This window comes from Engraulis encrasicolus, chromosome 5 (genome assembly GCF_034702125.1).
Source record: "Engraulis encrasicolus isolate BLACKSEA-1 chromosome 5, IST_EnEncr_1.0, whole genome shotgun sequence".
NCBI classification, from domain to species: Eukaryota; Metazoa; Chordata; class Actinopteri; order Clupeiformes; family Engraulidae; genus Engraulis; species Engraulis encrasicolus.
In genome coordinates this window covers 27631143-27703231 of record NC_085861.1, presented here as the reverse complement: position 1 = coordinate 27703231, position 72089 = coordinate 27631143, and the positions used below count along the sequence as shown (strand labels likewise).

Sequence of the window (72089 nt, the reverse complement as noted above, 5' to 3'; positions counted from 1 at the left end):
CACGCTGGAGCCAAGACAACAACCTGGCCCTGAACTCCAAGAAAACGAAGGAGGTGATCCTGGACTTCAGGCGGTGTGGCCAGGGCAACCACTACCACCAACCCATCAACATCGGAGGGGAGCCAGTGGAGGTTGTACAGAGCTTCAGATTCCTGGGTGTGCACATCAGCGAGGACTTGTCATGGAGTGCCAACACCTCTGCAATGGCTAAAAAGGGATCCCAAAGGCTATATTTCCTTCGCACTCTAAAGAAGGCCCAGCTACCACGAGATCTGCTCACTAACTTCTACAGGTGCACTATTGAATCAGTAATTACATACAGCATTACATCTTGGTACACCAGCTGCACACACGACAACAAGATGTTACAGCGCATCATTAAAACAGCAGAGAGAATCATTGGGTGCCAACTACCCACACTTGAGGAGATCCACCATACACGCTGCACAAACAGAGCATTAAACATCCTTAAAGATCACACACACCCTGGTCACAGGCTCTTCACCATGCTACCATCTGGCAGGCGCTTTAGGACTCTGCGCGCCCGCACTACGAGAATGAAGGACAGCTTTTATCCAACTGCCATTAGACTCTTGAACGCAATACGTCACCTGCCCCCCCTCAATACTTCAGGACTATCGATACTGTGAGATGCACATGGATTTTTATGGATTTTTATTATTTATTTACTGTTAATATATCTTTTATTTTGTGGGCATTTGTGGGTTGCTACTAAACACAATCTCGCTATATTTGTATAGTGACAATAAAAGTCTACTCTACTCTCTACTCTACTCAGTGGCCTAGTATAAAGCCCACATGATTGATCCTGGCCCCTGATCACAGTCAGGAACGGTAATGTGGCCCCCAGAGAAAAAAAGTTTGGGGACCCCTGGGATAGAGCAATGCATATTAATCAATACATTAGCTTGAGAGCTTCAATATCAAAATGCCAGAATTAGCATAGATGCTAAATTTCATCTGTTGTCCTAGGCAGCCTACTCACACTAAAACACATAACAAGAAAACAAACTAGCCTACTGCATGACAGAGGACATTTACACACAACACAATCATTGGGTACATGAAAAATGTAAAAAGTAAAGTGAAAATACAAGTTAAAAATAAATGTGAAAGTAAAACAAATGTTAATTCTAATAATTAATGGGTGCATGTCTGATTAGTTTTCAGCCACTGTTTAAGATTGACTTTGAAGTTGTTCAAGTTGACACACACTGTCTGATGTTAAGTGGCAGAGTATTCCAGGTCTTTGCACCTCTAATGGACAACGCCATTTGACTGGATTGAGTTCTATGCCATTTAACTTCACAGTCCCCCTTTGCCTAGGCTCTTGTGTTCACTTGTGAAGTTTTTTTCTTTATGAGCTCTTGTAATGGTGGAGGAGCAAGCCCACTCAAAACCTTGAAAATGAGACGGACATCTAGAAACAACTCGTAGCTATCAAAGTCCAGTTGTTGATATTTCTTGACAATGTTGCAGTAGTGGTGACATATGGGCTTTTAAATCGCACCCTGTGTGTGACCATGTTGTGTAACAGTAAGAAATATGACTAAATATCATTGCATAATGTGTGATGGTGGTGGTATTTGCTAAAAAGTTACATTTGTGAACGGGTTGCATGAATCCTGGAAAGAAACTGCTTGATGCGGGCAGTTTAAAATAACATTGGATAAAGACACAAAAAAACCAAGATGTTGGATGTTCAATCACCTTCATTTTATTCAGCCACATCAAAGACCATTGGTAACACTTGAGAAGAAAAGCTTTAAATAAACATTTTGGAAATGACAAACTAATTATCAGTGAAACATTTTTAAATGTTTGGAAATGAGCAATACCATGTACAACTGTCCTGGAAGTTTGTGGTTCAAAGAGCAATAGAGATGGAGCCACTAGATATGAAAGTGTCAGGCAGGAAAACACACCTCAAACTGGTCCTGGAGGAGTTGATTCTCACTCCACTGTGCAACCGTAGGTTGGTTCTTTTGTAATTTACAAACATTTGTAAATACTTCATTTATGATTAGGTCATTCATAATTGTTAAATAAATCTTTTTAAGGGACTGTTCTTGTTACCAGACCGTTTACAAACCAGTAGCGTAGCAATGAGGGAGATTTTTAACCTGCTCTTTCCTCAGCAGGGCTCTAACCAGCACAATTTCCCGTCGCAAATTGGTTAATGTAATTGTCAAGATCACGAACTTTAACAATTTTATCATCTCCAGTATTGTAAAAGTTGTTTAGGTGGTCAACTAGACTCTTCAGGTTTGTAATAGTTTCAGATTGTAGTATGCTAAAGTTTCTAAAGAACATGTTTTTCTCCCTCTCAATCATGTCTTTTAGATCTTGTCGTTTTCCCTTATAGTCCTCTCCATCTTCAGGGTCAACGGAGCTGCATCCATGAAATCCTCTCCTTGGCTTAAATAGCCATGTCCCTCCTCGTGCCATTGGATGAGTATTTTCCTCAAAAAAATTAACACAGGAGTCAGGGTTGATATCACAACCTGCAACACTCATGAGGAAAAGTGGGAAATTCCGAAAATTCCGGACAGATTCAGCAAATACGGCTGCCATGAAGTAATGCCCCATATAAACACAATAATCTCCCACACAATTGTGCTCATCAAATGTCATGCGTTAGAACTGCTGAAACAGAGCTGGAGACAGGTTGGACCTTAATTGAGGATATGTCTCTATTCCAGTAGCAATATAATGCCAAAATTTGTCAACAAAATTTTGGTCTTGTTCACATTTTCCCTCCAAATGAACATACACATCATCACTGCTTACTCTGTATAGGTAATTATTTAGAATGTAATAGCTGTCTGGTGGTGTGTTAGATGTTGACGGTGCAGGCCTATTGGATGCTGTAGCTCCAAGTGGTTGAGATTTTCCTTTAGACTTGGCTGCACCAGATGATGCAGCAGCAGAGACTGGAGTTGTGGGGTGTATGCTCTCATGGCATGAGCCCTGATTTCCCGCACTACATCCTGGAGTGTTTCAATGACTATGGCTAGTTTTGTTTCCCTTCTCGGTGTCTGGTTTTTCTCTTTCTTAACGTCATACTCGCATGCCCTTTCACGACGCTCACCTTCCCGTTCTAAAAAAAATATTCCCCATGTAAGAGCTTCTATGCCTTTAACACACTCATTGTCATGGGCTATTTCTTCTTCTTTTGCATTTAATTTGGTTACAAAACGTTTCGGTGTAGTTGGCCAATTAGCAAGGGCGTGGCCTTGATAGTGGGGAATGACCTGCCCACTGTGACTCTCCACCCTGGTCAGCAGGTTCCCTTCTCGGTCCATCCAGGCGACGACCCTATTACTGTCATCCCCTCGCCTCCAGACAGGGAGGCTGGCGTCACCCCCCTCCCTAGTCACTATCTCCCCAGAGCGAGTGATGGAGACGGCAGAGGGACGGAGATGTAAGGTAGCCTCCACACGGAGGTGTCTAAGGCCTTGCAGCAGCTTTGTGACAAACGCCAGTTCCTTTCCTAGCTCGCAACCCACCACACTTACTGTGCGCACACGCTCATCTACAGTCTCCATGGCTCCCACGACCCTAGTAAGCTCCTCTGCCCTGTAGCCCCCTAGCAACGCCTCCCCGTCTGTTGCCCTGCTGCCATGACCCACAAGCAGAACATGGCTGTCTGCGGTCAGCTGCACTCTGGTCCCACGTATGACTTGCAGTGACCCCTTTTGGTACCTAAACAGAGTTGACACAGATGTGTCCTTCTCATAGAGGAAGGAGGCAGACTCCTGCACTACATGATCATCCTCCAGGATCACAATGTTTTGGTGGTCATAAGAGGCTGTGTCACTAGGACTGCTTGCATGTCGGGTACATGCGGGTACAAATCCTGACTGCTCGAACCTGTATAATTTAGCAGCTGTGATTGTTTTTGTCATTTCCGATTGACTCCTCTCTCGTTGACTTAGTGGTGAATGCAGGGGGGTGGACCTCAGTTCTGTAATACCTTTATCTTTTATATCACCTGAGTTCTCTAAAGCCACTGGGCTGCACTTGGCATCACCATTTACCTGCCCAAACCCAATTCCCTTACATTTCAACACAAGTGATGAACTGTGGGTAATGTCCATTACAGGGAGTAACCTAGTAGAAATCACATCGCTAATTGCAGGATTAGCTTGCACAGATGCAGGACGATGTTGTTGCTCAGGCCTGTCTTGTGCTGTGTCGTCTGGCTGCGTGTCTTGGGTGTACTGCATCTGTTGGAAATCAGGAAAGCTGTATGGCCTTCAAACAGAGGCATGGGGAAGATCAGAGTCAGACACATACTTGTATTAAAAACATGATCTTGATATTAAGTTCCCATGAGCAATAAGATATGATTTGTTCAAATGAAACTCTCAGCAAGATGATTAAATTGAAATTCAGAATCAACATTAGCATGAGCCAGCAGAATTTGATAACACATCATTTTCATAAATTTGTCATATCCTGATAAAGTTGTACTGTAACTAGGACAGTCAAAAAGATGAGGCGCACACAAGGCTTGCAGGTTCAAAAAATGTACACTGTGTGCAGAATTATTAGGCAAACATGTTTTTTGACCATATTGTCCATTTTATGCGTATTTTCTGCCACCAACCTTTATGAACATGAAAACCTATTGGATTTAAGCATTCCAGATCATGCATATGTGTATAATAAGATGGGGGCGTGATCAAAGGAGCCCAATATCCGGTGTGCATAATTATTAGGCAACTTTGCTTTCTCCTGGGAAAATGGGCCACAAAATAGATCTAACAAACTCTGAAAAGTCTATAAACAATTTTGAAGTCTTCCAGATGGATGTGGCTCTCTTGAAATTGGCAAGACGTTGGTAACGTTAGCACAGAAGTATCAAATGCACCGTTGCAAAGTCATCAGTCTCACATGAAATGTCACTGCCAAAAATTTGAAGAATTTAAGGTGAAACTACAAGAAAATTATTACCCTGCAGTGCTATCATATTCCAGAATGCAAACTTACATCAGGTGTCCAGAAGAACAGGTTGTTGAGCACTCAGAGACATAGCAAAGGTAAGAAGGGATGACACCAGACAACCATTTAACAAGTTAATTAAGTCAAGACTGGGTCAAGAAATACCCTAGGACAGAGTTTTTAAAGGTATTATGGACTGGTGAAAGCGACTATTGACAGACAGGGTGGATGAGCCCATAGCTGGATCTGTGAGGGAAAAGTTTGCAACTTTCAAGAAGACAATGGTATTTATGCAGTATTCTGCTGGCATTTGAGTAGAACTCAGGAACTCATCTGAGTGTGCACATTACCGATCTAGCCATGGGCTCATCGATCTGGTCCATTAACAGTCACTTTCACAAGTTCATAAAACCATTGACAAAATTGTCTAAAGACCTTTCTTGACCCAGTCTTGACTGCATTTCTTGTTGAGTGGTCTTCAGGTTTCAACCTGTTTTACCTTTGTCATGTCTCTGAGTGCTGAATACAATGTTCTTGTGGACACACGATGTAGGTTTCAGTTCTGGGATATAACAGCACTGCAGGGTAATCATTTTGTGATAGTTTGACCTTCAATTCTTCTCAATCCGGCAGTTACTTTGTGAGCACAATGCATGTGACACTGATGACTTCGTAACGGTGCAGTAGACGGATATGACCAATATCTGGGCAATTTCAAGACAGCCACATCCCTCTGGAAGACTTCAAAATTGTTTATAGACTTTTCAGAGTTTGTTAGATTTCCTTTGTGGCCTATTTTCCCAGAGGAAAACAAAGTTGCCTAATAATTATGCACACTAATTTTGCCCTGATATAGGGTATTGGGCCCCTCCGATCACACTGTCTCTTATTATACCAATATGCATGACCTGGAATGCTTAAATCCAATAGGTGTTCATGTCCATAGAGGTTGGTGGCGGAAAATATGCATATAATGGACAATATGGTCAAAAAACATGTTTGCCTAATAATTCTGCACACAGTGTATGTGGCCGACAAATTGAAAGAAGTCAACGGAAAATATCTGGAGCTACAAACGTTTCGGACCTAGTCCATTATCAATGTCTCCAGTAGGCAAAGTTGTACTGTACACATCTTACAAAAAGTATTTGCTAACCTGCCTTGACTCGCATATGAACTTAACTGCAATCCTATTCCTAACCCATAGGGTTCAATATGACATCGGCCCACCTTTTGCAACTAATACAGCTTCAACTTATCTGCGAAGGCTGTCCGCAAGGCTGAGGAGTCAAGTTCATACATCCATAGTGTCATCCATGCCTTTATGGCTTTAGATTTGTGCACTGGTGCACAGTCATGTTGGAAGAGGAAGGGGCGCGCTCCATGCTGCCAACGGAAACTGTGGAAACAGTAGAGCGTGCTCCTTACTCTTCCAACGTGATCTGTGCGCCAGAAAGGTCCATAAAGACATGGATGACTTGATGAACTTGACTAGCCTACACAGAGCTTATCTGAACCCAATAGAGCACTTTTGGGATGAATTAGAGTGGAGATTGAGACCTCACCAATACACTTTTGGAAAAATGGTCAAAAAGTCCTATAAACACACTCTTCAACCTTGTGGATAGGCTTCACAAATGAGTTGAAGCCGTAATAATTGCAAAAGGTGGACCGATATCATATGGGTTAAGAATGTAATGGCAGTTAAGTTCATATGTGAGTCAAGGCAGATAAGCAAATACTTTTGGTAATATAGTGTATATCATTTGAAATGCAAAAGCAAACACTCACAGATCTATTCTTAGAAACTCATGTAGGCCTTGTGGTAGCATGCCCATCAAACTCACAGTCGTTTCTGTATTCAAAGAGAGAAATGTGAAATATAAATGGGTTAGTTTGAATGTGAATATTTATTACCCTGAATATTTTACACAATGTGGAGGGGAACGGCCCAGGAAAGAGATGATGAGAGGATTCTCTCCAAAAATATTCAATCATAATAATAGATCCAACAGGTGAAGTAAAATGTATTATTTTTGTAAATATAATGTATCAGCTAACACACAAACACCGACCATTTAAAAGGTCAGTGAACATCAATAACCAAATTGGAATTTTAAAATAGCTGTTTGTCAACGTTTTTATCCAAAACTTTTTTATGTGTTCCCTGTTCCGTGTGCACTTTTTCTAGCCCAGAGACGCAACATAATATAGGACTACTGTTACTATTCTGAATAAAGTCAATTCAAGAATGTATCTGAAAAAGGCCAGTTAGGAGTACTTGATATCTGTCTTGATATATGTTTTAACATAAGAGCTACTTAATATATAATAGGCTACATGATGCTGATGGATGTTCAAAGTAATCAGTTCATATTTACTCAGAATATTTTTTTGACTGACTGTAGAGACTACCTAGTAGGAATATGTTTTATGAGAATGTGTTTTGAAAGTAAATTCGAAGAGACATTTCTTCAATGTTGTTAGTGCTGTTAGGTTGAGAAGTCCCCTGAAAAAAAGGTCAGAGTGTAGCCTACATACCTGTGGCAGCAGTGGAGTGCAGAGTGGACAGGAGCAGAATCAGGAGGCCAAGTGCCATCATCTTGCCTAGACGATGAGTGAGTGAGGAGGTAGACTACACTTTGTCATGTCCACAGGTATATATGGTCAATTAGTGTAGCTACTGTATCTTCATACAAGATCAGTGGGCGTGGGCGTAGGCCTACATGCGAGCAAGCGTGCATGCATGCGTGCGTGTGTGCCGTTGTGGTAGTGTTAGCTTAGTTTTATCAGACCTCTGACAGTGACACATCTTCACGGTTCAGTCAGTGAATGGTGAAAGTGGCAGCAAAAAAAGATAATGTGTAATTATGCAAACACGAAGTCCAATTATGCAAAACATTGTTCTTTCTCTTCAGCCCAGTAGTGGTTAGTTAAGTTTAGCAGAAAACTCCTTGTACAGTATGTACATGTTATGTGAAATTAACTGTCATCTGTGAACTTAAACTATCACAGCTTAATGTATTCACAATCCCAAGTTCAGCAGAATATTTACTCATCTACAACACTGACTGTTCAACCCATTTTAGCCCATTAAGGCACCTGCAAAAAAACGCCAGCTGAATGCCTAAGCCCTTTTTGGGAAAAGGTGCACTCAACTTATTGATACCTAAATATCTCAGCCTCTGAAGCATATAAGAACATGAAATGAGTTGCATTTAAAAGCTACAGTAGGACCCTCATTTTGCATTAGGATGTGTTCATTCAGCTCTAACATACCCACATTTTAAATAAAAAATTCAGATCTCAAGTGTCTGAATGCAGCGTATATGTCACTCCAGGCGCCATGGGCCACATATACACATCATCAATGGGTTAATATATAGGACCACCACGTATCATCAAGACTTTTCTTTGTTCTTTTCCGTATAGTTTTTATGATGTATTTTTAATTCATCATGCAGGATGCCCGAAACACTGCGCGCTGTAAGTAGATCATTTTATTGAGTGTGAACACATCATTTTATTTAGGTGTAAGTGTGAACACATCATTTTACATGCCCAGGCATGGCTGATAATGGGAATCACACAGCATTCTCTTGGTGTTTTCGTGCATTCACTTTCAATGGCTGCATTCACTTCCAGTGATTAATGCAAGTCTCATAGAGTAGACTTTTGACAAAAGTGAGAAAAGGCAGAGGTGACACAATAAAATGATTTCTATAAAATTGATTACACTTTGAGGTCAGTTTCAAATACTAGTTTAATGTGGACATCGAGGCTGAGCGAGAGGGACCATCCTGTTCCTGCCCTGCCGCAGTGTGTGACTCTTTTTGGTGGCAGGTTGGCTTTGACAGGCCCGGTAGTGCCCTCGTCATGGCTTGATAGTGAAATGAAGACAAATATCAGGTTGACTTAATCCAGAGTGTTCTATTAACGAATGCAAATGGTTGGTGCACTTGGAGAGGGTTCCACAGTATAGTATGTGAGGTAAAGTAAGCGGTTAGATTTTATTTTATATTGTGAATCTGGTCTAAACCACAAAGTGCAGTGTAAAACTTTTAAACATTATGAACATATAGTAGGCCTATATACATAGTCAACTAGGAGTGCAGATTATGCAGGTGCATTCTTTTGAATTCTATTTTACATTGGCAAGTAGATCAATGTCAAATAGCACCAATACAGTGGTTTAGATATGAAAGACAAAACCTTTAGACAGCAAAAGCACCATGCAATGAAAAAAAACATTAACAGGCTGCACACACAATCTAGAATAAAAATAAAGAAATAGATATTATAGTATTTTATGAAATAACATTCCATACATAGGTAGCAGGATTGTGATCACATAGGCCTATGTAACTGTGCTCTTTCTGTGGTCTTAGCAGTAGTGTATGAGAGCTCAGCCCTCTCCTAGAGTGTGTTATTCAGAGTCCAGGTGCGCTCCCTCCTCCCCAAACTACGTTGCAGCGCAGGTGGGCTGGTGACCACAATGATTAGTCACCTTGCTCTAGTCCAGTGATGAATGGGGATATGCCATCTTGGCACATTTGGGTTGCCTTGTACTGTGAATTATTCTGGCAGTGGAATGTTTTACTGTTCACTGAAAGTATCATACTTCCAATGCCATGACATACTGTAACACAGTGTCTTACAGTTTTTGCCTACTGCTTGCACACAATCTGCAAAATTTCGTTCATAGAGTCAAAACTCCACACACAAGCCAATTACTCTCAACACTTGGAGATAAACCCTTCACATATATGCCAGCATGAAACTCTGCTATCAAAACCTAAACATTGCCATAAAAACTCAACAACCTTTTATCACAACCTCACTTTCATGCCAAAAGACACACATTAGCACCAAATGAGAAAACAAATTAAATCAATGTGAAAACAGTTGTCTACTTTACACAAAATACAGCAGTCTTTCTTTTTGTAACAGTCTTTTTAAACTCACAGACTGTACATCTTCACAAGACCCCAACATTCAATACTGTGATTACATAACTGCACCTTACAGTACAGGACATTAAACTGAAGCAAAAAAGTATGAGGTATTCTTACTGCAACGAAATACAATATATTTCCAGACACAATATGCAGCTGACATCGACATGACGTCATCAAAATTATATCATGTTCAGTCAGTTTGCTCAAGTGCTTTCTTGGTTGTGTTCTGAAAAATACACTATTATGTGTATTTCTACAAACTATCATGTTCTACCTAACATGTGATGATGAAGACTAACGGCTACTCCTGACATCAGGCTAGGTTTTACAGAACGTAAGTCAGTCAATGCCATACTCCATATTCTACTCTTTTAGTACCGTTGTGATATTTGTTGTTTTGTTTGAGTGTAGGAAGGTGTAAATTAAGCAAAGAAGCAATCAAAGTAAAACAAATAAATGCAAAATAAAATAAGTGCAATGTAATATAAAGAAAGCAACTTTGTAACTGGCAGAATAGTGGTTCATTTTGATAGCATGTGTTTTATTGTTGGTGCCTAAATCTTGTCATACATCTAGTGTACTTTGTTTTTTAACAGATGTATTTTCCCAATGATATGATGAGTGTTCATTTTTTAATGGAGTGTCTTATGAAGGAAAAAGTGTGCAGTGACCATGAGTAAGTGTGTAGCATAAAGCAAAGTGTGTGTTGCTGAATTGCTACTACAGTGTTAAGCAGAACTTTTGTTTAAGGTATGGACACACTGTGTTTAAGTTATGTTACCAACAACTTAACAATATGCTATTTTGGTCTAAGCATCAGTCTATAGTGTTCAAGCAGTAGGCAAATACTCTAAGTAATGCATTATGCCTTGTTGTAGCCTTGTAGTTTTGGGTAGGGTGCGCACATCCAAAAACACTTGTTGCAGGTGCCAGACAAAAAAATCAGATAGTTGAAAAAGGTAGGTCTGCACACTGCCGATAAGCTCCAAAAATAAACTTTATTATTTAAAATGCAACGTTTCGATCACACTGGATCTTCGAAACGTTGCATTTTAAATAATAAAGTTTATTTTTGGAGCTTATCGGCAGTGTGCAGACCTACCTTTTTCAACTTGTTGTAGCCTTGTACCATCAAATAAGGGCCAGATCGTAATGCGGTGGATAGAAGCACCAAAAGTGTCTTAAGTAATACATTATACCTTGTAGTAGAGCCTTGTACTGTCAAATAAGGGCCAGATCGTAATGCGGTGAATAGAAGCACCAAAACTGGAATAGGCTGTATTATCCTTAGGGTGTATCTCATCATTTCAGAAGGGGTGCCCCTTGAAGCTAGCTAAGGGGGAAACCCAATATAGCTGCCCAAAACGAGTCAATAGAGGGACAAGGCTGCATTGACTGCTCATTATGTCTTTATTCACCATGTCACTTCTTTGCATGTGATGTACAGCAGGTGGTTCTTAACCTTTTGTTTTCTGAAAGCACCCCCTTACCAATGTCAAAGACAAGCCACGCACCCCCAACCCAAACTTCTACACGTGTATACATAGTAAAAAATAATTTAATTGATTTATTACAATTATTCTTGCTTGAGACATTAATCAATACCTTAATGACTTAAAATGGTGACCAGAACATGTCCTAATTTGATTTTGATTTGGCCTAATTATAATGTTTGCAAGCAGAATTTTGGTCACAGCCTCGACACAAACAAAATTCCGTGCACCCCCTGGAATCTCTGGCTCATCCCCAGGGGGTGCCCGCACCCCAGGTTAAGAACCATTGATGTACAGTATACAAACTGAACATTGATAATATGTGCAATACCATAAAACAATGCTTCATTTGTCTTATTTATAGATTTTTAAAGAAGACAATGTTGAAAACTATTTTAAGAACAAGATGGCTCTACATATTGGTCATTGTAATTGTAACAACTTATAACGGGCTGGTGCCCCCATACACCGTGTTCCACTTTTTTAATAGCCGCTAAGCCTATATAACACAGTCATCACATTTTTCAAGAGTCTTATTATTCGAATGTCACTTGTACCAGAGATGGTTTAATGAAGAGGTCGTAGAACTTTGCTTGTACCTCCCCGTACCAAATTGTACTGCTCAATTGCCACTAGAGAGCACTGTTCTGCCATTCATCAGACGCATCCCCAGAAGTGTTGTATAATCCCTTGAGTATGTTTACCTCTGCCAGAAACTCCAGACCTTATTGTAAATGTGTCTGATCTGTGCAGAGAGAGAGAGAGAGAGAGAGAGAGAGAGAGAGAGAGATGCGAGTGAGACAGTGTATTTTAGGTGCTTCACAAAAGGTGCTGTAGTTGAAGACACTGAAGAGTGCTCAGCAAGCATGTGCACAGTCTAAGGAGCTATGATGATCAAAGACAGCTGCCCATTTAAAACGTGACCTCGCCACCCTGTCTCCTTATTCTCCTGTCTGCACCGTCTCCACTCCAGTGTTTGCAACATGACTCATAGTCATAACTGATGTGGGCAGAGGGAGAGAATGGGCCATGGGTCCTCCTCGGGAGCGGGTGTGTTACCGCCGGGCCCTTTGATGTGCTGCTAATTGATGGGGGTGAGCACGCTAGTCTCATTTTATCAATCTATGTACCGCTGTGTCCTCCCTCGTTTTTTTTTTATTCTTATTGCGTATTGGTTCTGCACAGCCACCTTGTCATACCTGTGTGAGTGTTTTTTGTTTGTTCTGTTTAGTTTTTTTTTAATAAACTCAAAGTCCATGTCCAGGCCTACATCACTAACAGAAATGTTCTCCTCTTTTCTCACTTAAGTGGTCAAGGCAGCCATGAACTGTTGCTATGGGAACCCCAGAAGCATAGATGGAATCTCGAGAGCCAAGTGAATAGATTTTTTTTCTGTAGCTGAAGGGGAATCGGCAGATCTTTATTATATTAAAAGAGCCTAAATAGGCTTTTAATATTTTGCTTTCCGCCGTGGAAGGTTACTGTGCAGATAAAAGCATTGATGTACACGAAGTAGGGTGGGGGGGGGGGGGGGAACAGTTTCCTTTCCTTTAAAAAGTGGTCACCTTAGAGTGCATAGATAGACTGGATAAATGGATGGGCTGTTTGAATCTAGGGTGGCAAACTCTGGTATCTAAAGTGGTAAAGTAGCCCCTGAATGTGGGCTGCTCCACCACTGGAACGCTGTAATGGGCTAGTCACTGAAAAACACATAACCACCATAGTCCTGGTCCTGGACCACTATGACGGTACACAGGGCCTTTAGAAATACATCACGACTTGGTCATTGGCATTCTCTTAACAGAGTATATATAATAGTGTCTTGGTTAGAACACTTGCCAGTGAGTGACACTGTGCTCAGTTGGGGTAGAGGAGGGCAACGCGCTGCACCTCAACTTAGCCATGTGTGCGTCAATCGCACACACACACACACACACACACACACACACACACACACGCACGCACGCACGCACGCAGGGCCGCTGACAGCTTTTGCCAGGCCCAGGACAAAGTCATCTGAAAGGCACCTCCCACGCAATGCAATTTAACAACAACCAGATTTTAGGCTCCCCCTGGGCCCTGGAAAATTGACCCCTTTACCCCTGTTGGCTTCCCTGCACACACACAAACAACACACACACACACACACACACGCGCGCGCACACACACACACACACACACACACGCACGCACACACACACGCGCACACACACGTGCACATGCACACACACATGCACACAAACACTCATGCACGCACACTGTTTGATTACTTTATTTGGGAGGACCAATAATTATTGAAAACAATACAGCACCTCAATCTTATTAAAGTAGCAATAATACATCTTCTAAATGCAAAAGTTATACTGTTCTAAAGCATATTCAGGGGTATAAGTGGCATCTCCTCCAAATATGCAGACTGCCTATAACTGCATATATTGAACGCACGCACGCACACACACAGACACGCACACACTAAATCTGCCAATCTCTCCATAAAGGATTATTTGGATGATTGTGGCTCTTAGCCATCATGGCAGTAACACAGAAAAGGAAGCCAGTTGAGTATTTAAACATTGACTGATGAGGAAAATGCAATGTCAAGTGGGAGCTTTGAAACAAAAACGGATAATCACACAGTGTGTCAGACTGCACACTGTCATCCTGACAATGATTATTGGGTGCTTCATTAAAAGATACCAATCAATAAAAGGGGAAATTGTGTTCTATGTGTGTATCATGTTGACTTTGCAATAGCTTACTATTTGCTATTCAATGCCACCCCAGCTGTGTCTGCATTGTTCATGTAATATGAATGATATTAATAATAATAACTATTAAACATTTACAGATCAAAGACCAGGGAGAAAAAGTGTGTTTCTGCCTGGAAGTAATGTAATGTACCGGCAATTGATTCAATGGCTAGTGGCCTCGATTCACCCTACCACCACCCACTCACTGCTCATGGGAGAGACGCGCTATCTGAGAGAGTGTGGGTAGGCTAACAGGGACAGGGATGGGGACAGAGGTTGCGGTGAGAGTAGGTGCAGGCAGAGCCTGGATGGGTGTTATAAGCGTGGGTGAGGGGAGTAGTCTTTCGCAAAATGGAGACTGAAATCAAACTGCTGATGGCAATCATAATCAGCAGCCTTTGGGAAGAGTTCATTGATCACATGGCACATCCTGTAAGCCGATGTGACTTTTAATTAAAAAAAAAAAAAATAGCCTATGTCATGTCACTGTCACTGTCAGTCGTGTGCCGATGCAGTCGTGTGCCAGTGCTTCGGATATGGCCTTTGGCCAATATGATATGGAGTACATGAGGCCTGTATACTGTATGTGAGAGATCAATACTTCAAATGCTTTCAAAGGGTCAGGACTAATCAATAGACACATTCATGTCGGGAATAATACATGAATGTGAATGATATAGCGTTAGAAAAACATTGTGATCATTTTTAATAGGTTAGTTGTTACAGCTACAGCTGTTGATATCAGGAAGCTCTGCCACAAATAGTCATGCCTTCATTTGCAATATTATTCCCTCTGATATGACCAGGGAAGCTGACACAGGGGCAAACAGGCCAATTGTCCTGGGCCCGGAGAGAGGGAGAGAGAGAGAGAGAGAGAGAGAGAGAGAGAGAGAGAGAGAGAGAGAGAGAGGAGAGAGAGAGAGAGAGAGAGAGAGAGAGAGAGAGAGAGAGAGAGAGAGACAGAGAGAGAGAGAGAGAGAGAGAGAGAGAGAGAGGAGGCCCAGAATTGTGTCCTCATTCCATTATAGTCCTATGTATTGGGTGAGAAGAACAGGATTGAGATGACTTTATCCTTGTCCTGGCCAAGGCTATCAGCGGTGCTGGATGCGACAGAGAATAACTGGTTCTGCTGCTGCCTTACAAGTTAGGAAGTTTCTCAAAGGACATAACATTTAGCAAGGACATAACTTTTTATCCAATGTGACTCAGTCACAATAAAGAGAGCATACAAAGCAAAATGCATAGGGAAAATCAGAAAGCCTTCCCTCTTTCTGTAACACCACGCAATGGTTGAGGAATATACAGTATGCAAGGTTGAACACACACACACACACACACACACACACACACACACACACACACACACACACACACGTACACACACACAGTGCATTTACTTATACTGTACATAGATGTAGGTGGCCCTGCACTCTCACATGGTGTGTGTACAGTACGTGGGTTAAAGGTGTCATGGTGACTTACAGTGCAGATCAGGCAGAAAAACCGACAAGCCCGCGAGCTTGCTGCGATCTGTGGCGCGGGGGGTGACAGATGGCGGGGGTGTCTCACAAGTGAGCAAGCATGCTCTGCTCACACATGCTGAAATGCTCACTGTAGCAAGGCCCCCCAAGCCAGATAGCATCGCTCCCCCGTGCATACTACAAAACACACGACTGGCTGCAAATGAAGTGAGTGAAGTAGAAAATGATGACGAGCAACAGAAAAGACGAGGAACAAATGAGGAACAGAAGATAGATGCAGATTGTGCTCTCTTGTTATCCATCTCTTCATGAAATCTGCTCAAATAGGATCAATTCTGAGTGCCGCGTCAGAAATGAAAGCCCAACTGGGAAACTCCAACTCCCATTGTCATTGTGACACAGCAATCCACAGCACACAACAAAAGTGCATTTATGCCTCACCCGTGCAAGGAGGCAGCCCCCAATGGCGCCCGAAAGGGAGCAGTGCGGTGGGACAGTACCATGCTCAGGGTAGGCTACCTCAGTCATGGAGGAGGATGGGGTAGAGCACTGGTTAATTGCTCCCCCCCACCAACCTGGCGGGTCGGGAGTCGAACCGGCAACCTATGGGCTAAAAGTCTGATGCCCTAACCGCTTACCCATGACAGTCCAACATCCAAAATGTAGACGTGAAGGGGGCTGGGACTGCATGTGAATGAGGTGCTGAGAGGAGGAGCAGTACTGTACTGCTGAGCACCAAATGTCCCAGTTTTTGATCCCTCAACCACACACACTCACACATGCACACTATAGCCCGCAATGTGGTGCCCCACAAAGAAGTAGTGTTTCTTACTGTAACAGTGGCTCTACAGCCCTTCAGCGGGCCTTTGGGGGTCAGTGAGAAGGAGGTAACTGAGAGGGTGGGTACTCAGTTGCAAATGGGAGCATTAGTCGATTTTATTTTTTTAAATACTACGCGAGGCATTGGCAGGCTTATGATGAGTTGAAGGGCGTGTTGGGCAGCTTATGATCAGGTCAAGAGGGCATTTGTTCAAAAAAGGTTGAGATGCACTAGGCTACGTAGAGGATTTTTTCTACCTTGCTCAGGCCATCCAGTCCCCACAATGATAGTTAGCTAAGAACACACACACACACACACACACACACACACACACACACACACACACACACACACACACACACACACACACACACACACACACACACACACACACACACACACACACACACACACACGATGAGATGGCATTACACACTGGCAATTAGGGAGCTAGCGGCGGCTGCAGAGCTGGGATGGCTGCAGCCTGGGTGGCCCAGTAGGAGCACAGCCGAGAGCTGCCGTCACTCCAATGACACCATGGCATTTCAGCCCTCCTAACTGGCCTTGTGACGAGGATGTCGCTGACTGAGCAGCAGCCAGATCAGAGTGCTGAAGTGCCTCCTTTTGTGACTCTCTGTCCTGACTTGAACCCTGAGGCCTCCACTTTGAGCCATCGATACATTCAGCTGGAGAAGATCCCCTGATGTTGTAAAGTGATGAAGTGGGAGGGGTTTTTTTTGCTACTGAGGCAGATGTGTATTATATGTTAACTCAATTTTTATTTTATTTTTTATTTAACCTTCATTTTACATTTCTGCCGTTCGCTCGCGTTCTGAGTTTGCTCTGGATGAGAACTAAATTTGAATCAATTCATTTACAATGTCAATACGCCTATTCTATGTAGAGTCATGTTGTCCACAGATACCGTGAAAAACATTTAGCTCACAAAACGCCTTCTCCCCCAGTGAAAAACACAACTTCCTTAAAATTGTGGGGGTGGTATTTTGATCACGGTGGTTTTCCACTTGTTCACTTCACCATCTTCTACTGTCAAGGAACAACATGATCTCCAAAAATTCTGTGCTCCTGGACACGGATGTTAAGGACACAAAATCTGTGTCCAGGAGCACGGATTTTGCCAAAATTCCGTGCTCCTGGACACATAATTATTTTCCGTGATGGACACACAGAAGTGCTCTTTCTATACTCCCACAGCTCTATGTTTCCACAGTCTTGTGTTTTCTCAGGATTTTTCCAATTTCAAATATTTTTTCTCAATTTTTTTCCCTTACTGACAGGTTAGGGTTAGGGATTGTTTTGGTCTGGGCACAGCTAGTTTTCTTTCATTCATTATGAATTTTAATAGCCTATAGCAACCAACTGGAAAAGGTATTTCTCAAAAATATGTCTTTAATGACAGGTTAAGGTTAGGGAATGTTTTGGTCAGGGCACAACTTAAATTGCTATAGCATTTTTTTGTTTGGGATTAACATTTGGTATGTATTTTCTAAAGATAGAGTTAACACAGTGCTGTGGTAATAGCCTATAGAAAGCACTTCCGTGTGCCCATCACGGAAAACAATTCCGTGTCCAGGAGCACGGAAAACAATTCCGTGTCCAGGAGCACGGAATTTTGGCAAAATCCGTGCTCCTGGACACAGATTTCGTGTCCTTAACATCCGTGTCCAGGAGCACAGACTTTTTGGAGATCAGGCTGCAAGGAATGCCAGATGAATTTCAGGAAATACAGTACTGCTTCTTGGGTTGTTTGGAGTGATTCAAATTGAATCCAATCTGTGTCGTATAGTACACTTCAAGGCATTCTGTGAATGTGGTGCAGATAGATAGACAGTCACAATCAGGCAAGCAAACTAGGCAATCGCTTAGGGTCCCCTGACAACAATGACAACTTTGTGAGTGTGGCAGCAGCATGTCCCTAAATTCAACAACTGAAAAGTGCAATGATACTGCGACCGAAACAGGGCCCCTCCCCAGTACTTTGAAGAAGGGAAAAAGGGAACCCCAAGTCCCTGTGTGCCTAGTGCCCTGTGTGCCTACAGTGATGTAGTCTACGTAGAACGCGGGTATACGGAGTATACCCACTTCAAAATTTCAGGGATTTCAGTATACCCACTTAAAATTGATTGATCCATTATTTAGAATGGCATAAATATTTACAGTATACCCACTTCAAAAAATGCTCAAATATATAGTATACCCACCACATAAAAGTAGACTCTCTAAAAATGTTTTTTTTTCCATTTGTTAAGCACTTTGAGTTACATGCCTTGTATGACACAGTGCTATACAAATACAATTATTATTATTATTACTACACCACTGCCCTGTCTCTAGTCAGGGGGAGTCATGTTCTAGTATTTCACCATGTCGCAACGCATCTCGTCAGCCCTGAAATCATCTGACATGACTGTGCGCCTGTGGGATGTGTGTGGTCGGCAGGATGATATGCAGCTTAAGGGACATTACTGCTAAAACCAAAAGGTCAAGCACTGGCACTATCAGTGGTAGACATTTTCACAGATTTCAAAAGCTGACAACTGATTCAAGATTCAAGATTCAAGATTCAAGATTAGTTAATTACGTCTTATTATAGGTTTGCCTATAAAGAATAAAACATTTTGTGTTTTTTGTGTCCTCAAAAAGAAAAAAGATTAAAAAAATTAAACCCAAAAAAAGAGGGGGGGGGGGTGGAAAAAAGTGCAAAGAAAGTGCCTTGTTGTCTTCAGCATGAATTCAGTAATCTAACTGCTTGGTGGAAGAAACTACTTTGGAGTCTGGTAGTGTGAGATCTCAGGCTTCTGTACCGTTTCCCAGATGGTAATATAGAAAACAGTTCATGGTTGGGGTGACTAGGATCAGCAAAGATTTTTTTTGCCTTCCTGATGCTCCTTCCCTCGAATAGCTCCAGTATGGAGGGTAAGTCACAGCCGCATATGTTCTGAGCTGTACGCACAAAACTCTGAAGAGCTCTCCTGTTGGCTCGGCAACGGTAATGACAAGTAGAGCGTGTTCTGGGTTGGACGGCATCATTACAGGTACACATGACGTCCTAGATGAAAAGCTGTAGGATGTTGGTTTGTGGGTTTGTCTGAAAGAATGAAGACCCATTATCACAGTACGGTATACATGTAGTACAGTTGCCTAAAGTGCAGAACAGTGACGTCTCTCAGGAGTCAAGTGGCAACAATTATCTCCTGAACACGTGGCGATGCCTGCTGCAATGCTCTGGTTACATTGTACTCGCCTGGGAGACTGGAGATTAAACAAACAAAGAGGATGAAGCGCAGTGTAATGAGCATTCCTCTGGGAATCAGTTATTAATGTTCTTTTCTCCCCTCATTTAAACCTTTTGTTTATAATTGTGTTAGTTTTTGAGTTGGACGTGTTTGTTGTTTGTGAAAATGTCCTGTCTATCTGTCTGTCTGTCTGTCTGTCTGTCTGACTGTCTGACTGTCTGACTGTTAGTCAGTTCGTTTCTATCTGTAAAACTGTCTATCTGTGTATTATTTCTTGTGATGACTCAGTGTAATGTTCTTTTCTCCCCTCATTTAAACCTTTTGTTTATAATTGTGTTAGTTTTTGAGTTGTACGTGTTTGTTGTTTGTGAAAATGTCCTGTCTGTCTGTCTGTCTGTCTGTCTGTCTGTCTGTCTGACTGTCTGACTGTTAGTCAGTTCGTCTCTATCTGTAAAACTGTCTATCTGTGTATTATTTCTTGTGATGACTCAGTGTAGGTTCGTGCCATGCCAGAAGCAGGCTGTTCTCATTAAATGTCATATATTCAGCTCCCGGTCCCTCTTAGCTTTGTCCCAAATGTACTGCATGAGTTATGCAACCACATCATCCAGGGAATATTAAGTGTTTTTGTTCATTGATAAAGTCACATGTCCCTGTCTCTCCACCATTACAATACCCTTGAATGCACAGCATCCCTCAGAAATGTAAACAACACAGACTTGGGAATGAAGAATGAAACCCAGCTTGGAGCTCTGTTAGGTTCTTTTCCAAGCTAGGCGGCACTGGAGAGAGTGCTTATACACGTATGTAGGGCTGTGTACTTTTATTTTATTTTATCCGTGTATACCTTTTTTTTTAAACTTTGTGTTTTTATATTTTGATATAGACCATGCACTTGTGCCTGATACAGGCCTAAATAATTGAACTGAATTGAAAAGTTATAAAGAATGAAAAGTTTCATTTTTGAAACCTGTAAAGGCGCTGTAATAATAATGTGGCAACATTTAAGAATAGCATTTTTTTAAGCTTAATTAAAATAAAAATAAAAAACACAAAAATAACAAAATTATTTAAAAGTGTTTGTAAATGACTAAGGAATACTATGATAATATTGGTAAATGTGTAAACATAAAAACTGGCCTACGGCTGCACAGTGGAGTGAGCATCATCTCCTGCTGGATGAGTTTGATGTGTTTGCCATCTACATCCTGTGGTTTCATCTCTCTTCCTCTTTAGAGGCCAAACTTACAAGCCTGCTGCAGCTGTATAGTGTCTGCTTCCATACTCATTTATTATTTAGTTCGTTATTTACTAAGAGTTATTATATGGTTGTGACGTCATCGGTCAAATGCTCCATTCATTTCAACGGGGCTCCCCAACGTTCGCACGTCTGTTATTTTTCGATAACGGACGGGTTGGTCTATAACAGACCGCTGTCAATGGCAACAAGACTTTTCACTGCTAAAGCGACTTTTCAACAAGACTCTAATCAGCTGCTGTGATAGACAACACCTGTTGTCCTGGCTACCTAGCTGTTGCCTAGCGGTGTTCCACAACGGCACTGTTTTGTTTTGTGCAGCAACAATCTTAACATTAAATAGGGCTAAAGAATTGTCCCCGCCATGTGTGAATCATTTAAGTATATCCATATAATAAGCGGGTTAACTTTCGGCGAGTCGGTCGCTTTGTGGAATAGCAGCACTTCAGAGAGAACAAGACCCCTCCGCTCCGCGTCGGGGTCTAAAGATTCTCTCTGTCGTGCTGCTATTCCACGGTAGCGACCTTCTCGCCGAACGTTAACCCTTACTTAATGCATGATTTACTAAGTGTTCATACAGCTTTAAAACGTGTTAACCTACCTGAAATGCAGGAAGATTGTATTAATAAATATGAATAAATAAATATGAAAAGCTTAGAAGCATGACGTGCAGACAAAGCGTCTATGTTTTTGAAAGAGGATGAAGTCCACTGAGCCATGATAATGAGCACTCAAGCACCTGTGTGCTTTTGTTACAGGCAGGAATTTCAATTATCCTTTTTTCCCCTCAGAAAATTGGATTGGCCCTTTTTGCCTGGCTAAACATAGATTAATGTTCCTGCCTTTTATTTTCACTCTGCTCTCAGTGCACACTCTAAGTACACTGTAGGTTAACACTCACACACGCACGCACGCACGCACGCACACTCACACACACACACACACACACACACACACACACACACACACACACACACACACACACACACACACACACACACACACACACACACACACACACACACACACGCACACACACACACTGTCCTCTGCTTTGAAGTGAGACACTGGGATGGGCCAGCAAACTGAGGCACCCCTTAATGTTCGCTACAGTGTGTGCATGCGTGGGTGGGTGGGGCTGTGATGGTGTTAAAAACAGTAATATAGGGAAGTTCAAATGGCAGCTCATTTTTCGCGGTGCAAAACCTCATTTTTGAGTGTTTTTAAGTGTAAGAGTAGTGTGAGAGAAAATGGGGGCATATTGTACAAACAAAGAAATGCTATAAAACATTTGTATTGCCCATTGACCAACGCATGGTAACGTGCTGAAAAGAGTGTATACGATAGCCTGGTTGTCACCGACGGTGAGGCTCTAGAGCAGTGTTTCCCAACCTTTTTGTCTCACGTAGGCCTACCCCCTAAACCTCTTAGTTGTGCCATACCCCCTAATTCATGTTCTATATCGCTTTCTCCGCCCTTATGTGACTGCCCCATTCATTTGATATAAAAATAAAAATACGTACCCCTGGTTGGGAAACACTGCTCTAGAGCCACACACACACCTTCAGTGAGAACCAGGCTGGTATATGATCCTCTTGTCCGCTTTTAGGTCCCACTGGTCATTACCCAGAGAGCCAGACATGGACAATCCCTATACTGGGTATGGATGGTATGCAATCAATATTTCAGTGAACCCAGTATGGGAATGGATGGAAATGTTTATTTGTGCACTGATTTGTGGGGGAAGAGTTGGAGTCTATGCAACTTCAATCAGGGGAATCAAATTTTCAATGAGGTACACTGTTAATTTGCTCTGTGGAGCTGCCAACTCATGAGTTTTTTTTTGTGGGAAGTTGTTGTGTTGCTATGGCTCAGTATATTAGATTTGATTGCATTACATCCAACTTTATTGTCATTACTCAAGTATTAATGGCCAATGTGGCTCTTCAACTACTCAGAGGTACAGACCCATTTGATGTGATAGCCTAAATGTTGGTCTACACCAGGGTTTCCCAAACTGGGAATATCCAGTATTTAAGTAGTTTTTAATTGGATGGTGAATTTTATGCTGGAAAGGTCCATCTGGGGTGTAATTTAATTCCTAGACTATTGGAAAAGAGGATTCCCCAAAACAACTGTGCATAATGTGCAGTGAATGCGCAGTGACTCCATACTTGTGTGGCCATCACCACACCGAAATATTTGCTTAGGGGGTACGCGAACCACTTTGAAATGTACAAGGGGGTGCGCAGGGAAAACAGTTTGGGAACCCCTGGTCTACACAATATAAATGACAGCATTCAATTCCCCAAAATCTCAAGTTAATCAAAATCACAAATGTGTATTACATTTTTATTTAAGTAAGTTATGAATGACACAATGTTCAACATAATAGGCTAGACTACTAATAACATTACATCAGAACCCATTTGCCTTGTTCCACCGCTTTGTAATGGTTCCTCCTCTTCTTTGAATGCGTGGCCAGTGTCTTATCTTGCTTCTTTTTTCATTATTTATTATTCAGCCTTCCAATGATCAGATCGGCATGATGCATGCATGCAGCTTGCTCCAGCTTGATGATGCTTGATGCTTGCTCCAGCTTGGGGTGAGCCCATGGAGAGCAGATGGTTGCAGCAGCTAATGAATCAGCCTCACCTGGAAACAATATGCACGGGAACCAGTTTATATTTTCAACCATGCCTGCTGTCTGTACTACTATTGCCTGGAGTACAGGCCACCTCTGCTCGCTGTTCTTGGGTATTTATAGACGCTATTGCCACAGGGTGCATAATAATAATGGCTCATGTGTATTAAACAGTGAAATGGCACAAGGAGCAATGGCTTTATTTAGTAATCTGGGACATCTTGTGTTTTCACTGTTACATGGCATTAGTTAAATGTGGGGGAAATACTGAGATGAGTTTTTTTTTTCTGGAAAGATTTTTTAAATGATCAGCACTGTTACTAAGAGATATGCTTTCTGAACCAACTCTTTTTGCCTCTTGGATTCTGTGGAAACATATAAGCTGTGTCAGCCTTTGAGTAATGTGAGCATCAAAAATGCAATGATTATAATGTTATTTTTTTCACCTGGTGATGGTAGCACAGCCTGTTTGGCTTTTTCACATATCTTGAAGAACTTGCTCTGGCAAAGACCCCAATAGATTTTACACATTTTTACAAGCAATATCAACGGCCAGTTGTTTGCAACTAGGGCCTATACCCAAACACGTGAGGTCCATGTACCAAGGCAAGCTGGACCAGGAAATCACTTAGATCTCTCCATGGACTCGTTCATTATTTATTCGATCTTATAGGTCTCATGGGCTCTAATGGAAGGGGCGTGACTTAGGCTCTCTATGGGGTGAACGCGGTCAGTGTGCACAGCTATTCTGTTACTAGGCCCTATATTCCACATCATAATACCCCTGGGTCAAGGGGTCGTCCATGTAGGCTTGTCCAGTTGTTTTGACATCTTTTTTAGTCGTTTCCATATTCTTCTCGTTGCTGTTGCCTCCTTGCTGTTTGTTTACTTGCACAGTATAAGGCTGTCATTATGGCGTGTAACTTCACAGCGCATCTCCATGCTTGTGCCTATTGCCGCCTTGAGTGTTTCCTACCCTCAGGGGGATAGCTGCCACTGAAATACCAAATTGCTGTAAAAACCGATGCGGTATGGGTTTCTCACACTGGCACGGATGACTGTCCAGAATTCTCCCTTTTTGCTCTCTGGGGACCTTCCCTCGCTCCTCCCTCATCTCTCATCCCTCAGACTCATACAGCACTACAGTAGAAGCACTTGCGTTCCAATGAGGAATCACTTCTCTTGCAATATTCAACAGGGTTATGAATGCTTGGTAGGCTATGACACTTGCCTCCTTCGTTTTAGAACACTTAACTGTGCTGCGCTGTGCTGTGCTGTTCTGCTCAGCATTATTCACCTTCTGTGCTGTGCTGTGCCGTGCTGTGCTGTGTTGTGCTGTGCTGTGCTGTGCTGTGCTGTGCTGTGCAGTGCTGTGCAGTGCAGTGCAGTGCAGTGCTGCGTTACTCGTTTGCTGTGCTGTTCTGTTGTGCTGTTCTGTACAGCATTGCTCTATTGATGTGTTGTACTCCTCTGTGCAGCTGTTTGACCACCGCATGGCCTCTGTTGGGCCTCGGGAGTTTTGTTGAGCTCTCTTAAGGCCAAGCGAATCTGATGGGCAAGCAGAAGGGAAACCTGGTTTTATCATGTGAAGGCCTTTCCACTCAATAGCAATACTACCCTACAAAGTCCCTACAAAAGCAAAGTGCAGTAACTACGCCAACAATGAAACAGAAAAATGCCTTCAAAGCCTTGGTAGCCTATTAGGTTGGATATTGTTTACCGCAAATTTGACATAGCAACATTTGTAAAACGGGTCACATTTGGACCATAACTCTTTGTTACAAGATAATGGAGGTGTTATGAGGATCATTATCAGTCTAAACTCAATTTTGACAAAATGTGTAGTTACTGCACTTTGCCTTTGTAGGGCAGAATAGCTGGAGCCATTGGTGTGAGGTGAACTTCAATAAACACATACTGTCTTTCCTCGGATTAATGGAAAACAAGCAAACATCAAACAAATCACTACCAGGGGTGAATGCTTTCAAGTCCAAACACAGTGTTCTATTATTATCCTCAGCAATTACTGCTTTGATGCAATGTGGTATGGCATGCACAATCAAAAATGTGCAGTGTAGCGGCCACAAATCTGATTGCCTTCCTCTGACCATCAGCATGCCAGCATCATATACAGACTGCACGCACACAGTCCATGACTCTTGAGCTCGGCGCTTCTCATTCCATCAAGTAGGTTATGTGCTGTGAGAAAGCACTTTGTTTTGCTTCACTAATACATCATATGCAATCATGTCCTAGTAGCAATCCTTGAAAGGAACAGCACTTAAAGGAACAGCTCACCATTTTTGGATTTTTATTTTATTTTACAAAAAACAAAATGGTACCAAATGGTCCCATTTGGTTCAATGATACATGCCAAGAAGTAATAGGCTATCATCAGAATCAGAGAATGACTGAAAGAACTGGAGAAAGGTAATAGCCTACTACTCAAGGCGAAATGTGTAATATGAGCATTTTTCCAAAAATGCGTTATTAATGTATGTTGAACTAAAAACAGGATATTACCAGGCAGCTGTATAAACATGTGGCAGTATTTCAGACATTGATATTTATGGGGTGAAAAAGGGCAGCTTGCATATGCACGCGATGTTCGATATGCGGTTGTTGCATGCATTAGTAGAGCACAACTGCTTCCATGAGTAGGATGGTACAGCCTGTCCTGTCCTAGCCATTCATCATTATGCCCGTTATTATTGCCCGTTAGTGCTACAAGGCCGCGTGCAGTATAGTGTATGTTGTGGAAGAGGGCTGCATCCAGGATAGTCTAACATCCAGGATGGAGCTTGTAATCATCGTAAAGCAAACCTTCCTTTCTCTGGTGATAGTTTCTGTTTATATATATTTTATGAAATACAATATCAGAACTACTCTCATCTTTATGCCTTTGAAGCACTGATACACCGCTCCCATCATCATCATCATCATCATCTCTCTCTCTCTCTCTCTCTCTCTCTCTCTCTCTCGCTCTCTCTCTCTCTCTCTCTCTCTGGCTGATACAAGTCATCTCAAAAGTGATGAGGGGGCCCACTGGAATTAATTAAAAACACTAAACATCTAAAAGCATACCCGCCTCGCTTTTTTGAAGAGCCTCTGAAATTCTGTTTCTTCAGACAGATGTCTCAGCAAGCTCTTTCAATTGCAGTCAAAGTACGACTGTGTGTTCTTGAGACTGTTTACACCACGAGTCACCAATTTGAGTCACAATGTTGACTATTTCCTTGGATGTAGACAGCCTTGGCAGGTCACCTTTTGTTTGACTCTAGAACCCACGTGTTGCTGTGAGACTCCTGTTGTAGTCTTTCATAGTGTTGCTATGAAGCCTATAGGCCTATAGGTCGCCTTAAAGCATCTTCTCAAACATTTATGTCTTTACAGCCAAGATATTCTACATCCCAAAGGTGCATTTTACCTAGGTCTAAATTAATATCAATACTCCCATAAAAATAGAGAGAGGTGCGACACAGTTCTCTATCAGAACTGAAGAAGCTTTTTTGGATGAGAAGCATAAATGGGAACATTTTCGTTTCACAATAAATCCTTTAACATAGATTAAGCTCTGTCTAACACGAAAAAATAAAACGAGATGTTTTAAAATCAATACCTTTAATGTGTATACTGTTTCCATCCATGTTGAGCAGAACATACCTTTTTGAATTTGATGTAAATATCAAAGAACAGAATTGTTTTTGAAACTACTCTGCCTAATACACACAATGCTTTTGTCCTCTGAGGTTAAAATTACCAATTTTTGATATTACATTTACACATATTCTTATAGCAATTTCAACACATTTTTCACAAGCTTCATTGCGTACATAGCTGCATTTTCACCATGTTTAGCCATTTAACACACGGCTTAAGCAGAGTGGATCCCATGTTCATTTCATGATCACAAAATGATGTCAAACACCACCATACTGTATATTACACTGAAACAAAGGTGGAAATGAACTGCACCACCACCCAGCAATACAAAGCATCTTCAAAGAATTATAAATAAATTCATCACAAAGGCACAACTTGACTGCACTGAACAACAACATATATATCAAACACATTTTTAAGCCGACAATTTAAGGCAATAGGGATACATTGATCCCTGTAGACATTCGGAGGTGAATACAACCCACACCCATGTCTGACTCATACAGTACCCCTACTAGTCAAACTAAGGAACTAACTTTACCTCTGGAGGCCATATTCACAGAAAAGTCCACCAGAAGCTTGCTATGCACTTAGACAAATTTACATAAATGTTTATTATGAAGTTGTCACTATGTTTGTTGGCACTCAGCCTTCATCAGAGAGACTGTACGTACAAATGACACACAGTATATTAACACTGGTCACTTGTAAGCACTAAAAGCATCACTTTCAGAAGCAACACAGATCTGCAGTATAACATCTGTCAATGAAACCAAAACAAAATCACAAAGAAAGTTAATTATGTATGATTTCATACAATAATAAATCACAACAATTCATTACAGTGCTGTAATTGTAAGTAAGATTTCCCAACGATCCTCATGTTGTAATGTGTTCCTTCATTTCTCCCTATCTCCTCATCCTCTTGTCACAGCATGTTAGAGTCACTGTGAAATGGACAGTAGTAGTAAGTAGAGATGCACCGGATCCGGTTCTGGTTCCGGATCCGGCAGGATAATAGGGTTTTTCACAGGATCCGGTCCGGCAGGATCTTAAGCAGTGGATCCGGTATCCGGCATTTACCTAAAAATCAGGATCTGGTGCTTCTCTCGTTTTTACGTAGCCTATGCTTTTCAGTCAGTCTTTCACAACAACTATCACTGCATGGAGTGAAAGCCCTTTGGAAGTGGCCGTTGCAGGCAGTGTGGCAGTAAGCCAATGAGTCTAAAAAATAGTTTGAGCCAACGTGTGCCCACGTGTGCGAGTAGACTATATGTTTCAACCCTTTTGTAGGATCCGGTATCCGGTTCCGGATCCGGCAGGATCTTAAGCAGTGGATCCGGTATCCGGCAGGATCCTAAAAATCAGGATCCGGTGCATCTCTAGTAGTAAGGCCTATGATGTGTGAATGTCGCAATTTCTGAGCTCAGTGCCACCATAAGATTTCCAAAAATCTCAGCAGACAGCATTGCCTCTAAAGGCCTTTATCCTCCTCCTCAGCATCTCCTCTTTCTCTTCTTCCTCCTCCATCTCCTCCTCCTCATCCATCTCCTCTTTCTCTTATCCCCCCTCCATCTCCTCCTCCTCATCCATCTCCTCTTTCGCTTCCTCCTCCTCCATCTCCTCCTCCTCATCCCTTCAGTGTTGATCTTGTGTTGAGTCACCACATTAGCGTAGGATACTTTTCCCTCCCAGTGAGTGAATCTTGCCGTCAGTTCTGGCATCCCTTTTGGTTTTCCTCATGTTATGTGCAGTCATTCCTGACACATTGGTTGGTTTGTTTTTCTTTTCCTACAAAAGACCTGCCAGGAGCTGTGCAGAGCTGGACTGGTAATGTGGCATACAGTACATTGTGTTTTCCCAGTGGGTTGATACTGTTGTCTTTTTTTTTAAGGACTGGGCCACAGTTTAGAGGGGATGGCCCTTGCGATCCATTTTCAATACTATGGACAGTGGACTGAGTCAAGCAGCATATAGTACAAAAGTATAACTTGCATGTGTGAGGGGCCAGTTTAAAGGGACACTGTGTGAGATTTTTAGTTGTTTATTTAAAGAATTCATGCTGCCCATTCACTAATGTTATCTTTTTCATGAATACTTAACACCACCATCAAATTCTAAGTATTCATTATGACAGGAAAAATTGCACTTTTCATACATGAAAAGGGGGATCTTCTCCATGGTCCGCCATTTTTAATTTCCAAAAATAGCCATTTTTAGCTGCAAAAATGACTCTACTTGGACCATACTAGAAAATATTTGTTTATTACTTAGTAAACTTTCATGTAAAGATCAAATTTGGCAATAGGCAGCCCAGTTTCAATGAGCAGCATAGTTGCAGTACCTTTTTTGTCCATTTCCTGCACAGTGTCCCTTTAAGTATACAAAAATGCCTGGCTGCTGTTTCAGTCCCAGTCCATCCCGGGAGCCATGGCAGCATGAACGTGTAGGCTACACACTGACATCACTTAGCCCCAGTGTCTCTGGCAAGCCATAGACATCAGAGCAAATCAAACGTGCTGTGGAATAGTCAGGGAGGGCAGCCAAAGAGTCACATCATTTTACTTTGTTTGAAAGTGCACGGCACTTAGTCACCACACACCCTTTGATTCTACACCATGCTTTGCTTCATTTCCGTTATCCGTTTATTGATATTTTGGGATGTCAAATATGCTCATCGTTGACTACTAGATTTTGCTGCATGGTACACTCGAAGCAATTTTTCAGCTTTGAGCTTCACTCTTATATATACTTAGATTGTGAGGGCGCTGGCCAAATGTATACAAGGTGAGAGAGAGAGAGAGAGAGAGAGAGAGAGAGAGAGAGAGAGAGAGAGAGAGAGAGAGAGAGAGAGAGAGAGAGAGAGAGAGAGAGAGAGAGAGAGAGAGAGAGAGAGAGAGACAGAGAGACAGAGAGAGAGAGAGAACTGCCATGGCTCTTTCATTTAGCAGTCTTTTCAGTCAACTAAAGGAATAGGCCTAATAGCTGTCAAAAGTATATATTGGAAATATACTGTATGTCAGAGCGCTGGTGTCAGAGGTTGACATCACAGGTCCAGAAAGCAAAGGCCCTGCCACATATTTGGCCAGTTCAGCCAGTTCAGTCAACTATCTTATCCCAGGCACAGAAGATGAGCTAATTGGTGAGGTGACTTGGGTTGATAGTTCAGACAGAGGGCAGAAGAAATACAAACAAGGCAGAGAGAGAAAAGAGATAGAAAGGAGGGAGGGAGAAAGACAGAGCTAGAGAAGGAAATGAAAAAAAAAACTGAGTGCATATAATTGCCTGTCCTTGTTCTATACAGTCATGTCTGCATCAGAAGTCTGGAGCTTCATGTCAGAATTCTGATGGTACAGATCTAGAGTACTGTGTCACAGCACTGATGGTCATCTGAATACTCTGGTGGAGATCTGTGAAGCTTGAGTGTAAAGGTTGTGGCTGAACCTCCCTCGCTGGTTAGCCTGATGTCAATGGCTCCCTGCCCCTCTCCACACCCAGTCACTTCAGCTGTGAGAAAGATGACAAAGGGAGCACATATAAAAGCATGAGTGGCTGTCCTTGATCCTTTTGTCCAAGGATCATGACTTTCCACTATAGGAGTAGGGTCACAACAAGAAAAGCTGAGATCTGTGTAGGAATTCAGAAGTCAGAGTTCTGTGGTGGAGATCTTTAAAACTTGAGCCCTGCATTACCCTCCCTCTCTGTCTTATCAGGTCTAGCAACAGTTGGTTGGGTTGTTGCAACCGCAACAGCACCTCCCTGTTCCCCTCCACACCTTGTGACGCCAGCTTAAAAAAGATGACAAAGGGACCATTGTTTGTTGTTGCTGTCCTTGGTCCTGGCCATGGCATTGCGCTATAAGAATAGGCTGCGTCAGAACTCTGACGTTGAGTATGAGTATCGCCTTTGTCAGAACTCTGTTGTGGAGATCTGCGTGACTTCAGTCTGAAGGTCCTGTGTGACCCGCCCACGCAGGCTCGCCTGCTGGCCCGACGGCAACGGCAGCTCCCTCCCGACGCCCTTCCCTCTTCCGCTCCCCCGCTCCACGCCTAGTCAGGCCGGCGGCCTTTTGCCAGACCCCGACGGAGCACCATTGCCACCACCACCACCACCGCCGCACACGGACACGGGCTCCTGGGTGGCGTTGCGCGCGCGAGAAAAGCTGCTCTGCTCCAGGCGCGAGCGGAACGGCAGGCAGAAGTCGCGGAAGCAGCGCTTGAAGTTCTCGTCCAGGAAGGCGTAGAGCACAGGGTTCAGGCTACTGTTGGTGTAGCCCAGCGCGATGCTCAGGTGCCAGCTGGCCACCACCAGCGGGTTGCTGGTGTCCACGTCCACCAGCGTCTTCACCATGATGAAGATGTGGATGGGCGTCCAGCAGACGATGAAGGCCGCCACCACCACCAGCACCATGCGGGTGATGCGGCGCAGGTTGCGGTCCTTCTCCTTGGAGCCCGAGAGCAGGCGCACGCTCTTCAGCCGCAAGATCATCAGGCCGTAGCAGATGGTGATGACCAGCACGGGCATCACGAAGGCGAAGATGAACACGCAGATCTTGGTGACCGTGTCCCAGTACCAGTCAGGCTCGGGGAACCTCAAGGTGCAGATGGTTATGTCTGTAAATGAGATGGGAGGGGAAAAAAAACATTTTAATGTTACGCGATGAGAGTGCAGGTGGTTATGCCTGAGAGGAGAGGACATAGGAAAGCTAGATGGAAAAAAAAACTTTTTTAAGTTGAATGTTGTCTGATGATTAGAGTGATTAGAGAACACAAGGTCGCAATTAGCTACTGAAAATGAGGATTGACTGCGCTGGAGGTTTCTTTGCCAGATCGAAACAGCCATTAGCTTGTAAGTAAGGGAGTAAGTAAGCGCGCAATTACATCAATAAGTGAGTCAGTCAGTAAGTGAGTACAGAAGCTCTCACTCCACAGAACATTTACATCCGAAGTGCTTCGAATAGAATAGAATACAATACAATACTCTAGAATAGAATACGGTAATTTAAAACATGATATGAAATGCAAAGTTTGAGTCAGAGCAGCAGAAATGACAGACAATAAATGGACAAATGACAGAAATCAGGACAGAAAATAACCTAGCAGACTAAGGCACTGTATTGTTACACTGGTGGCCCGGGTTCAATTCCAGTAGGCCTACAAGGTCACTTATTGATCCTCTATTAGTCTCCCCCCAATTTCCTGTTACTCTCTCTTACTATCCTTCCGAATAAAGGTTTGAAAGCCCAAAATAGATATGGCTTCAAAAAAAGAAAAGAAAATAGCCTACCCTACATTGCTAACAGGATCAAATGGACAATGGTAAAGTAAACATCCCTCCTTACAGAAATCGGTCGCTGCCAATTGCGAGCCGGTTAAGGTAAGTGTTGAGTGTCCTTCTCCACGAAAAGGGCCTAATGGGACCAACAAGCTTTTAGTGTCACCGTGTGCTTATAAACAACAGTTGCTGTTTCAGGCTAACCTAAAATAATCCCGTCCACCAGATGCTGGGAGACCTTTTAAAACATGGCACAGAGCTTTGACCTAGCTCATGCTGTGCCAGTTTGTTGACCTTATATGGCTTTGGTGTTGAATTAAACAGTTAAAAGCTATGGGATTAAGAACATTCAGGAATTCAACCCAGAACATCTGTTTATTAGAAATGCTACGAAAGCCTCTCCATCATCCCCAAGTCCAGTATCAGCACAACATGACTGAATCATGCACTTTTAGGATTACATCTGTCATGAAACACGCCCACCCCCCAACCACACACACACACACACAAACCCTACCCACTGCATCAATAACTTTTTCAACCCAACGATAGAGAGGGGAAAAGGGGGAAGAATGTGTACACTGCTTGCAAAACACTTCAATTATTAAAGATAGCATCGTTTCGATCATAGAGCTTCTTCAGGCAACTTACAAGAGTTTAAAGATAATGTCAGAATAAGTTAAGGGGGCCTGTCTTACTTATTCTGACAGTGTCTTTGAACTCCTGTGAAATGCCTGAAGAAGATCTTTGATCGAAACATTATCTTTAATTTAGTAAGTCTTTTGCAAGCAGTTTTCAAATCCTTCCCCCTTTTATTCTCCTAAAGTAGGCCTACTTTTTTTATTTGGGACATGTTGATTATGTGCAATATATAGGCTATCAAATTTATATGATGATATCAATATTACTGTCAAATAATATAAAGTTTCAAAATATCAAGTTGAAACAATATTTTTGTCATTTGTCAAAGGTAAGTTACGCTAAATGCAAAACATTCCCCTCCACTTGAGCCATTGTGAGCACAGAGTAGACTCGCTACCCAACACTCCTGAAAGCACCACTGTGTGCTTCTCTATGGCCCCCCCTCCCCTCTCACAATGCTGAAGGGAGGGAAGATTGTGAATTGTTTAGCACAATGATTTGTCTCAAAAAGAAACATTGTATAAAAAAGCATGATATCAATATTGACTGAAATAATTGTGATATCAATTTTTCTCATAATCCAGCAGCCCTACCAGCTGATATATTTCTCTATGATGTGCATACCAGGGCTTGACATTAACTTTTTCACTTGCTGGCCATTGTGGCTAGTGGTTTTCCCAAGTCACTAGTCTTTCAGCTATTCTACTAGCCAAGAAAACGATATTGTTTCTTTTTTCTTTATCATGACACTTTGCATCTAACCTCAGTAGATAACGTACTAAAGCAAGAAGATGAGTGCACAGCGAACACGAAGTAACTGAACTTTTCCTTGAACTTCTACAAACAATTGCTACACAGGGAACAAAGTGCAGAATATAGGCAATTCTGATACGCCATACCATAGAATAAGCTACCTGCCTATTGGATAGTGACACTGAAATTATTACCAGCCACAGACAAGTTTTACCAGCATTTGGCCGGTTTCCAGGTGCCAGTGTCAAGCCCTGGTGCATACCCTCCACTACACATAAACCCAAAGTTACACCCAATTCTCCTCAAGGCCAAGAGCTCAAATATTACTTCCATAGCTGCATGGTGGAAAAACATGGCTCAAAAATAAGTCATCACTCATATGTGACTAGTCAGCAACACTGATATCATTCTGATATCTCATAAAACACCAGCACCTTTGTCCCCTACAGACAGTCACCCATGATGACCATGATGGCCACATACATGACAAGAGTGTATAGGAAGGAACACTATGGATACTGAAGACTCTCCATCTTCTACCAGCCCAACCCCACACAAGTCAATCATGATCATCCTCCATCTTTGTCCACCCAGGGACTGCAGATGGAAATTAGCTTGTAAGCTATAATCTGGTGCAGGTCATCTCTTTACTTCTTGTTACTAATGTAGGCCCTACTTTGCACATAACAAACGAAATAAACTAAACTAAACTAAACTAAACTAAACTAAACTAAACTAAACACAGGCATTACCAATGATGGATGCCGACAATTCAATCATGCTAAGTCATAATGTATTAGACAGACCATGACATTACCTTGGTCCACCACAGGCACGGTGACGGCCATGACCATGATGGGCACCCCGACGGCGGAGGACAGGATCCAGATGCAGACGTTGATGACCTTGGCCTTGGTGGCGGTGCGGAAGTCCAACGCCTTGACCGGGTGGCACACGGCGATGTAGCGGTCCACGCTCATCATGGTCAGCGTGAAGATGCTGGTGAACATGTTGTAGTAGTCGATGGCGATGACCAGCTTGCACAGCGGCTCGCCAAACGGCCAGGTGTTCATCAGGTACTTGGCGCTCTGGAAGGGAAGCGTGCTGGTGGCCAGCGCGTCGGCCAGTGCCAGGTTGAAGATGTAGATGTTGGTGGCCGTCTTCATCTTGGTGTATCTGGTGGGGAAGAGGTGTGGAGGAGATGGTTGATTTTTTAGTTCATTCAGAATTGTGTTATTTCGCAGATAAATGTTAGTGTGGAATTTGCGAATTCGGGCAATATGAAGTTATAAAGAGCAGCGTGCTGTAATAAAACAAAGAAATGTTAGTGTGCAATTTGCAAATCATAAAATATGAAGTTATTTAAAAAATGGTTACACTTTAGCCTACTTGACGTGTCACTGCATTACACATTCATAGCAGCTGTTATACACTTTGCATGAATGAGTCATTACTGTATCGTAAGACATTCATATCAAACGTTTCCATAGGCATGGAAGACAAAAGGACAGCAACTTGTCAAAATCAGTAATCATTGAGGGATCCGAACAAAACCCGCAATGCTGCTTTGTTTTATTTTGACAAGTTGCTGTCCTCCCTCCACCAGATTCATGAAAGGTTTAGTATGAATGGGTCATGAAACAATCATGAATGCTTCGTACAGACTTTATAACAGCTACTATGAATGTGTTATGCAGGAACCCAAGTAAAGTGTTACCAAAAAAACACTGTTTATGTAAGATCAGGGTTGAAATTCAATTCTGTTTGAATTGAAGCCATTGAATAAAAGTCAACATGAACACGCCTATTTTTTTTGCTCTTCTGAGAACGTCATCCTCAGTCGTACTTTTGGCAACAGCACTTAACATGTTATATAACTGCCTTGATGATTTCAGCGAAATCAACTTGTGTTAGCTTGAGAACTTCCAAACAAGTTCACTCTATTGCAATCATTTCACTCAGCTGTCACACACTGTATGATGGGAGAGAGAGAGAGAGAGAGAGGAGAGAGAGAGAGAGAGAGAGAGAAAGAGAGCGAGAGAGAGAAAGAGAGAAAGAGAGAGTGACAGAGAGAGAAAGAGAGAGAGAGAGAGAAAGACAGAGAGAGAGACAGAGACAGAGACAGAGAGAGAGAGAGACAGAGAGAGAGAGAGAGAGAGAGAGAGAGAGGGAGAGAGAGAGAGAGAGAGAGAGAGAGAGAGAGAGAGAGAGAGAGAGAGAGAAAATAAATGGAAAGAGAGAGAGAGAGAAAGAGAGAGAGAAAGAGAGAGAGACAGAGATAAGTAGAAGTATGTATGCCCCCCCACCCCCCACCCACCCATCAGCCACCCTGTGCATGATAGTGTGGAAGCACTTCAGCTCCAGACTCCAGTATATGGCAGACTACCAGTGGTCTTGTCTCCTCAAAGTGAGTCACTCACCAACGCTGCTATGTAATGACTGCAATCAGATGCTCACTGTTTTCACACCACTCACTTCAAACAAGACCCACAATCTTCCCCAGCACCTGCTCATTTACGCCACACACATTGCAGACAATAAACCACCTCCCAGACTGCTGGTTATGCAACCGCTTTGAAGCACTATCATGCAATTTGATGTGTCCCACAATTATGCATATTATGTATACGTTAGTCTGTTTTGCATTGAAGTGCTCAGAAAAGGCTTAGACAAGACTGGTCTGAGATGTTGCTTGACGCCTTGGAGACACTTCTTATGCTTCCCTGGTACAAGTTACATCAGATCAACAGTTTTTACTATCACAATACATCTTTTATTACAGGTATTTACATGTTATTTACTGTGCATAGGCTATTATACAACAGTTAGATCCGGTCAAACAATTTTACGATATCTGACTGTATTCTTATCTACATGTCAAACATGTTGTCATAAATATGGCATTTTGTAGCGACATCCACCAGAAACAGAGCATGTACTGTACAGTACAAGTGCTTTATTGCCATACTATGTTGTCCTATTTGCCACATAGTAAGAAGCATGCTCTTCTTTGTGAATGCACTTTAATTAAAAGACGATAGAGCAGTCTAAGCCCAGAGCCACAATGTAGTGGTTTATGGACCACCCATTTCCTCCATACATTTTATCACCTGTAGCCTCTTTTTGCTGATAGGCCCACCAGCGGCCCCGTTCAGCCTTTGCCGAAATGACTCAACTACACCATAACAATATGGCTACGACATTACAGAGAGCCTTACAGTGAATAAAAAGATTAAGATTTGGTCGTTGCAATTTTGGTGACAATAAGGTTATAACAGGGGCTCTGCGCAACACGTTTAAGCCAATGAGAGACTCCCCTCTAATCTCAAATTCAACAGCATCTTAATATGAACCATTATCATCCAATGGTGATTTACAGTGATGGCTGAAGATTGTCTTCAGGCCAGAATCTGAAAGGTAATTGCCAATCTCAGCTAGATATCAGGATAGACAAAGATATTAAACCCATGAATATCAATGAAATGAAAGTAGAGAAGACACAGATACTCCCTGTGTCTTCAGAGTTGTTCTTTTCTACTCATCATTGACCTGACACTTTACATGTTTTGTCCTTTAATTTCCTAAGGGATGTCATGTGTTTTTGTATGAGCTGAAAGGGGGGGGGGGGGGGGTTCTGTGTTCACTGAAGCATGTATGGGGTTAGGGAAAGGTATTTCAGCTGACAGCTCAAGAAAAACAACAAAAGCTGGCTGATCTTAAAAGATCATGCATACAAAATCCTTCTATATGTTGGGTATTGTTCATGTGAGTCCCTCAGAGTGACCCATCAGCAGTTTGAAGCCATACGTACATCCCTTTTTTACAGTAAGAGCCTGTGTGACGGAGGTCATCTTGCACCTGTTCACCCCCCTCGGGGATCGAACCTGCATCCTCGTCAACTACAACGGTTCGGCAATGGGAGACACAGTACGATACCGCTGGGCCAAGAGACTAGTCTCTCGGCCCAACGGCACGAGACTGTATGAGGCTATCGGAGGGAGGTTTACCAACGTTCCACGCCAACTCTGTGCTAGTTAGCCTCCGTTACACCTGCCACTATAAACAATCATCACAATTAAAATAGATCTCTATGAGTACACTCTCAAATCTCAGCATGAATGATTCATGGGGTCTTGCTTACTGTGTCTGTGTATTGTTTTCTTCTCACATACGTCCAAGTGTAGGACACGTGGCTATCCCATGTGTTTTCTCACAAATCCCATGTGTAGGAGTGTTGCAGAACATCTTCCCTACTGCGGATTGATTCCAATGCCTCCCTTTGAGAAGCATATTTTTTCCCTAGTTCTAGAAATTTTACTCAAATATTCTACAGCTCACATAGAACGCTGTCTTAAATCACGTTGAGTGTTTGTGACATCAGAGTGAGAACTCCGAATTTTGCGTAAGTTCTGAACACATCTATGTGATGGTGCTCCTCAGTGGGCTAGAGACAATTCCTCTTTGTTGGGCCACAGTACCCCCACAAGCCAAGCTCTAAGTGATATCCTTGGGAATCATTCTGCGAGGCTTACTGACCCTGACCTAACCTCACCCTCTCTGCGACAAAGCTTTAGGGAATTGTGTATAGACATTTGCCAAGAGTTATTGTGGTGGATTCTTTGCCTTGTCTTTTCTATTTTTGTTTGAAGCTTAGTGCTTTCAGAATTACCCCTTGAGCTGGCCTGTAGCAATGTAATCAAGCCTCCTTGCTTGACAGATGCCTGATAATGGTGTTGAGCCCTCTGTCTGACTCCGTCAGTCTACAAATGCATCGTTTCATGCTCTAAGTGCAGTCTACACCTCTGGCGTTACTGGCGAAAGCTTTTGTGTTTCTGCTTTCTTTTGAGAGATGCAATTCAGGCATCAGGGCCTGTGTAATTTATCATGAGGGCATCGCTAGGTTGGCATTTCCCTTGTGCTAGCCTGTAGCAACAGCTCTCCTAACAACCTGCACATTTTTATTTGTGCATCCTTTTTAAAACTTAAATGGGTTGGTGGGTTGGTGGATATTCTTTTTATTCCTTCTAAAGGCTCAACTGGTGACAAGTTCATACATCAGATGTCTGTCCTGGATGTTTATTGTTCTTATAGCTGTCCCTACTCAAATTGACCATAAAAGTGGACAACTGTAACCAGTGGTACAGTAGGCCTACATGCTAACGCTGCTAGTGCTCTGTGGCAATTGCTCTGATTTCTGATGTCTGAAACAGATTCATAAAATTAGACAGCACCCAGAATGTATTGTAGAATAACAGTATGCCCTGAGGATTTAACCTCTCATTATTAAAGGGTCTTTATTACTTCATTTGTTTCTTTTCAGTTGCTGCATTGTCTGAATAATATAGCCCTTGTATACAGCTGCTGTGTTGTGTGATTGAATGCCCTTTGACCTCCGGTGACCTCACTAGTCTCCTAGGAGACTCCGTAGCCAAACAGATGAGGAAGAAACATTCCAATAATACACTGCAGGAGGAAAAAGCTATTCATCATGAAGGTTTTCCCCTCTATGTGGTTCATAATTGTACCCTTTTAAACAGACAATTATGTTAAGCTCCCCATGGTGAGGAGTAATTAGAACCAACAAAAATGCTTTTGATGGCTTACCACAGGTGAGCTACAAATGAGAGCAATTTATCTCAATGCTCCTGCAGATAACATAGTTAGCTCCAAGCATTTGCCGCAACCATTATCTTACTTTAGTTCTCAGATTAAGATATAGTCAATTGATATTGATGTAATACGGTTTGGCCAATGCCTTTCTTTCTTTTTTTTCAATCCAAGTTCACGATAGTAGACAATCGAGTAGAGCAGATATGCTTAATCTGTTCTGAAGGGAATCCAGTTAGTTTGAGAGCACCTAGGCGCATGGCAGGGAGCCAGATGGCTTGCAGCGAAATTAGCTGACACATTTCTGCGCTGGAGTGTTTTGTTTTAGATGGCAGTGTGCTGCAAAGGGTAGAGTGTGAGTGCAACAAAATCAAGCCTCATACATTATGTGCAATCAACCTCTACCTCCCTCCCATATCGCTCTCTGCTCTCATGGGATTGGTTTTAGGGTAAAGGGTAAAATGCACTATGCAGACGAATATTAAACAACAGATATGACATTTGGAGAAAGGTTATTATAGACATTACAGGGAGTTTTTCTTCTATCTTTTACTGTGGGAAGATATTTGGTGAATAACTCACGTGGATAATGCATCACCTAAGGCAGAGTCTCCCACTCAATAAGATCCTCATTAGGCAACAATGTCAGGGGTTCACAAGAGGTGCAGCAATCAATCAGCTAACACGTTTTGGGCATTTCAATCGCCACTATCTAGTTTTTATTTATTTGTTTGTTTGTTTGCTTGTTTGTGCAATTGAAGAAAGGCCACAACTTCACCATTCATTCTGTCGACCACTTCACCATTAATTCTGACTCTGTGCTTTATTCTTCTCTGTAACCCTGGGGCTGGCTCACTGAGGAACACTCCTCACACGACTTAAATTAAAGTGTATGTGAAAGGTTATGGACAAATCAGCCGCATGGGCAAATCAGATAGGGCCTACCAGCTTTCCCATTCCATCACGCCTCCAAGGGGATGCTAATTGGCAGGATTGGAACGAGAGGTGGGACTACCAAGGCAAAGGAACCTGTGGTGTCCAAACCAAAGACTAATTTGTTTAGGCAAATGGCAGCGTAAGCCTAGTGTTACAAACAATCGCATCAAGATAATGAATTTGGTCTGTGCATAGGTCACAGACATACAATGTTTTCTTTTCCCAATCGACGTAACACTACCATCCTCATCATTACAGTTTTTGTAAAAAGCTGTTTTTCACAGAACCTTTCACACAAATACAGCAACCTTACACCAAATCGGAAAAAAACAACAAAAAGTTCTGCCAAAACAGCAAAAGTTACAAAAAAGCACTTAAGCAAACAGGAAAAAATAGCCTTAAACTCAATTGTAGGCCTATTATAATTCTGGATTAATAGCCCCAGGGCCATCTTGGCTGACACGTGGGGGGTGGGGGTGGGGCATAACACCACTGCATCCCTGTGGCCATCCGCTGCAATTTCCTGTAATTTCCGGCAGAAGGACTTAGAGCTGTGTTGAGACAGGGAAAACAGGCTAACAGTTGACTCTTCTTCATGGGAGACAAATAGTGATTCTTCAAGACCCCGGCAGCATCACGCAAACCAAGCCACAACCACAGACGGAGTCAAACTTCATTTGCTGGACATCCCTGTGGATGCCAAGTCGCCTACTTCAGCATCATCAAGCATAAGCCAGACAGACAGGAGGAGCGTGCACACAGAGCACACCAAGCATCTGGCCTCATGCTCCCTGGAACATAATTGAGGGTGCCCATGCAAGCACTACTGATGTGGCACGAAAGGAAAGTTCTAATTAATTTAAATACCTCTGTATAGAGATGAATCATTATAGGCCTATATCTCACTAAAAAGTTTTGCCTCATCCTCTTGACTTGACCTCATCTCTTCCGCTCACAACTATTCACAGGTAGCCTAGAGCTCTTACTGTTTTTGACCAATTGAAAAGCATGTGTATCAAGGCAAAGGGGAATAAAACATAAGTGTCAGAAAGATTTTACTTATGTTCACTTGGCACAACATCTGGGGGTATAACTTGTTGTGGTAGGTTATTTTGCAGCGCAACAGCTGATTGAAAGTGTCCAATTCCCTTCTAAAGACATGAGCACAGCAAAGTCAGTGGTGTGCAGTCACCGAACACATTGCGTAATATCTCAGATGCTACCTCTCCACATCTCTTCGTGTAAGCTTTGAGACGTCTCTTGTGTCTGTTGTGAGGACATTCGTTGCATTAATGAGCATAACTTTTGGTCCGCTAATTGCGCTAATTGCGCTGCATGCGCGCAGTCGGTGTCAGTTTCGTGTGAGGGTGCTTACCTTACCACGCCGTACATGACCAATATGTTTCCAAGGAGTCCCACAACGCAGATCACCGAGTAGAGCGCCGTGATACACACGGCGATAATCATGCCAGAAGCGCTTTTCCTGTTCTGTGAGCCGACACTGCTGTTGGACACCAGACCGAAGAAATCATCCTGGGTAACATTGAAAGGGATGACAGAGTAGATGTCTGCCAAGTCAGCAGGGGAGAGAGTTGACTGATCCATCTCTGTCGTGTCTGTCTCCAATCTATCGGTGTTCCCAGCACCAACTCGGAAAAAAACTTTGCAAGCGAACAGAAATCAGCCTCGACGTCGTTATTACCCAGTTCCACTTATCCAAGTTCCTCCCGAACGCACAAAGCTTAAAGGTAGAAGTAATGGAAATTTCGCCAGGCTTCGCTCCGTGAGAGGGGGGTCTGCCTCTCTGCACAACCCACGCAGTTTATGCGAACACTCTCTCATGAGTGCGCACTTAACCACCTAGTGGGTGCGCGTGGCTGCTTGGTATATTGTTGCATTACAATAAATTGGTCTCCTTTCCTGACGTCAAAAATATACAGCGAGAAAAACAAATATTAAATCAATTTTAAACAAATGGTCTTTAAAACAAATTGGCCTGGTTTCTGCCTCTCCCATTTCCAAACATTCATCTTTGTTGTGCCGGTATTCTGTCGATATGAGGAGAGAGCACATATCAAGAGCACACCGGATAATTGGACTGTTGCCATTCAAAATATTTATTTCCGGATAGTCATTGATCAATAGCCCATGTATTGTTTCGGTTGCAGTGACAGAATGAAAAAAACTATTGATTTTTCCGCTGTTAATCCTACCCTACTGCCAGCACTTAGGCTGTGGTCTGTGGTCTGTTTTTTTTAGCCAACTCTAGCTCCCTCTCAACACAGTCCATATGACTTTGTGACTCCTGACATGGTGGGTGGGGGACGGGTGCAAAGGGGTCAGTTCAGTTATCCCATGCCCATGGAGAACAGATGAGGGGGCAGAATTGGGTCCCCAGTGTATGCATTGTATGAATGGGAGGGGGGGGGGAGACTTTAGGCGACTTTATCCAGGGCCTTGTTGTGCAGACTGAAATGTGGTTCAGGCTCCTAGCCTGGTTCTCACGCAGACCCTTTGTGTCATAATAGTGTCATGAAAGTGTCATGGCACAGTTATGCATATCCATGTCAAAAACATTTTATGACTGTTGGGCTGAAGTGACAATAGTCATAAAATGTTTATGCCATGGACATAATGTTTATGACTTATCTATGACTGTGTCATGACACTATTATGACACTGTAATGACATGCTTATGACACCGGCGTCAAGTAAATTGTTACCGAAACATCCATCTGCGTGAGAACCAGGTTAGTAGGCTCCACCAGGGTTCCCCACAGTTTATATGCCTCTATTTTACTGAGGTGGGTTATCTTAGCTGCTTTGCTCAAAATGCTTTACATTTTCATTCAAGCTGTTGCATGAGTTGTTCTTGTTCTTGCTGCTTTCTGTTGGCCTCACATTTGTCATTGGTTGCCCTTTCTTGAATTGAAATTGCAATCGATGCTTTATGGTTTGGCACAATACATGTTCACACATTTTACACTATCATACTATTGTTTTAGTATTTGGTTTGGGTATAGAACTCCAGTCACTGAAGAGCTAGTGCAGTCATCGTTTATATTTTTAGGATTAGGGGGGAATAGAGACTCATCATTTATGTCTTGATTTAAAGTAAGCAATCAAGGTAAGAGTGATTGCCAAAATGTAGATCACAAGATGGACCTCAAACCAAACTCCATTGGGTCCTGACTTAAGAGATGTATCCACACTTGATGAGTACATTTTAAATAAACGACTATCTGCATGCTGACCTTTCTACCTATTGCCAATGGTAGCTTTTCACATGACCTCATCCATCTGTCTGCTGTACTGTCACACTACGCCTGTTTTGCTTCCACTGTGAAATACACAGTGTGAATAAATGAAGACACTAACATATGAACAGTAAATCCATATGTGACAGCTTGCTTGGCTGGCCTTGCGCTCATGGCCAGTACATGCCTATAGCCTATATTTTATTGAACACATGTGACCTTTTCTCTTCTCAAGGGCTGAGGTCATCTGAAGCGCATGTTCATTCTTGCTAAGGTATTGAATGTTTGTTTTGAAATGTTTACGAATTAACTGGTGTCCATAAAAATCCTTTTTGTTTGAAGCTTGTCTCATTACATCAGAGTGCTTTCCTGTGGAGATCACTGGCTTTGGTCCACTGACTTAACAGCTTTGCAGAGTACTGTTGTCTTAGTGAAGCTCAAGGACAATACTGTATGTCTTTGCAGGCCCGCCGACAGAAAGGGGAATGTTGTCCCGGGCCCAGGGAGGGAGAGGAGGGCCCAGAATTGGGTCCCTATTACATTGTATGCATTGGATAGGAGGCCCTTTCAGATGACTTTGTCCTGGGCCCAGCAAAAGCTGTCAGTGGCCCTGTGTCTTTGTGACATTTATTCCATTCACTGGGACTGTGTAGCAGGGGACATAGTAGTAGCGCTATGATGTTGAATAACTCTGATAAATTATGCTTTGAACATTTTGAGAGCTCATTTCCATTGTGACTTGCAACTGTGTGGTCTGAGGTGAGTGAGGGCTAGACCGAGGTCAGAGTGTGCATAGCATCTCTGAAATATGAGACTGCAGTTGGAATTAATTTCCCTATGACTATTTTATTTGTTCACAGGATGTTGACGCTTAGCAGGGATCAATACTGTTGAGAGAGGGACACGGACCATTTACCAGTTTACTTTGGAACTGACTGAACTAAAGTCCAGGGCTGTCATGTCTCAGTTATGGTATTGGACTTGTGGCCAAAGGGTCATAGGTTTGAGGACCTGGTAGGTGACTGGCGCTATCCTCCATCCTTGTATCTATAGCCTACCCTGAGCATGGCTCCATGCAGGCCTGGACAGGGCTGGTGTTTTGTAGCCTGGTTCACACCAGACGGTGTGTGTGTAGCTTCGGCACCCCCTGGCGGAGCAGAGCTCCATACACTACCATCTGGTACACAGCCATAGAGCACGCTCCGTCTCCAGCCAGAAAATAGACGGAGCATTTATTGCTTCTGCGCAGCCTCATCACCAACAAATTCCTTCAAAAACCTTCCTGGTAATCTCTAAAGAGTCAATATAGACTATAATCTGTCCTGTGACTCCTCAATGCGAGCTGCCGTTGATTTTGAACCAATAAATGCTCTGCCTATTTTCTGGCTGGAGATTGAGGGTGCTCTATGGCTGTGTACCAGACGGTAGTGTGTGTAGCTCTGCTCCGCCATGGGGCGCCGAAGCTACACACACACCGTGAACCAGGCTAGGTGTTTTGGTAACATAATTACAACCTCATTAGCAATCCATAACGTAAAATGTAACCAATGTATTTTCTTAGAGACTGGCCCAGTATAGAGGGGGGCACACACAGGATTGTCCTAGGGGCGGCCCCAGCTCGACTGGGGAATTGCCCAGAGCAGCACTGTCATGAAATCCCGCTCCTAACAACAACATAATTAACAATCATAATTATCATAATTAACATGTTATTTCCACAATATAACAACACTATTGCAGTCATATTAGCTCTTTTATCAGCAGTTACGAGTGTTTTTTCTTTTTCTTTTTTTCTGCGCTACCACTGTGGGGTGGGGGGTCCATGGTGGGGGTGGGGTGCCGTAGGGGGAGTCGCCCGGGGCACCAGTCATTGTAGGATCACAGGGCCTTCGATTGATCCCAGTCCAGTCCTGCATGGCTCCCTAAGTCTATGGAGATTTCATTAAATAAGACTGCTGCAGGATATTAAATGTCATATCTAGATATTATGTAGCCAAAAGAGATATCATGGTATCATGAGAGCCTGTAGGAGTATAAGCTTTTCATTAACCATGGCCACAGTGAAGGTCATCTCTTACTGATCCAACTTAAAGTGCAGTAGTTGGGTAAGAACCCATTAAAACTGTTCAAGTGTTGGTGTTGAATCTCACACTAAAATCTCAATTCCATTTGGCATTGCTATTGCGTAATGCTTTTTCTATTGGAGGAAAACTTCCATGAACTTCTTTTTGTCTCCAGACATAGACCTTGCCACTGTCTTTTGCTTCGGCTATACGGGCCTGGTCATGAAGAAAGCAATTGCCTTGGGCAAGAAAATGTAAGGAGAGAACCTTACAACGCAAAGTAAATGATAAAGTAATGATATTTCTGATTGGAAATGTCTGCTCTCATAAGACTGAAAAGCAGAGCACTGCAAATTACATGAATAGATCGTCTTTATTATTCAATTAAGGGATTTGTCCTTGTAAGTACCAGTGCTCCACCGCCCCTTTTAATTCAAAAGTCACATCCAGGATCAAACCAAGTCAGGTGTTCAGCTGTCCTTGAGCCTTTGGAAGTAAATCTATCCTAAGATAAATGCCTTGATAAGTGTCTAATTTCTTAGGGCTGTTAAGCTGAAAGCTGTTGCCTGAGTCATTAATCTCAGGACTGAGAGTCAAGAGGAAGATAACTGACAAGGACAACGGGGGAGGTGAAGGTGAAGGGTTAACAACCACAAATGAGAATCATGCAATCAGGCCTATTCAAGTTGCAGCAATTGGCCAGATGTAGCCCGTTTAAAATGTCTAAATGTCATAGCCCTCAGCAGAACAGCCTTGAATATGCCTGGCAACCCTGTAAAGCACAATATGCATCTTGTAAAACACAATGTGTGTGTGTGTGTGTGTGTGTGTGTGTATGTGTGTGCGTGTGCGTGCGTGCGTGTGTGTGTATTTTTGTCTTATTTTACAAGGCCCCCAAAAATGCAATTTTATTATATTCTTTCAATTGTGGATCTGAAGTTGAATAACACCAGAATAGACTACCTATAAAATGTCCATTAATGACAAATAAAAATCTGTGCATAGCCAGCATTGGCATCGTGTGTTGTATATGTCTTTGCGCTCCACTTCCCATTGCCATGGCATATGACAGGATATAAGGCTAACCAGGCAGAAGTAAGGCTAGGCAAGCCAGCCGCGTTTCTGAGGGGAAACGCAACATACATGACATGAAGCAGCATGAATATATAATGCTCCAACAGACCTCAGTGAGAGCGGCAAAGACCAGGGTCGGTTCTAATCAATTTCGTGCCCTAGGCTAGCACCTCGTTGCTTTTTGTGCATTGTACATAGTGTTCAGTGGTGTAGTCTACGTAGAACGCAGGTATACGGAGTATACCCACTTCTAAATTTTAGGGGCTTCAGTAATTGATTGATCCATTATTTAGAATAGCATAAATATATACAGTATACCCACTTCAAAAAATGCTCGAATATACGGTATACCCACTTCAAAAAAGTAGACTACACCGCTGATAGTGTTGTACAGTACATCTGATCGAGCACAGATGATCTAGTACCTACACTACATGCGTAGTGTATACTGACTGCCCATGAATAATCAGTGTCAATGCTTTATTTCGCTTAATGTTCTAATTCTGTAGGACTTGGCGCCCCCCAACACATTTGGAACCCTTGGCGATCGCCTTGTATGCCTATGTCTGGTAAGCAAAGTCTACAGGAACACAGACACCTGGCAGAGGAACATTGAGTGGTTTGCAGACATGTCTGAAAGAAGCTTTAAAAAGTCTGCTCACCAGTTCATTAATGTGATGTTGGCCTTGGGCTTGAAAGTTGGAATGGGATTGGAATGTCACATTGATTAAATGGAATTAATTGGGGCTGTTTATGTGAGGATCTTTTTTGCTTCTTACTTTGATTTGCTTTTCTTTTGCTTTCTTAACCTTGAGTCCTGCATCCAGAGTAGCCTACCAGAATGTGTGTGATTATTACCCAGACCATGAAAAGATGTCTGCCATCACTGATGTACAAACCCCAACTCCGATGAAGTTGGGACGTTTGGTAAACAGTGAATAAAATCAAAATGCTATCATTTTCAAAACATTCAATCTATTCATTAGATGGAGAATAGTGAAAAGACAACATATTAAGTGTTAAAACCGAGAAAAAATATTGTTTTGGGGGACATATGTACTCATTTCTAATTTGATAAATCCAACACGTCTCAAAAGAGTTGGGACGGGGATCAGTGAAATTTAGTAAACATCCAAATAAGATAAAACAACAAAGAAGAACATTTCAAAATGAATTGTACTGACGGACAATATAGGTGTCCAGGTATAAGATCATCACGGAGAGGCTGAGTCACTCAGAATTAAAGATGCAAAGGGAATAATTACCATAGTTATTACATACATTTTTGAATTCCCTTTGATTTACCACGATTGAGTGTATATAAGACATATTTTTGTTAATAAAATCATTGTATAGGTTCATGACATCATGAAATATATATTGGCTGTAGTCTCACTCTAATTCCTGGAGTGCTAGAGCTATTGAAAATTGACCATATTAAGAATGCTTAATGCATGAAAATGACACAGGGGTTTAACATTCTCCTAAGCACCTGAGCTCACTTGAAATAGACCCAGAAGACATGGGAAATTGTCCTTTGCTTACAGAAGTCAGCAGAAGTTGTAGAAGTCCATTCTTTTTGACAATAATAGAGCATTGCACATCCTGTGCTACAGTGAAAATGGACCATCCAACTTGTGTTAGTGCTAGCTTCAAAAGTCAGCCTCCATGATGGCATGCGGATGCAGTAGTGCATTGGTTAAGATGTTCTCACTCATCTGTAGAGTTAAATACAGTGCTGAATGGTATAAATGGGTTTTAAACAGCATGAAAAGGCACTCATGCATTATATTTTGAAGGGAGATCTTCGATTACTGCCACATAGTAAGGTCAAATTGCATTCTCTACTATGTTTTAACAGTTTGGCTCCATCATAAGGACCAGCATGTGATAAAATGGTGGGTTTTTGGTCAAGACCTGTCACACTGTAAGCACTACAGAAAGGAAAACATTGCAAAACATGACAAGGAATACACCCACCATTTAAGCTGGTGAAATCATGTCCAAGATAGGAATTAACACTGTTTTTTATATAAAATCATCTCATCGGTTAATGTATTTAACTGTTAAGTGTTGTCTTTTGTTTTGTTTTTAGTCTTCCTCGACATTTGCTGCCATTTATTGTCCCCGTCCCAACTCTTTTGAGACGTGTTGGATTTCTCAAATTAGAAATGAGTACATATCTCCCCCAAAACAATATTTTTTCTCGGTTTTAACACTTAATATGTTGTCTTTTCACTATTCTCCATCTAATGAATAGATTGAGTGTTTTGAAAATGATAGCATTTTGATTTTATTCACTGTTTACCAAACGTCCCAACTTCATCGGAGTTGGGGTTAGTACAACTCGTATAGGCGCTTCTTTTTGCTGTGTGGTAAAGTAATGACATGTGAACTATAATTCTAAAGAATCAGGCTATGCGTCTTTACAAAGGCTGTGTGATGTTGACTAATCCAAAATTTCAAGCATCTATAATTAAATTGCAGACAAACTTATATTTCAGTTAGTCATGAGTGCAATGAAACTGACAGAAAGTTGTCAGTGCAGGTACAGAGAGTACATAGAAGGCCACAGGAACCCCATACAGCCATACTTCAGACATTCATTGCAAAAAAATAAAAATGAATAAAAATAAAAAGCAAACAATTTAAAAAGCAAAAACAGAAAAAAAGCAGCATAAGTAGAAGGCAACGTTAGGGAAGAATAGATGCGAGGAGAGCTCAGATGAGAGGAGTTGTTATTCATCCATTTTTTATGGCGATGAGAGCACAGGCACCCATCCATGCAAATTGGAGAAAATGAGTTGAGCACCCCACAACGCCTGCCCTGACAGTGTGATCTAAAAGAGGCAACAGACAAAAAGCAAAGAGGGGCCTCTGTCAAACGAAGGAAGTGACAACGTTTGGCTCTCACGTGCTGTAGGTGGCATTGAGACGGGAGAGGGGGCGTAGGGAGAACGAAGTGACTTCACAACAGAACATGGGCCTGAGAGACATGTGGTGCTACTGTAAAGACTAAAGACATTTACAGTAGCGTCTGACTGTTCCTCACTGTCGTGCAGCAACAGTAAACTTTTCAACATTTCAGCTTTCTTCTTTTCTTCCTGGTTGTAAAGCCACAAGGAGGAATTGAGAGTTTCAGCTTTTGTCCGTTCCTCGTGGTATACTCTTGCATTCTCTCTGGATTCATGAGAAGTTTGTATTTATACAGTTATATGGTTACAGGAAAGACTTCCGAGACTTAGCTTTAGTCCGTTCCTCATAGAGCTATGTGACAGAGGACTTGAGAAATATAGCTCTTCATCGTGGTTGCACACTTGCAGCAAAGAATTGAGTTTCCGTTCCTCATATGCAGTTACAGTTGTACAGTTACTGACTTGTCAGGGTACACTTGTTGCTGGTGTACTTGACAGACCTTTTTAATATTTATTTTTCTTCAAATGCTACTATTACCATGTCAGAACGCTATAAAGGACCTTTTAGGAAAAGCACAAAAGCACAACAATACCTCTTAATGTATGTCCTCTACAAGTCTTCTGTTGTCCAGTCTTGCACTTTAAATGTCTGTATGAGCACTGTCTATGTCCATACTGTCTTAAGTCCATGTATAAGTACTGTCTATGTCTATACTGTCTATGTCCTTACCTAGATTTAGTCTATGTCTGTATGGGAAAGCAAGAAATGTAATTTCAAATTCTTTGTATGACCAGTGCATGTAAAGAAATTGACAATAAAACCTACTTGACTTGACTTGACTTGATTTTCTCTGGACTTGAGAGATTTAGCTTGTTTGTCAGGGTTGTAGAGTTACAGTTAAGCCTTAGATACAGTAGTAGCTACATTCTACTGCTCTTGTATTCTCTCTGGACTCGTGAGATTTAACTATTGTGTGTTCTTCAGGGTTGTAACCTTGCTGCAAAGGCCTGAAAGATTCAGCTTTTGTTGGATCTTCACGACTCTAAAGTTACAGCAACTTGCCTTTGTACACACACTCATGAAGGGAGGTCAGCGGAAGGAAAGGCACTATTTTTTTCCTCCTTCAACCTTCATGAAGGATCATTGGACAGACCTCGCGTAGGCTATAAGTGAGGAGTCAAAGGAATTGAAATAAGTTGGATACAAAGATTGGGACATTATAGATTGGAACAACAAAGACTGCACAGAGAAAATGGGGGAGAGAGCCGTAGATGAGAGAGAGAGAGAGAGAGAGAGAGAGAGAGAGAGAGAGAGAGAGAGAGAGAGAGAGGGGAGAGAGGGGAAAGAAAGGGAAAGGGGAGAGGTGAAAGACATAAGAGATCCAAGTGGCAGAGTGCTAATATAATCACAGCTCAGATGGTACGTGTGACTGAACGCCAAGATGAATGTTTTAATAAAAGGGATTGAGATGCTCCCCTCGTCTTTTCTCCTGCGCGAGAAAAGTGAGAATTGATCCCTTTTTATTCATCAGTGAGGCAAATGCGATGTGGATCTTTCTCAAAGAAATGGGAGCGTGTCCTTGCCTGGGGAGAAAGGGGGGGCTCGAGCTGTGAGTTAGTGATGCCCATTGTAATGAAGAGAGCCCTGCATCATTCATGATTATAGCCTGAGAGAGAGAGAGAGAGAGAGAGAGAGAGAGAGAGAGAGAGAGAGAGAGAGAGAGAGAGATAGAGATAGAGAGAGAGATGTGCAGCTGTGTCTCATATCGCACACTTCTGCACTTCGGGCACTATGTTTCTGTGCGTAGGGTGCTCACGCCGAAAATTTCTGTTCAGTGTGCTGAAAGCCCCCGGGTGATGCCCTGTCAATGGCGAAAAAACGCAGTGCTTGAGTGATTTACACTGCACACACTAAAGGCACAGTGCATAGTGCTCAAACCTTTCCACGACACTATGCACTAAAGACCAGTGCATTGTGAGCACTATGCACTACTCGTTAGTGTACTGACACAAGTGATCGATATGAGACACAGAGGGAGAGAGAGAGGAAGGAGAGGAAAAAGGAGGAGAGAGAGAAGAACGGAATGAGTGAAAAAAAGAGAGGACAGAGAGAAAGAGAGTGAAGGGGGGGGGAGAGAGAGAGAGAGAGAGAGAGAGAGAGAGAGATGGATGGAGACAAAGTGATTGGATCTGTCATGGGAGGATCTCAAGGATGGAAACCTTTTGCCTTAATTATGGCATTGTTGTGATACACGCCTGTAGTGTGACTACACAGATTGATTTCCATCTAGTGTTGCATTGTTTTTTTAAAACAATCTTCATTATGATGTTACACACATCATCAATGCAAGATCACTTTCAGACATAATTTTCACACACTTAATGGCCACCACAGAATCCAGATCTTAACCTCATTGCGAATCTTTGGGATGTGTTGGAGAAGGCTTTGCGCCAAATTCAGACTACCATTATTACTAATGCAAGATATTGGTGGAAAATGAATGCAACACTCTGGGAATCAATCATGTGACACAGCAGAACAATTTCACAGCAGATGCATGCCAAAGCTGAAGATGGACGTGTTTTTTTGGTGACAGCTTTTTTTTCACGGTTTAGGTAGTTGATTAGGAATTTCCTATGGCTGATTTCTGGAGAGGTGTTCAGGACCATCAAAGGCAACTGACTTCCCGAATATACAGGGGTTGGACAAAATAACGGACACACCTGTCATTTTAGTGTGGACGCTTCCTCTTGCATCCAGTTAATCCTGTTGGATGTGGTTCATCCTTCTTGGTGGAATGCAGACATTACCTTGGATACCGTGGCTCTTAATACATCACAAAGACTTGCTGTCGCGGTCAAAGATACAACAGTTACATGCGCACCAAGAAACTATGAACTATGATATGTCACCCATAATGTTGCGTGCATTGCAAAATTTTGAACAAAACTGTGCTCTTGCCCTGCTAATTAACCTTCACACTTTACTGGTGCAATGTGCAATTAATGAAGATTGGCCAATATGCTGGTCCACTTGAGCCATGAAACTTCCCACACAAAGGCTAAATCCCATTACACCCCTTAGCCCTGCGCCTTTCCCCTTCCCCTCCGTTTTGCACGTCCACGTGTAGGGGTAGTGGCATCTCGATTCACGTTAAGACAGAGGAGTAGGGGTACCGCAAAGGGCTTTCCACCCCTCAAAACCAAAGAGGCTTGAGACAAGAGGGCTTACTCACGTCATAACAGCGTAGTACGAAATGATGGCGAGGGGAGTACGGAAATGTTATTCACTGTGGAACAGGTCATAGGACAGCGTGAATGTCTGTCAGCTGTCCTTAATTACCCCCAGCAATTACTGCTGACCAACAGCTGCCGTTAATTGGCCACAAATTATCCATCATGGTGTCGCCCCCACTGACCATGTGCAAGGGAGTACGAAAATTGTATCCATCGCACCCACTGACCAATGACCATGCGCAAGGGAGTTAATTTTCCATCCACTCGTGTCCTCAGGCAACGCCCCCGTACTACACCGTGGCCAATGCATTTCCCCCCAAGAGATTGTTCTTCTGTTGAGTTTCTTTGCTCAAAACCGACACCACACTCCAGACGGAGGGCTACGACAAATTTCCCTGAATGCGTTGCGAATGACTTAAAAAAATTGGTGGCAAGCCGCGGCATCCACACCAGCACACAAGTTTAAGTATGTTCGCCGCAATTCACGTTTTTAAAGCGGAATTAATCATTGCCCCAATGTGTCATGGTCATTGTCTCCGTGAAACGCACATGAAAAAAATCGCTATTAACTCCAACCTAATGCATGGAATTAGTGACAGCTGTGAGTGTCATTCCGTGGTATTTGAAGGGGTGTCTCAATTCCTAGGGGTTGCGTTTCAAGCCCTACACCTCGCGGCTTCGTTTGAAAGCACGAGGGGCAAGAGGAAGGCGTAGGGGTGGGGGTAGAGATTAGTAATGGGAAAGGCCCTAAAATGACAGGTGTTTCCGTTATTTTGTACAACCCCTGTAGTTTGTGACATACTTTTATTGCATGCTTCATGCTTCAGCTCCACAATGGGCCAGTGGGACACATAAACATAAATTCCTACACTTCACCCGGTACAGATGAGCACCTGAGTAATATTACCCTGCAAAGTCTCCTGAGCGCTTTAAGCCCTTTAGTGTCTAAACATAAATTCCTGTTTCTTTTATATAGATATTTTTATGGGCTTTTTGCCTTTATTGCAGATAGGACAGTGGAGAGTGACAAAAAGTGAATGTGGAGAGAGATGGGGTAGGGTTGGGAAATGACCCCGTCTGAATTCGAACCGGGGTCCCCATATGCAAGCTCAAATGTGCCACAGCGCCCTCCAAACCACAGCCTGTTTCAATGACGTCTCTGTGGAAGAGCAGTAGCCTGCTGTGGGACATGAGACACATTAACAGAGGTAGTGTTTATGGAAGTACTGCCACTGTATTCCCATTGCCATAGCCAAAAGGACCTCATGCACGATAATGGGATCCTGATGTTTATATAGTAACAACAATGGCTATTTCCAGTGTTATCTTTTGCTGGTCATGCACGTTTGCCAGTTATTCATGTTCCCACGTTACATAACTTTCCTGACAGCAGTTGTGTGGTATTTCCAGTATATGGATGCAGGGGCGGATCTAGCCATTTTGGGGCCCTAGGCGAAATATCAACACGGGGCCCAATAAAATACATTATATATAGACATACAACTCAGTGTTTTGATGCTATTTTAGTATTTTGAGTCATATATATCTCCAATTACTTTGCATAAGTGACAAAGCCTATACTTTTGTGTGTTTACTGCAACTGGTGTGACAGTTGGGACCCCTATGGCGGACAGATTTGGTCGGGGCCCTAGGCACTTGCCTAGGTTTGCCTAATGGAAAGTCCGCCTCTGTATGGATGTGCAGTGTTGAGCAAGGTACACTCTAAAACATTGCAGTTACAAGTAGTTAAACATAAAAAAGCAAGTTGCCCTGCTGCCTTAAGTTTGTAAGTTAACTCAACTTGAGAAAGCCTCGAATTGAGTTTAGCCTTGAGTTCAATTAACTTACAGCAGCAGGGAAATTGACCTGTTTACGTTTAAAGGATAACTTCTGCCAATTTCTATATGCCGTGGTATTGCTCACGCTACCCTTGACTTGTCAGTACCCGGTGATGCTGCATTTTTCGTCCTTTCAAAGATCTGAGCTATTCTAATGGGGACAGACTTTGTTTACATTAAAACCTCTCTTAACATAAGCCTACTTTTAATATTATCCCAAAAGGTACTGCTATTTGCCAGTTGTCTGCTGATAACCTGCATAACCTTCTGGATGTTATTGGGAATAAATCAATATGTTTTTTTTATGTAAACATATGCCTGTTCCCATTACAATGAGGATCTCGGAAAAGGCTGAAGAAAAAAAAATCTCAGATACTGACAAGTATAGGGTATGTGAGCATTGCAACTGCATATCGAAATTGGCAGAAGTTATCCTTTAACTTGTTTCCAATGTTTTACAGTGTAAAATATGTGAAGCAAAACTACTTGTGTAGGTTGCTAAAAAAATGAAAATGTAAAAATGATACCACTAAAATAAGCTGGCAGCTGTGTGGAAGTGTGCTTGTGTCTTATACAGTGTATGTCTCTGTCAGAAGTGTGCGCGAGAAGGGAGGGGGGCAGTCAAGGACAGAAAAATATGCAAGCTACTTGAGTGACAGTGACAGTGAAAACTTTTTGACATTGGCATTGAGAACAGTTTTTACCATTCATTTGTCAATAGCAACTGCTGCAGTGATTGCCTCTGCATCATCACCAGTCATGGTACACCCTATTCAGGTCCCCCATTCAAAAACGGTCGTCAACCCTCTAATGCGCTTAAGTGCAAAATTAGTTCAGTGTGGCCATGATCTTCATGAAGTTAAAAAAGTCTTTGTCTCCAGTGTAGTGAAGTATGAAGTACCATAGCTGTGAATCCATGTGCTGTGTGTGCGCGTGCGCATACGTGTGCGTGTGCATGCATGTGTGTGTGCATGAGGGGAGGGGGCTGGCGAGAGAAAGGGACAGAGAGATAGGTCGCCAATGATTTAGTTGTTTGAGTAAAAACAATTTGTTACATTTGCAGTGTCAATTATATAGGCTAGTCTGCATTACCCATGACCATGATCTTCATGAAGTCTTTTTACACAGTATGTACATATTGTATTCTAAAGATTTTTTTTGTCTTTTTGACTTTATTTATGACAGTACAGTGACGATTGGACAGGAAGCGAGTGGGGAGAGAGAGACTGGGAAGGGCTGGCAAAGGACCCGGGCCGGGAATCAAACCCGGGAATCACACTATGCAACATAGTAGTAGACGAGTGCCCTACTGTTTGGCCACGGTAAGGCCGTACATATTTTATTCTATGACCTCAGTCAGTGAAGGGCTGATGTTGAGCATGTGCTCGTTTCGTGGCTCATCGTGTCGAGGCTGTAACCTGAATGGCACGCTGCCTTAATTGACTACTTGTGGTCTGACGTGTGCTGCTGCACGCTATTTTCTTTGCTTTTGTGGTGCTTTGTAGTGTCCTTGAGCTGGGAATGTGAGAGCTGTGACGTTGATGGAAATGAACAACACAACCGACGACCGGAGAGATAGACGAGTTGAATAAGGAGAGGCCAAACATACAATAATTAAGAAGTGAAGATCCATCAGTGACAACTAAAACCTTTCCACACATCATTGTACATTTTTTTGCATTAGTTTTTTTTTTTAATTTACTCTTTAAGTATATCTATAGTCATCACAGTCATGGGTGAGCGGTTAGGGCGTCAGACTTGCATCCCAGAGGTTGCCGGTTCGACTCCCGACCCGCCAGGTTGGTGGGGGGAGTAATCAACCAGTGCTCTCCCCCATCCTCCTCCATGACTGAGGTACCCTGAGCATGGTACCGTCCCACCGCACTGCTCCCCATGGGGCGCCACTGAGGGCTGCCCCCTTGCACGGGTGAGGCATAAATGCAATTTCGTTGTGTGCAGTGTGCAGTGTTCACTTGTGTGCTGTGTCACAATGACAATGGGAGTTGGAGTTTCCCAATGGGCTTTCACTTTCATCACACTTACTTTGTCTTTGAGAAATTCTGTTTTAGGTCTATATAGCCTATTATATTATAGCCCATTGTGTTATATTATAGCCTTTTATATTAGGTCATCTCTTTTCACTGTTGTGTTGGCTTTCCTTTACGTTTTTTTTGTTTGTTTATTTTTATTTTAAGATGAAGCACTGCAGTGTTATATGTATTTTCTTTTTAGCAGTATTGTTTATGTGGGTAGAACAGAGTTAATGGGTGTGCGTGAATAGGCTTCGTGATTTCACTGAGGAAGGTCTTTTATTATGTAACGTTCATTAGGGGAAGGCAAGTCTCCCTCCGTTTCCCTCCATATCTCCATTTCCCTGCATCCCTCCGTTCCCGCCTTCTGTTTCTCTCGGTCTCTCTCTCCGTCTTTGTCTCCCTCCGCTCCACCTCCCTTTATCTGTCCACCTCCCTCATTCGCTCTCTCATTCTATCCCCCTCTTCTCTATCTCCACCTCCATACTGTTTCTCCCGCTCCCTCTGTCTTTCTTTCTCATTCCCTCTCTATCTCTCTCCCCTTTTTCACTCTCATTTGTTGTGTCTCTCTTATTTACTGTCCTGTCTCTTTCCATCTATCTCTCCAACATACAGTGTGTTGGTGTCTCTCTCCCTCTCTCCATCGGTTTCTCTCTCTCTCTCTCTCTCTCTCTCTCTCTCTCTCTCTCTCTCTCTCTCTCACCCTCTCTCTATGTGCCCCCCTCATTGTCTCTGTATCTGTATGGTGAGTCATAGGGCTGGGAATCGATCCAAATTTCCTGGATCGATTCGATTCCGATCCAGAAGGCTACGATCCGATTCGATCCACGATCCGATCCGATTCGATTCGATATCGATCTTTTGTATTGCTAGGCTTTCACTTTAACCCATTTATGCCTAGAATTCTAAGACCGGTTATAAAAACCTAAATTATCTCAGCCTTTGATGCACAAACATGAAATACCTTGGTATGTGAGAAATAAGTGGGAAACTGTGGAAGAGAGCTACAGGATGTGGATTAGTAAATAGCGCCTATAATGATCGGCAAAAGATCGATCCACAAAGTTGTGAATCGATATCGCCCTTTTCGAACGTGAATCGATATTGGATCGCGATTCGATCTTTTGAACCCAGCCCTAGTGAGTCAGGCATGGGGAATCGAATCATTGTCTGTGTTTAAATGTCAAAGCCCTCAGCTGAACAGCCTTATATATGCCTGGCAACCCTGTAAAGCACAATATGCATCTTGTAAAACACAATGTGTGTGTCCCCGTGCCCTGTGTGCGTGTGTGTGCGTACGCGTGTGCGTACGTGCGTACGCATGTGTGTGCGTGTATGCGAGTGTGCGTGCGTGTGTGTGTGTGTGTGCATGTGTGCGTGCGCGCGCGTGTGTGTGTGTGTGTGTGTGTGTGTGTGTGTGTGCGTGTTTGTGTGTGGTGTGTGCGTGCGTGTGTGTGTGTGTGTGTGTGTGCGTGTGTGTGTGTGTGTGTGTGTGTGTGTGTGTGTGTGTGCTTCCATTGCCATCTGCCATCACAGTCATCTGCATGATTGATGGAGAATCCCTCTGTCATCCAGAACAAGGAGAGAGAGAGAGAGAGAGAGAGAGAGAGAGAGAGAGAGAGAGAGAGAGAGAGAGAGAGAGAGAGAGAGAACAGAGGAAGTATGGCGGGCAGGAAGGAAGAATGAAAGGCATTATTACAGTACACTAGTGGCTGATGTAATTCTCCCCCTGTCAGCCCTCAGTACGGTAATTAACTCAACACACAACCGTGCCCCCTGTTCACACCATCCATTTATTTACTGTGCCCATAATATCCTACACAGAAAAAAAAGTAGAGTGGAGATATTTCAGCCTAAACGTGGTAACACTGGAAATTTTACTCTGTAGTCATTTTCAGTCCCAATTTATCGTTAATCACTGAGCCATGAAAAAATATGGACCTTTAACCAGAGCCTTTAACCAGAGAGCCTGCACACCTCGAAGGTTTCTTTTTTAGCAGGTGCAGCTTTTCAAGGTACTTCAGTCTAAAAGAAAAAAGAAAAAAAGAAAAAAAGTGGTGAACTGTGAAGAAGCAGTGTCGCGCTCTTCCTTGTGTGAACTGATTTCTCACTGGTGGGACTTCAGATAAGGGAGACAGTCCATCTGAGGGGGTGATCCGAACAGCACACCAGTAAAGGAAAATTGCCAATATCCGCTCACAATTATTGCTCACACAAAGGGGCTTTTATTTTATTTAAGGTGATAACACAACACCGTGACCAACATTGTCTGCAATGGGTGACAACAATCCTGCCCACTGAAGCATTTTGCAATACTGACGTTAAGGATGACTTAAGAATCAGAAGGGTGTTCGATCGAGATTTCAATAATTGCTGTGTTCACCATTATTATTAAATGCATTATGAGTCGGTTTCCTTTAAAAACCTTCTGGTTGCTTTGTTTCAAGCTGTCTTTGTAGGCCAGCAGAGTGGCTTGTGGTCAAACGACAGGGTTTCCCTAGCTAGGCTGTGCAACTAACTTCAGCGTTGCAACTAGTCAGGTCAAGAGTACTTTCTGAGTTCCCGAAAATACGGGAACTCCTCCTACTTTGTCGGTAAGCAAACAACCATAAGCAAACCAAGGGAGGCAGGTCAACCATGCCGTTAGGGAAATGTTAATTGTTATGCTCTTGGTCAGTCTCGAAGAGATTTGAACGTCGATGATAATCAGGCTAGGGTTTCCCAGTCCTTCTCATGCATATCTGTGACGCGAAAATGAGGCGTCTCTGATTGGCTCGCTTCCCCCGCTCTGTTTGTATCTGAGAGCAGCAACCAGTTCGTAGCATTCAGCTGATAGTACTCAACTTGTCTTAAAGGAACAGACCACTGTACTTAAACGATAAATTCATGTTCTTCTTAGAAGTAAGACGAGATGACACGTACCTCTCTGAGCGCTGTGCGACCTCCCAGTCAGCCTGACGCGCAGTCACAACTGTTAGCATTTTGTTGCTAGTTCAGCATGGCCAACGGTAAGTTTCGGGGCTGTAGTTATATGCAACCAAAGTCTTCCACGTTTTTCCTGTTTACATAGGTTATGACCATTGTCATGAAACGAATTTCGGTTGGGCAAATTCAAGTGTAGCTCTTTCTATGCTGTGGAAAGTGTGTATAAAGACAGGCGTAGTAACACCTTCTGCACGCTTCGACAGTGCATTGATACCTTCACTTCTGTTTTTTTTCTTCCCAATTGTATTGACGTAAGTAAGCGGACCGGGGGGAGAAAAAAAATCAGAAGTGAAGGTATTAATTTACCTGATATATGCACAGCAACGCGTTCGAGCACAAAACGTGTCTGCTCACGCGTATCCTGCAGCAAGCGTATCGAGGGCCTGCAATATTCAGTCTTTACTCACATAGCAGTTGTCATGAATTGTAGGCCTATCTCCATGGTTCTCCAACGATTGGACAGACATTGTTGACCAATCTAGTCTGAAGTGTACTTGTCTGGCCTAAAGGGTGGTTTATGCCTCCAGTCCAGCGTCCCTGCGTCGTAATGCAGTGAGACGCGCAGTTAACGTAGTGAAGCCCCCCCCATCACGCAGGTACTCTGGGGCACCTCCCCAAAATTGTGTCTCGACGCAGGGAGCGACGGCGTGAAAGGGCGAAAATAGGTCTCTGATTGGTCCTCTCGACCAGACTGCTCTGTCCTCGAGTCGAGAACAAGCGCTACTTCCTTGTTCTAACCTTCGTCGGTCTACGGACTGTGAGCTCTTCATTAAATAAGTTGCCCGTGCTTTGTTGTTTGATTTATTTACACGAACCAAAGACAACACATGCGCTTGCAAGTTACGACGCTGAAGTTATTTGGACAGTTGAACAGTGGTTCCGAGGTCGAGGAAACATTCCGCTTCGTCCTCGACAAATGAGCCACTTCTTTGTTCCAAACTACCACTGTGGCTGCCAGTGCGATCAAACATGCACGTGACATAAAGATTTAATGTTTCATTTTCATTCTCGTCGAGTCTGTGATGCTAAAAAACAACCGACACGTCTAGTTTACTCTTTGTATTGAAGGCAGTTTCAGCGTGGAATGACATCGCGCAGACCATGCTTCAAAACAGGGCATAAACCAAAATTAACTGCATCATGGCTGCGACAAGCTCACTCTGTGGCACAAGTAGGAAGCATAACCCGCCCTTAAGCCCACAGTGCCTCAGACACATTCCAGGATGAAAAGGATCAGACCCCCCGACAGGTTTCCACGTAAGTAAGTCGTCAAAAGCAAGCATGACCGTGTCAATATATATTTTTTAAACCACCACAGGTGCCTCTGAGTGCCCTGCCGCCTCCCATCCCCCACTGACTCGGGGTCAAGAGGTTGCCATGGAGGTGTAAACATCGGTTGCCGTGGCAGCAGGTCAAAGGACGCACGGTGATGCACCGGTGTGCCTCTGAGCATGCCCAAGCAGAGGGACACATTAATTACAGTATGAGCGATGGCAAGGAGAAGAAGAGACTCCATGGTGCTCGCCAGTGATGGCTGATTAAGCCTGACTGATCCTGTTACAGCAGTACAGACACACACTAGCAGAGAGAGAGAGAGAGAGAGAGAGAGAGAGAGAGAGAGAGAGAGAGAGAGAGATTAGCGTGCTTCATGTTGGAAAGAGATGGAAAGAGACAGGTCTGTCTGGACAACTGTGTGCGCGCGTGCGTGCGTGCATGTGCAAGTGCACGTGCGTGTGCAAATGCAAGTGTGGCCTTCTCCTCTAGCACTGGTTGTTAATTCCCAGAACGTGATGGTTTTATGGCTCTTCCTCTCCAAGCAGCAGGGATGCTGACAGGGCGGCTGACAAAGGGGTCAGTTGTCCCGGGCCCAAGGAGAGAGGTGGCCTCGAATTGGGTCCCCAAAACATTGTATGAATTGAGGGGGGGGGGCTTTCAGATGATTTTGTCCCGGGCCCAGCCAAAGCTGTCAGTGGCCCTGCCAAGCAGCATTCTGTAGCCAGACATAGTAGCCACAGAAGGCAAGAACAGGGGAGCATGAGAAGGGGTGTATGTGTGAAGAGACAGAGACAGAAACAAAAGCAGGGAGATGGATGGGTACACGGAGATGGAGAGAAGTGACATGAAGTATTATGAATGAAGATGGAAATGGCTCATTTGGTTGACCATGCGTATTAATGAACATTTGCATTTGAAAATAGTCTTCATAAAAGTAAATATGCCAGAATTACCACCTTTCATTTGAAGTTCCTCCTAGCACAAACACACTCACACAACAAAGCATACAAACCACTAACCCAAAAATACAATACATTAAAATACAATTCCTAAATTAAAAGAAAATAATGATTAAGAATAGATATTCTCCTGTTTCCAGTATTTACATAATGACATGTGACAGTTGATGGTTGCATCCCTGGTTATCTTGGAGCCACTGTTTTCAGGATACTCTCACATTAACCTAAGTACAGTAGAGTGTTCCATAGTGTATTTTGGTTTTGTTAGTACAATTCATGTGAGACAAGGGGAGCATTCCAATATGCGACCTTGCATCCACTTGTGCTTGTGGCCTCGCCCCGCCTCCTGGCCCCTCCTCCGTGGAGAAAACACTGTCCCAATTGCAAATGAGAAAATGACTTTACAATTGAGCTTTTGCGAGATATTGAAATATCAGTGTATCAGTGTGACATATTACTTACTGGTATGAGGCCCAAGTAAGCACAAGTGGAGGATGCCTGTATGTTACACATTTACATGCATAGCCTATTTCCGTCATATTATGTAAATTTGACGCAGAGTATCGTGCTTGACAAAAATCTGACAGCATTTGATGGATGGCATAATTTCTATACAGAGAAAGACAAGCTGTTCATGAAAGGGAATTTAACTAAAAGAGAATTTACATGCTGACAGCCGGTCTTGTATAGTGTGTGTTTCTCCCTGGCAGGAACAAATTCCCTGTGACAGGGCTCACCTGATTTCACTATAAAGGCACTTGAAATCCGTCCATGAACATCCTTGAACATGAATGTGCAAAGAATCCTATTCGTAATGAATCAATGTGAAGTGAAGTATGAAGTACTGTGTGATGTGAATACATGTACTGTAGTGTGTGTGTGTGTGTGTGTGTGTGTGTGTGTGTGTGTGTGTGTGTGTGTGTGTGTGTGTGTGTGTGTGTGTGTGTGTGTGTGTGTGTGTGTGTGTCCAATTATGAGTGAAGACTGGATGGGAAAGAGGAGATCGAATTTGTAAGTGCAGGAGTGTTTTATCACTTCGTGTCATACATTTTAGGCTAACAAGGTTGTGGGCTGTGGGGTGTGTGCTATTATCTATTGCCATCTGCCATCACGGTGAACTTCATGATGGATGGAGAATCTCTGTCATCCAGAACAAGGAGAGAGAGAGAGAGAGAGAGAGAGAGAGAGAGAGAGAGAGAGAGAGAGAGAGAGAGAGAGAGAGAGAGAGAGAGAACAGAGAGAGAGAACAGAGAGAGAGAACAGGGGAAGAATGGCGGACAGGAAGGAAGAATGAAAGGCATTATTACAGTACACTAGTGGCTGATCTAATGCTCCCCCTGTCAGCCCTCAGTACGGTAATTAACCTGTGTGTGTGTGTGTGTGTGTGTGTGTGTGTGTGTGTGTGTGTGTGTGTGTGTGTGTGTGTGTGTGTGTGTGTGTGTGTGTGTGTGTGTGTCCGGTGTGTGTGTGTCCGGTGTGTGTGTGTGTGTGTGTGTCCGGTGTGTGTGTGTGTGTGCGTGTGTGTGTGTGTGTCCGGTGTGTGTGTGTGTGTGTGTGTGTGTGTGTGTGTTCAGGTTTGCATGTACGTGTATGTATGTGTGTATGTACAGTACGTGTGTGTGTCCTTCTCCCTAACAAGGCTGTGGGCTGTGATGTGTGTGCCTCTGTTTAAGCCTGTATGCAGGAAAGTTGTCCTGGGCCAAGGGCGAGATGGGGGCCCAGAATTGACTCTTCAGTAGTGTACATTGTGAGGGGGGGCCTTCCCGATGACCTTGTCCTGGGCCAGGCCACAGCTGTCAATGGCCCTGCCTGTGTGTTCAGGTCTGGATGTACAGTATGTATGTCTTCGTATGTGTTCTCGTGTCTAACAGGCAGCATATGGTGAGGGTACACACCAGGGTGCTGCGTCACACATGACGAATGGCCCTAATGAGGTGCCTGTGTGTGTGTGTGTGTGTGTGTGTGTGTGTGTGTGTGTGTGTGTGTGTGTGTGTGTGTGTGTGTGTGTGTGTGTGTGTGTGTGTGTGTGTGTGTGTGTGTGTGAGAGAGAGAGAGATAGAGAGAGAGCGAGAGGGTTTTGATTCCAGGCCAGCCGTCATGTTCTCCTCACGCCTCAATGGAGTGCATGCCACAGTCACACACACACACATACACACACACACACACAGTTGCACAGCTTATAGTCACACACAGCGTCCTGACCTGCTCGCAACCCCATTGCTGTGTCAGTGTGCGTGCACACGGGGCGCCAGGGAAAAAGACAAAAAGACAATGAAAGAACAAAAGACACAGTGAGGCAGAGGAGAGAGAGAGAGAGAGAGAGAGAGAGAGAGAGAGAGAGAGAGAGAGAGAGAGAGAGAGAGAGAGAGAGAGAGAGAGAGAGAGAGAGAGACTTTACATGTAGAGTACGTATACAGTAACTTGATCAGACTTGTGCATCACACCAGTTCAATTATTTAATTCACTCAGTTTGATTGTTTTTAATATTGTTTTCTGAGGTCAACAGAGGACCCATCTAAACATAAATATTTAAGTGGATGAAGTTGCTGTATGCCAGTGTACTCAGAGTATATTGAGGAACGTACTGATTTACTGTGCATCAATAACGTTGAGGGCCGGCTCAGGCTGTAATAAATGACAGTTCATCAAACCACAGTGCAAGGCCTTATATTGGTGCTACTCTCTAGTTGTGAGTGCAGAAAAAAATCTCATTGCCCATCTAGTGATGGAAGACATGTAATCAGGCCAGAACACACACAGACACACATGCATGCACGCACACACAAGCACACATGTGCATAGGCGCCGACTTCGGGGGTGCTCCAGGGCCCGGGCACCCACGAGAATCTGTGGGCACCCACGGAAAATATGGGCACCCCATGCGCTCCCATGGCCAATTTCGCGCGCTACAGTAATACCATCAACGAGAAATCTTCTAAATCTTATACGCTTAACTGTAGAGCGTGTCTCAAAATTTGGAAGATTGTCAGAGTTATATACCCATCCTGTTTGAAATACATCACGGTGGGCAGTGAAGTGTAATCCTTTCCATAATACAGGGGCAGCAGAATCTCTACAAGCAAACATTATAATTATAGTATTGTGTTTTAAGTGAAATCCTGACGTTCATTTTAGGCATATTTAGTTAATGTCTGTCAGAGAATGTTTCAAATAGATTGATTTGTGAAGATGCTAAACTGTGTAAAGCATGATGGGTAGACGGGTCGAGAGAATTCGAGACCTCTTCCGGCTGCCTGGGTTGGTTCCAGAACAATGATCCATCCATTCTGGCAGATTAAACATATTGCTTTATTTTCTGTTGTTTTTAATTGTTTGTCGATATAAAAATGTTAACAGTCAGGGGATAAACATGTCATCTTGTATGCCTACTGTAAGCTATTTCACGCCAATCGTTTTTTGTCCTCTGCGGTTGCTCTTGTACACAATCAGTAACCATAGAAACATGTTTGGATTGACCGTATGGCATACAGGGCTTTTGCCCAATGGACTGTTGATGAGTCGTGCTGCTAAAGCAGACCTCTTCGAGATAGCAGATATTGATAAAGCTCGTTGTCTGTTAGGGTAAAAAAAAAAACCTCATAGATAACTAAAATTCCGTTGAAGGCTTCCTTCTCGCTCTAAATATCTGTTGGAGTCTTGACTAAAAATGCCCGGTTGGAGTTTTCAGAACAGTGCAGTGTCTATGCAGACGGTTCCGAAGTTGAAGTAGTTCTATCACAGAGTCAGACTACGCGTGAAGCTGTATAATTATGTTGCTCATTATTTCACACGTTATGGAAGTTATCGACGGATCTAAGCCTACTTGTCACTACAAGCTAGGACTTCTTACATACAAAGGATAGCAGTTGGAAAGTTTAGCCCACTACAAAATGGTAAGTCACTGTCATCCTGCCATGGCCGTAGCCAGCAAGTTGGGTTAACCGAGGTCCAAAACGAATTTTTTTGATTTTTAAAAATATATTTGTTAAAAAAGTAAATTTTTTATAGGCCTACATGTTTATGTATAATACATATATTTATATGCATCCATGGTGTTTTGTTTTAATCTCTTGGACATGTTTGCCCTGCTCTCTGTGACTCGTTTTCTGTGGAATGGGTATATCAAAATTAACATGAAACTTTAAACACATTCATATCTAAAGGTCCCTCCAATTTAAACCCATAGCCTAATCCAGTGTTTCTCAACCAGGGTACTGCACCCTGGGGTGCCACGGAAACGTGGCTGATAAATAAATGATAGCCTATAATACATATTTGTCTGAATTTAAAAATGAATAGCCTACTTAGTCTGGAATCTTTCATCTGCCATTTACGCACAATATTAGGTCGCAGAAAGCTGCAACTTCAAACGTAGGCTAGCCTAGGTTGTGTGATGTCTCCAAATGTGTTAGGCTAGTCTACTATCGGATGCGATGCCCTGTTACGGCTTGTTAGTTTGGGGTGCCTTCATTTTTTTAATGAATTCAAGGGGTGCCTCGCATAAAAAAGTTGAGAAACACTGACCTAATACAATAAAGTCAATATGATTATTAATCTACCATCTTAAAGTAGGCTATGGGCATAGGCTAATGACAAAGTGGCCAAATGAGTCAAAATATCCGTTGAAGTCGGTAGACAGTCCCACGAGCTACACGAATATGTTTCTTCATTTGGATACTATTTTAACGGTAGTACAGCAAAAACAAAAAAAACAGTAGCCTATTTTCACTTACCAAATGATTTCTTGAAGTTGACATAGGCAACAAGTTAGGACTGTGGCGTGGTTGTTGTGGAGCCTGCTGCCTGTTATATGCCTATGTAAAACTAACGTCTTGTCAGCTGAACATTCTTTTCCTCGCATCGCCTGCACGCTTGTTATTATTATTATTTTTTTAGTAGTATTTCTGTACACGCAAAAGCGAAAGACGAAAGTCTATCAACACAGGCAATAATAACCCCTCCAATTTACAATCAAATTATTTTGATCTGACAGCCTGCTTTTAGCTGAGCTTAAGTTTGAATGTTTATTGGTTATTTTATGCAGCTGATGGCGTCAGTCGGTCTTTTTTTCCACTAGCCTATCTAAAACCAAATGACGGCTTATGACAGATAGTGACTTAGTTATCAAATGCCAACGTTGTCAAAGACGATAGCCTACTCATAACTCCTTATGCATATGCCTATGCTACTGTTTTAAAACTGTGCATCCATGTTGGCGACCTGTGTCTCAAGCAAGCTTGTTTGATGTCTGAATTGCGTTCTCTTCCACGACTCGCACCACGCGCGCAAGGCGCGCTTGTTCATTGCATGGGAAAAATATAAGCCTAGTAGTGCAAACAGAGGACACCAGAACATCTTCAGATGAGGACATTTTACTGTGATTGACTCTGAAGAAGTTGTGACAACTCGAAACGTTAATCTTGTCACTTGACCAAATAAGCAGGTAAAAATCCACATCTGAAGACGCTCTGGTGACTTCCTTTTATGTCCTTTTCTGTCGCTTATTACAGACCTTCCGATTTACAAGTAGTAAATAATGACTCAGTTAAAACGGTTTCACAAAGTTGTTAAAGACATCCACCTATTGGGCCACTGATTTAAAACGCTTGGCTTTATAGGAAACGTCTCAAGCGCCCAAGCGCAGCGTGGGCAGGCTTAATGGCAACGTTCCTGATGGTGCGTTACTGTGTAGGCTGCTATCTCTCTATTAATGAATCACTTGCACAAACAGAACACAAAGGCAAAATAGAACTCATAGACCACTAATCACTATTTGCAAAGCACGTTTCACAGAGGTTTTGAGTTTTGTGTGTTTGATTCATTTGGGCATATTTGGCGTTAAAAAAAAAAAATCTCGGACGAAATGAGCGAGGTCCGGACCTCGGTAACCTCAAATGTAACTACGGCCATGCATCCTGCTAATCCCATGTGTAGCACCGCCGTGTGCTGTTTATTTGATATTTCTCTATGCTCTATGGGTCTTTAGTGATGGTATGACCAAGTTGAGCCTTTGCATATCCATGCTTGTTGTGCGCTGTTGGATGGTTTTGCCATTGTAGGCTATATGCGGCTCTGGCTGCTAACATTGTTGGGTTTAGTTGTGACTGAGTAGCCTGGTTTGAACATAGCTAGCATGAAGTGCGTGGTATGAACGCTGTGTTGCAAGTGACTGAACGCCAGTCTGAATTCACTGTGGGCACTCGCGTTGCTGCTGCTGTTATTGTTTTCAATTGAGATCCTCTTTGGACGTCTGTATTAGGCTACTGCACAATGCTGCTATGCTTCATAAAAATGTATTTGAAGACATACAACTTTCACATGCATGGTTTCATTTTAGTAACTGACTGCATAGTGACTGCAGATTTAGCTTTAGTGGCATGCTCAAGGAAAATCTTGATCTTCTAGCTTCACAGCTGTGTGTAGCCTATATTCATTTTAAACACGGTCACCTTTAGTCATAATGCCGTCTAGAAAAAGGCACCGGCAAACGTGATCTGGGCTTTGCGTTTAATTTATAGGCCCTTCACCATGTAAAGCAATTCCATTTTCAATCTCAATTCAAATATAGGCGATTTTATTGTAAAATAGCCTATTGATTTGACAACCACAACGAAAATAAATAAGCTTAGAATACATTTATTATGTAGCCTACTCATTCAAATAAAGTCACCAACTCATGAACCGGTTATGTTGTTGGAAAGCAAGGCATGGCAAACAAACTGGACTTTCTGTGGGTCGCGACCCCCAGTTGGGAACCGTGAGCACCCACGGGACAAAACAAAAGTCGGCGCCTATGCACATGTGTGTACATACCATACACACACATGTGTGCCGTGGACGCACACACACACACACACACACAGATACGCGCGCGCGCGTGCACGCACACACACACACATGGACACACAAACATACACAGAGGCACGCACGCACGCACGTGCACGCGCGCACACACACACACACACACACACACACACACACACACACACACACACACACACACACACAGGCACTCACACACACACATACACACAGGCACGCACACACAAGTAATAACATAGATGTCTCAGTCTCCTTCACCTAGTACTTCTTAGGCCTTTATTTTCCTCATATTTGACCAATAGTAATACTCTCCAGGGGCCACAGGGGCTTCTTTAATCCTAGTATTGTGGTGATGTTACACTCACTCAGCGCCATAAGGACTCACACTCACCCACCCACCTATGGGGCTTAAGGGGGCTATGACACACACACACACACACGCACACAGACACACAGACACACAGACACACAGACGCACACACACACACACACAGACACACGCACGCACACGCACGCACACACACGCACACGCACACGCACACGCGTACACACACGCACACACAGAGACAGACGCGCGCGCGCCCGCGCGCACACACACACACACACACACACACACAGAGAGAGACAGTAAGAGAGCGAGCGAGAGAGAAAGTGGCACAAAAAGGCACAAATCAGTAATCTGTGTCCCCTGTTGGCGGCGGTGGTGCCAAGCAGTCACAAACACCTCCATGCACTACCACCACCCCCAGGCGTAGCATTTAGATCGTTGGGGGGGGGTGAAGATTAGCTAGGTCCACAGTGATTGGCGGAGGAGATGTCCTATTAGGAGATGACCCCATGTTGTGTACCTGACATTCATTCAGCACAGAGGAAGCTAGCAGACCGAGCTGTGCCCCTATCCCCGCTTTCTTCCGTGCCTTGGGGAGACCATTTAGTTCCAAACGATGCACATTAAAAAGCCATGCCGAGATCGAGTCAAATATGTCCATTCCTCCAGCATTCACTGGCTTATTTTCTGGCCTTGAAGGCATCTGAGAGAGAAGAGAGTTTGACAGAGATAAGAGATACATGTATCAACAGACAGAGAGAGAGAGAGAGAATGAGAGAGAGGGAGAAGGATGGAGACCGAGACAGAGAAAGAGCAAGAGCAAGACATAAGGTGAAAGACAGGGTGCGAGAATAACACCATGAGAAGATGCGCACTCGGAGAGCTTGACACACAGAGGCCTATTATTGCCTACACTTTTAGACACAGTCACTCAAGCAGACACAAGCCAAACTCACTTTAGGGATGTCAGCAGGTCAGCCCTCAGACCTGCAGACCATCAGTAATGATTGTGTACAGACACGCTGTCATTCATGGCCATTGAAGGAAACCTTTTAGTCTGAAGCCCTCCCAATGTCACCAAAGATACGTAAGCCTTACTAAAGCTGCATCTGTGTGTGTGTGTGAGAGAGAGAGAGAGAGAGAGAGAGAGAGAGAGAGAGAGAGAGAGAGAGAGAGAGAGAGAGAGAGAGAGAGAGAGAGAGAGAGAGAGAGAGACATTGACATGCTTAATGTTGGAGGATACTCCTCTGCAACAGTATTTCTCACTATTTCTGTGTGTGTGTGTGTGTGTGTGCGTGTGCGTCTGCGCGTGCGTGCGTGCGTGCGTGCGTGCGTGCGCAGGCCAAAGCCATTGAAAAGCCCCCCCACTAAATACATTTCATTTCATGGGGACCCAATTTTGGGCTCCTCTCTCTCTGCCAGCTACCCTGTGTGTGAGTGTGTGTGTGTGTGTGTCTGTGTGTGTGTGTGTGTGTGTGTGTGTGTGTGTGTGTGTGTGTGTGTGTGTGTGTGTGTGTGTGTGTGTGTGTGTGTGTGCGTGTGCGTGTGCGCGTCTGCTCTCACAAAGTTGCTGGACTGTGGCGGTACTTCAGAGGGAAGTCAGTGCAGAGATGAAATGCCTGGAGAAGCGGCCCATCTGTTGGCCACACAGGCATGCCTCTCAGGGGACAAAAGAGCTGATTATGTGCTGTGGATGTGCAGGGAAGTCGATAGGGGGGAGGTTGGTGTGTGGGTGGGGGGGTTGATGAGAAGGGTCCTGGCCCATAGAGGGCCCAGAATTGGTTCCACATTACAATGCATGTATGGAGTTGGAGCTTTCGGGTGACTTTGTCCTGGGCCCTGCAAAACTGTAAGTGGCCCTAAGCATGTGTGGTATGTGAGTATGTGCGTGTAGGTAAGCGTACGTGTGTGCATGTGCGTATGCATGTGCATCTGTGTGTTGGGAGAGGAACAAGAGTCAGGAGAAAGTGTGCGTGAGTGTCTCTGAGTCTGTGTCATTGCCAGTACTTTCAGGAGACTTTGTTATTTTATCGTACATAGGCCAACGTAATTATGATTCATGATCGTGTAACTCGAAAAATACTTCATGACTTTTGGTCATACTCATTCAACTGTCTTGTCGTACCGTGTCGACAACTGTGCAATGCGCTGTACAATTAAGATCTTTAAGATGCCAATGCCGGTTCCTCTCTCTTTTTGGGAATCTTATTCAGCCATTTTTAATTGGCATATAATTACACATAATTAGACATGTAGAAAATTAAAGTGATAGGTGCACCTACAGTACATGAATTACGGCTTTCGCTGAAGCGTGAAAGATTTAAGCGTGATGTGAAGCTAATTGCTGTTTCTTTGGTAATTCAGATATACAGTGTCTGTATGTCTTCAAAGAGGAAACAGTTCACAGGATGTCATTTTTGCCATTACAGAGGAAGAACATTTCCCTTAGGCTTTAAACGACAAGTGCACAATTTTAAGCATTAAATGAGCACTCCTGCCAATTTCACTATGCTGTTGCATTGCTCACGCTACCATTGACTTGTCAGTACCCGGTGATTCTGCATTTTTTGGCTCAGCCCTTTCCGCGATATGAGCTATTCTAATGGGGGCACCTTTTGTTTACATTTTTAAATATCTTAACATAGGCCTACTCCAAATATTTTCCCGAAAGGTATCGCTGTTTGCTAGTTGTCTGCGGATGTTACATAACCTTTTGGATGTTTTCGGAAATGTAAACAAACACCTGCCCCCATTACAATGATCAGGATCTCAGAAAAGGCTGAAGAAGAAGAAAAAAAGGTA

The 72089-nt window shown here is 43.1% G+C and overlaps 1 protein-coding gene across 1 annotated transcript; it reads right to left on the bottom strand.

Moving 5' to 3' along the window:
- Positions 1–24465: 24465 nt before the first annotated feature.
- oprd1b (opioid receptor, delta 1b) lies at positions 24466–42109 on the bottom strand. Its single transcript, XM_063199855.1, has 4 exons — positions 41880–42109; positions 34779–35137; positions 31408–31905; positions 24466–24506 (listed from the first exon to the last, which is right to left on the bottom strand). The coding sequence occupies exons 1-4, from the start codon at positions 42107–42109 to the stop codon at positions 24466–24468; spliced, it is 1128 nt and encodes a 375-aa protein (XP_063055925.1).
- Between the last annotated feature and the right edge of the window lie 29980 nt (positions 42110–72089).

Bases quoted from the DNA above. Each gene is read 5' to 3' on its own strand.
- oprd1b (XM_063199855.1), bottom strand. From the start codon at position 42,109: ATGGATCAGTCAACTCTCTCCCCTGCTGACTTGGCAGACATCTACTCT. The intron at 35,138-41,879 runs GTAAGCACCCTC...CTTCCCCACCAG, and splicing joins GTCATGTACGGCGTGGTAAG to ATACACCAAGATGAAGACGG. The intron at 24,507-31,407 runs GCGGTGGTGGTG...GTAAACAAACAG, and splicing joins GGAGCCCGTGTCCGTGTGCG to CAAGGAGGCAACAGCAACGA.